This window comes from Anolis sagrei, chromosome 2 (genome assembly GCF_037176765.1).
Source record: "Anolis sagrei isolate rAnoSag1 chromosome 2, rAnoSag1.mat, whole genome shotgun sequence".
Taxonomy (NCBI): Eukaryota; Metazoa; Chordata; class Lepidosauria; order Squamata; family Dactyloidae; genus Anolis; species Anolis sagrei.
The window spans coordinates 292,041,186-292,113,274 of NC_090022.1; the positions used below are offsets into that span (position 1 = coordinate 292,041,186).

At 40.7% G+C, this 72,089-nt stretch overlaps 1 protein-coding gene across 1 annotated transcript; it reads left to right on the plus strand.

Annotated features, from left to right (window-relative positions):
- Window positions 1–17,662: 17,662 nt before the first annotated feature.
- SYT4 (synaptotagmin 4) lies at window positions 17,663–37,822 on the plus strand. Its single transcript, XM_060761201.2, has 4 exons — window positions 17,663–18,107; window positions 21,784–22,598; window positions 30,707–30,827; window positions 32,425–37,822. Exons 1-4 carry the CDS (start codon window positions 18,074–18,076, stop codon window positions 32,730–32,732), a joined length of 1,278 nt encoding a protein of 425 aa, XP_060617184.2. The 5' UTR covers window positions 17,663–18,073; the 3' UTR covers window positions 32,733–37,822.
- Window positions 37,823–72,089: the final 34,267 nt, after the last annotated feature.

Here is a 72,089-nt window from a genome sequence, read left to right on the forward strand (position 1 = left end):
TTTTCCATATACATGGTAAACATTCTCATTATATTGTGACATTTTCTGCCACATTGGTTTTCAGTCTAATGATGCAGATTCAGAAACATCTGGAATAATACCAACTAAATATGTTTCAATTCAAGGTTGTAACATGACAAAAGTTTGGTAATGCCAAAGGTGTTTGGTGAATCTCTCCAACAGGCAAATACATTTTTATTCAAGCAGACTTTGAACATGTAGTGATATTTTATTCCTTTTAAACTTGTGTTTGTTTTTTCAAATATTTTTATTCTGTTTCATGCTGCTTTAAATATTTCTTGTGAATTTTTTTTTAATTTATTGTTTTGAAAGCTGCCTTGGGTCCTATTCTGAGGGAAAGGCAACATCTAAATACAACAAATCTTAATCACCTTGAGTCCTCATATCAGGAGAAAGGTGGTATAAAAACAAAATAATTAATAAATAGATACTGCCTCTACGGCACATTGTGGAATTGCCATACCCAAATGGAAATAATTGGGCATATCTATGGGGTCAAACCTGGGCAATATTGCCAGACTCAAAAAAAATAAAGAGCTTAATTTCTGAGGTGAAACAGCAGGAGTAATCCTTTTGTAGGAAGATTTGCAAGCGTGATGGGAAATATTTGCATTATAATTTATAAGCAGAGAGATGAGATGTTGGATTTAAACACATGCACACACACATGCACACACACAAATAGCCTTTTCCATGCACAAGTGCTCACTTGAGTCTTAGCTGGTTTAGGAAGTTTACAGAGCGTCTCTTAGCAACTGCACTCCTTACTCTTCAATCTGTAGGAAGGAAAGTATCCTGTGCTCCTTCCCGGTACCTTGATAATCTGTTATCTTAGACACACATCCCACCACAGGAACACTTAGCGTGAAGAGGTCATGTTATGTAAATTCTAAATCACATGGCAAGACCAACCTTTTCCATACACACTCTCCCTGCACATTGCTCGAGATTCTGTTTAGTAGACTGAAACTCCTATGGTTTGACAAATACCTAGAAAACACTCAGAAGAATGAGTTAGAATGCAATTGTACAGGAAGATTAATATCAAACTTATATGGTTTTAGTGGGTCATAGCTCCAGCCTAGGGAAACTCCCACTCTGAAATAATGAGACCAGACACAAGATTGTGGTCTATTTGGCGATCCCTCGTTGGACGAGTAAGATGGTCTTCCATTATGGATTTCCTTGTGGGTCCGTATGTGGCTGTGGAGCCCTATTCTTGCTCTGCATCTTCTTCCGCAGTGAGGGCATTGGTTTCCAGGTGGAAGGCGGTCCCGGTCGGGGTTGGCTTGGCACGCTTTCCTCCTGGCACGTTTCTCTCTTTCACCCTCCACTCGTGCCTCCTCAAATTCTGCAGCACTGCTGGTCACAGCTGTCCTCCAGCTGGAGCGCTCAAGGGCCAGGGCTTCCCAGTTCTCAGTGTCTATGCCAGAGTTTTTAAGGTTGGCTTTGAGCCCATCTTTAAATCTCTTTTCCTGCCCACCAACATTCCGTTTTCCGTTCTTAAGTTCGGAGTAGAGCAACTGCTTTGGGAGACGGTGGTCAGGCATCTGGACAACGTGGCCGGCCCAGCAGAGTTGTTGTTGGAGGACCATTGCTTCAGTGCTGGTGGTCTTTGCTTCTTCCAGCACACTGACATTTGTCCGCTTGTTTTCCCAGGAGATTTGCAGGATTTTCCGGAGGCAGCGCTGATGGAATCATTCCAGGAGTTGCATATGACGTCTGTAGACAGTCCACGTCTCACAGGCATAGAGCAGGGTTGGGAGGACAATAGCTTTATAAACAAGCACCTTGGTATCCCTACGGATGTCCCGGTCCTCAAACACTCTCTGCTTCATTCTGGAAAATGCTGCACTTGCAGAGCTCAGGCGGTGTTGTATTTCAGCGTCGATGTTGACTTTGGTGGAGAGGTGGCTGCCAAGGTAGCGGAAATGGTCCACATTTTCTAATGTTACGCCATTAAGCTGTATTACTGACATTGGAGAGGGATGGGCTGGTGACTGCTGGAACAGCACCTTGGTTTTCTCAATGTTCAGTGACAGGCCGAGCTTCTCGTATGCTTCTGCAAAGGTGTTTAGAGTGGCTTGTAGATCTTCTTCTGAATGCGCACAGACGACATTGTCATCAGCATACTGGAGTTCTATAACAGCTGTTGTTGTAACCTTGGTTTTGGCTTTCAGTCTGCTGAGGTTGAATAGCTTGCCATCTGTCCGATAGATTATTTCCACTCCGGTGGGAAGCCTCCCATCAACAAGGTGAAGTATCATAGCGATGAAGATGGAGAATAGAGTTGGGGCAATAACACATCCCTGTTTGACACCGGATTCCACTTTAAATGGGTCACTTTGGGAGCCACTGCTGTCCAAGACTGTTGCCATCATGTCATCATGGAGGAGCCGCAGGATGTTCACAAATTTGTTAGGGCACCCGATTTTGTGGAGGATGGTCCAGAGAGCGCTGCGATTCACTGTGTCGAATGCCTTTGCAAGGTCTACTGCAAGATTGTGGTCTACTGACATCTAGTCATGCCATCTCCATAATTCAAGCAGTCCTGAAATTCAACAAAGGGCCTTTTGTTGATTTAACTGTTAATCTGAATTTCAGGACTGCTTGAATTATGGCGATAGCATGACCAGATGTCAGTCTAGACCAGTGGTTCTCAACCTGTGTGTCCCCTGGTGTTTTGGCCTATAACTCTCAGAAATCTCAGCCAATTTACCAGCTGTTAGGATTTCTGGGAGCTGAAGGCCAAAACATCTGGGGACCCACAGGTTGAGAACCACTGGTCTAGACCAAGGGACATGAATTAACAAGTGACCGCCTCCTCCACCCACCTCTGGACAAAACACCTGATCCCAGGTGATATAAAACAGATATAAAAATATAATGACAACCTACTCTTTGTAGAATATGATTACTGTATTTGGTTTCCTAATTGGTTTCCTTGCCTGCTTTTTTGAGAAGGTGGTTCAGCTATCCTCAGAAAGTGCCAAAAGTTTTAATAATTTAAATTGCTTAATTTGTTCATCAGGAGTAAGAGAGAGAGAGAGAGAGAGGCTAATAGAGGCTATCCCACTTAATGGTTTTGCTTATAATTTTTTATTTCTTCATGTCAGTGAATAATACACGAGAAAAGGCGTATGGATGATATTTCATTTTGAATGCATAAAACAGGACAGAATCTTTAAGAGACATGTTATTAGCTGGATGTGACAAATAATTTAATCAATTCATGAGACATTTTACAGTGGCCATCTTGACCGTTAGGCTGTGTGAGGCATTAGCTTGGCACAGCAGATGTGGAGAAGTCATAACAGAGCTGCAAGTGCTGAATGTTGTACTTTATTGGGAACCTGCAATTTTTTAAGCCAGCCTTCCTGATCTATGGCCCTTTCCCCACATAGCATTATTCTGTTAGCTTTGATGCCTCAGAAGAGCAATTGCTGTGACAATCCTGTATGCCAGGAATGTTAGAATAGTCTTGATCTTGGCCAGTGGTAATGCATTTTACTGAAGTTTTTAAATATACATCTATGAAGCAATAAACATATATTATAATATATGGAGAAAATTACAAAGAGAACAATAGGTTTTTGCATTTTGGCTGAACCTCAATCTGGTTCTGCTGGCTGGATTCTGATAGACACCCGTATCCATTTTTGCATGCCTCCTGAAAATGGGTGGGTAGCCGAATAGCCATTTTTGATCCGCAGCCACAAAATACAGCTGGATTTGGCCCATTGGCAGTAATCAGGACATTACAAGGCTCGCCTTTCTGTTTCTGGGACCCTTTCCTTTTTTTCCCTTCAAGGGAGCCTGGGTTTCAGCAACAGGGTAAGGAAGCAGACACAGCTTTTGTAAGAAATGTCATGGCATTCTTCTATTCTGTTTGGGCCAACAGGAAGGACTCACACAGTGGCCTCTTTGCCCACAGCATGATGCCGAATAGGGGAGGTGGAGCCGTGATAGGCTGCCGTGTAGTCCTGTAATGGACAAAAAACATGACCACTGGGCATTTGTGCCACAAATACCATCTGCCTGCAGGGGCGGCTCAAGCCATTACGCAAAGTAAGCATTTGCAGTATAGTTGATTTTTGCTCAGGGGCGCTCTTGAGGCATTCTTGGGGGAAAATAGACCTTGACATATGCGAGTTGTAGTTACTGGGATGTATTGTTCACCTACAACCAAAGAGCATTCTGAACTCCACCAATGATGGAATTGATCCAAATATGGCACACAGAACTCCCACGACGAACAGAAAATCTATATCAGTGATTGGTTGAGGGAGGGGGGTGGGCGCACCAAAATACTGTTTGCTTACAATTGAAAATTACCTAGGGCTGCCTCTGCCACTGGGCCCTTGCTGTTATGGCCATCTGACCAAGCCGAACAAGCCAGACTGGCTGAAGAGAACTGACCACTCCCAATCTGTGCATAAGTCTAGAGAACAACATTTTTAAAAAGCTACGCTACAGCTACAATAAACAAAACTATAATAGAAATCTACATTAATGGACTACAATATAAATTGTAAACAACAAATGATTTCCCAGCTAATGGTTATGCATTCACATATCCTACTTCCTCCAAATGAATAATATAGTTGTATTTCTACATATTGTTCCATCCTACTATTCTTCAAATCATGATACCAATAATCTCCCCAGTTGTTTCCTCAAAGAAGCAATTATAAATTCCCAATCTTTTTTTTAAAAAAGAAAGGAAGATGTAAATACTTTCCTCTAATTAAAGTCGTGAATATGCCCATTTCTGCAGGGTCATAGAATTTCATCAACCAGTCCTCTTGTAGAGGATAGCTATATATTTCCAATTCTGCTCATAAAGCAGACTGATAACTGTAGTCATATACTGGATAATCTTTCTGTACTTTTTCTCAATCTAGTCATCCCAAACAAGAAGAGCTCTTTGTGCTTCTTAGCAATCCTTATGAAAGCTATCTGATGTATAATACAGGCAGTTCCCAAGTTACAAACATCCAACACGTGCAACTCTTAGTTCCACATACCACTGGAGAGCCCACAATCTATACTTGAGGGCAAGGATCTTCACCTGCTTCCATTCCACTGACCCTAATAAATCAATGGTATGCTATCATAAAATGTGTGGGTTTCATCTTGCCATTTTGAATCATGGGCATTCTAACACCAGACCTCTGAGAGTCTGGTGTGGCAGCACTTTGCATATGTCTTGAATTTTGGTATTCTTTCCTCACTTCTCAAGGAAATAGTCTCCACTGAAACATAGTATAACAAAGTTCGGACTCAGAGATTGGCTTCTGAAAGAAGTTTCTCTCTTCACAAACTAGTGGATTATGCTATATATTAAGCCACAACACTCAGCTATGGCAGTGATGGGACTGCATTGACATAGCCAGACCATGTTATAATTAGGAAATAGAAGAAAAAGCCATTTCATGGGCATGAGAACTGATGTATCTTAGTAAGTAAGAGACGAAACATTGAGACAAGTTCAAATATTTCCAAAGAAGGAACTCATTTGATTTCTTTATTCAAATAACTCTTCTGAGTTGGCTCCGTCAACTTGTATGTTCTATATGGGGACCATAATACTGGCCTAATTTGCAGATATGCATAGATTACTATTCTGAGAGCATATACAGAGTACTTTGAAGAATATACACATGCTGTAGAAATACCAAGATGGTTTCATATTCCTGGATAATTATTTCTGGAAGCATTAGTAGTGACTGATTTTGGGAAATACTCTAGTAAGCAGAAGGCAACTTAATTTATTACTGCTCTGGCACAACATCTGAAATGAGAAAAGAATGACAAATATTGTGTTCTGTCATTCCCTATGGCAATGCCTTTATTTTTTGTTGTTGTGATTCACTATTAAATGAGCTTCAATTTATGCTGACTTCCATATTTTAGATATTTCAGCTAGAACTGTGGATAAGGACATCCATGCCTGGTGAGCTTCTGTTAAACCAGATCAGCCCAGATTGAAAACAAGCACTCCAGCTCAAAGACAAAGCTATAGAGGTATATTACAATTTGGCCAAATAGGATGAAAGTACAAGCAATATGCTTCAAAAGGCAAACACACAAATTCACAGAAAAATACAAGACATTTTATACAGTTCTGACAGCTATTCAGATTTCCTGCTCCCTCCCAATTGACTGGAAAGAAAGGCAGGCTAGGATCCGCACCAAGATTGCCCAGAGGTTTCCTTGATTTCACAGTCTGCAAGAGAAGGTTCTCATGGTGGGAAGAAAGCCAGCTGGTATTTGGTCAGCTTGAACAACCAATCAATTGCATGTGCCCCCTGGGAGGGTACAAACTTAGAGGAAGTGGTGACATTGATATGCGGATGAATCTTTGAGCAACCCAAGTGTCCAGTTCTGTGTGTGACAAAGGGAGCAAGACTCAAGAAACAAAAGTGGCAGCTCTAAACAATCAGGAGCTTTGGTGTCCATTCAGCAAGCTAATGAATTCATGTTTTCTCAGTCCCCTCTTCCATGGGAGTGACATATTCTCAGCTTCAAGTTAAATGGACAAACATCCTGAGCTCATATTGGTGACAAAGAAGATCAGCTGTCTGCACACACACACAAATGTTTTGATATTTATCTGTATTGGAAACAGCTGTAGGTACCATGACCGTGATCTTTGCTCCCAAGGGATTATGCAAACTGAGGACTTCTAGATACATGTGATACAGTTAATACAATTGACACAACAAATAAATGATACAAGTTACACATAAATCATCAAGTTGATTCATTTATTAAAGGGTTATATCTGATAGAGTTTTTAGGTACAACTGCTGCTGGGTCCATCCCGGAACCTCTAGCAGATTCTACATTTCACAACTTTGGAGCTGCTGAAAATGTTTAAAAAACAAAGAGATTTGGAGTCTTTTAAATGCCGGGAATTTTTTGGGGAGGGGCTATCATGGCTTAACAACAATATGAGAGACCTCCATGAATCCTATCATCAACAAGCCTTCTCAGGTCTTGTAAACTAGGAGCCATGGATTCTTTGGTTGTGAATTAATTCACTTGTAATGTAGCCTTCCCTCTTTCCCATTGCTTTTGTTTCACCAAACATTGTTGCATTTGAGCCATGTCATCTCAAAACGTGTCCAAAGTATGATAATCTCAGTTTAGTTATTTTAGTGAGAGTTCAGACCTGATTTCTCAGATGAAATTGTCTTTTTGGTTATTAATAGTAACTGTTGATCTTCTTCCTGTCCACTTTCTTCACTGTCATACATTGAGATTGGAAAGTCTATGATTCTGACTTTGGTACTCTAAAGATACATATTTTCTCCAAATAATCTTATTTTCTTCCTAGCTGCTGATCTTCCATGTCTTAGCCCTTTCCCACCCTCTTTACAGACTCCACTTTGATTAATGACTGAGCCAAGGTATAGGAAATCTTTAACTTTTACTCCTGTGGTTTAAATTGTGTTTTGAAGGCTTATTGTGTCATGTGGAGATTTTGTTTTTAATTGGTATTTTATTATTACAAGCTGCTATGAGCACTTCTTCATGGCGGAAAAGTATCTAAATAACAATTACCATGGCCTAGATTCTAGATCAGATACTTATTAATTATAATCAACTAAATAACTAAACTGTTCAAGACAGCCAGCATGAGGTCATGGTCTGAGTGTTGGCCAATGCTGTCTTCAGTAAAGAATCCCAAGGACATCTTAAGCAAATTACATTGCTGGATGACAGCCTCTAGAATTGTGGAAGTGGTAGTGTATGGTACCATTAGAACTCTGTTTCAGAATTATATTTCAAATAATATCCACTGGTCATACTATTTCTGTGTATGACATCTTTGAAGCCATGCCCAGCCATGCAAACCACGTTATATTCACTCAGCCTCCTTTAGTTGGCAATGACTTTAAAGAACACAGCAGCAGCAAGAACAACAACAACAGAAGCAGCAACAACAAATAACATCTCCTGACAACAAGAATCGTAGAGTTGGAAGAGACCTCATGGGCCATCCAACCCCCTGCCAAGAAACAGGAAAATTGCATTCAAAGCACCCCTAACAGATGGCCATCCAGCCTCTGCTTTAAAGCCTCCAAAGAAGGAGCTGTTCACCCGTAGCACCAGGCTGGATGGTCATCTATCAGGACATTTGGTTGGATGTCCTTGCTTAGCAAGAAGATGTATTGGTTAGCCCTTATGGTGTCTTCCAACTCTATGCTTCCATGGTTCATGGTTTAACCTTTTGCAATCCAGATTAGTTAATAAATAAAATTTAAAAATGCAATAATAAAATACCAATTAAAAACACAATCTCCACATGCACCAAACACTGAAATTAAGGGTCTATTGGCATGTTGATCAGGGTAAAGCATGTCCTGCTCTCGCCAGCAATCTTCACTTTTTCCCACCACTGTTTTTTACTATTTGAATGTATAAGCTATTTAATTTTTTAATCCTATAGCAATACTTGTTTGATTTTCTGTTGTTTTTAACTTGGGTTGTTTTTACTGGTTTACTCACCTTGGGAGCCTTTATCAAATGAAAGGTAGGATGATTGATGATGATGATGATGATGATGATGATGACGATGATGATTTATTTATTTGTCGTGTCAGGGCAACCAGTCAATTATATTTCTAACAGAACAAAGCAAACAAACAGGCAAAATACAAAATTTGTGAGTTTGGTGGTTGATTAAATGTCCTTTGACTAGTATCTGGCCACTTGGAGTGCTTCTGGTGTTGCTGCAAGAAGGTCCTCCATTGTGCATGTGGCAGGGCTCAGGTTGCATTGCAGCAGGTGGGCAGGGGTTTGCTCTTCTCGATGATGATGATGAAGATGATGATATAACCACCAGTGTCATCACTTATTTGCCTGGATACCAGGTGCATGAGGAGAAGAAAGTCCAATCTGCAAGAGACTAATAATAATAATAATAATAATAATAATAATAATAATAATTGTTATTTATACCCCACCACCATCTCCCCAAGAGGACTCGGGGCAGCTTACATGAGGCCAGGAAACACAATACAACAACAACAACAAAACAACAGAAAACCAGAAAATACAATAACGTAAAATACAAAACCAATGTAAATAAGCAGCGCAACAATACAAAATCAAAACACTAAAAATGATCACAGTGGGCATATGCATTTTATAATTATTTATTATGTATGTCATTTTATTATGTGATCATATTGTATGGCATTGAATCTTTGCTGTTGGAAGCCGTTCTGAGTCCCTCCATGGAAGTTGAGAAGGATGGGACAGAAATGTTTTAAATGAATAAATAAAAAGGTCTTTATTTATTTATTTATTTATTTATTTATTTATTTATGGTGGGAATAGAGCAATCAGGCCTGGAGAAGCTACTTAACTAAGTAACTGATATAGTAACTGTTCTAATTTTTACCTTATATAGGACTCATGATTTCACCGTGCTTTTGCTTCGATGTTTGTTTGTCTGTGCAGTTTTCCTTCATTAAATGATTGGTGGGTCTCGCATCCACACTAGATGGAGCTTTGACAACACATCTGTCTAGGGCTTTTCAAAGTCAGTGCCTCACTAGCCCTTGCTGTGACTTAATGGGGCCACGTGACCCATTTCCTTGAGAGTTAATAAGCCCAGAAGGTTGAAAGAAGAAAGAGCTCGACACTGCAAAACATTGGGTGGCAGAGACAGGCGCTTTCGTTTGCCCAATATCTTTTCTTTATTCATTTTGGAATGAAAGACAGACTCAGTTAATCAATTTCAATCAGTTCAAATATTTTTATGAACAGCTGAAATTAAAATATAATAAAATGTGTTTCTAGAGAATGGGTAGTATATTTTATTTATTATTTAGTATTTTATTTATTAACCATAGTTATATACCGCCTTTCTCAGTCCGAAGGCGACTCAGGGCGGTTTACAAATGGCACAATTCGATGCCCAAAATAACTAAGAACAATTTAAACATTTAGCATAAATAACAGTTGATAAAATAAAATAAAACTGATAAAAGTATAAATCTACAGCATCTCATTAATAAAATCATTACCCAATTGCATTGTCCAGTCATTCCGAAGAGCAGAGTTTGTTTGCTACACTGCATCTGGGAAAGCTTGCTCAAAAAGCTAGGTTTTAACTTTTTTTCAAAATGTTAGGAGGGTGGGGGCCGATCTGATATCTCTAGGGAGGGCGTTCCATAGCCGAGGGGCCACCACTGAGAAGGCCCTGTCCCTCATTCCTGCCAACTGAAGGCGGGACCGAGAGCAGGGCATCTAGAAGATCTTAGGGTCCTAGATGGTTCATAAGGAGAGATACGTTCGGACAGGTAAGTTAGGCCAGAACCGTTTAGGGCTTTATAGACTAAAGCCAGCACTTTGAATTTTGCTCAGTAGCAAACTGGCAGCCAGTAGAGCTGGCACAACAGAGGAATTGTATGCTCCCTGAGAGCCGCTCCTGTTAACAACCTGGCTGCTGCCCGTTGGACCATTTGAAGCATCCAAACAGTCTTCAAAGGCCACCCCATGTAGAGAGTGCTTCAGTAGTCTATATGGGATGTAACCAGAGTATGGACTACTATGGACAAGTCAGAATTCCCAAGATACAGGTGCAAAAGTCATATTGGTACATAGTGGAAGAGGCAGAACTATTTTTTAGGACTATCTAGCCAATGGCGCTCCATGCAGTCATGCCGGCCACATGACCTTGGAGGTGTCTACGGACAACGCTGGCTCTTTGGCTTAGAAATGGAGATGAGCACCACACCCCAGAGTCAGACATGACTGGACTTAATGTCAGGGGACTACCTTTACCTTTACCTATCTAGTAGCCATCTATCTATCGAACCTCCCCAATACCACATGTATCCATAGCCATTCCCCTTTTTCTTGAACAGTAGTACTGATTTCCTTCATCTTTCCAATTTTAAAAATACTTTATTTGAAATTTTTGAAAAGCATGTTAAAAATTACAAACAAGACAATCTCGTAAGCCCTTCTCCCTCCCACACCTGCAGCAGTGGCATTGAAAACATTGTATAAATAACACAGTGTGTATTGTTGTTGCATAACTTGTCAATTATGACAAATGTAAGACAAAGGGTAAGATTAAAATCTGTTGTTGTGATTGCTTTAAAATCTGTTTCTCCAGAAGCTCAGTTGCTATTCTTGAGGTCTTTTGGGATTAACTGAAAACTGAAATGGATCAAAGGAAAGCAAACGAAGTTGTTCCGCATTGGTGGTCTTTCTATCTCAATCTAAATGATATGTCATTTTTTCAGATAATGTGATAAACGATAGCAAAATGAGTGATCTTGAGAATCTTTTCAAGATTGAGTGCCATTGATAGAATTGGCATCATCCATTATGATAACTCACGGTGTCATTCCAATGGACTTCCTCCTGTACCACTCCATACAGAACCCTGTTCCTTTTTCTGAAATGGACCTTTCTCACCCAGGCAAAGCTAGGAGGGGAGAGCAATTTGCCTCCTCCTCCAAAGAAGGAGATGGTTGGTTCCACTGGAACCATCTGGAAGGAGGGGCGAGGCTAGGCCGTTGCCTCAGCTGGCCTCTCTTCTTCAGTTGCTTCCAGCCAGTGACTCACCACCAGGCCATTAACAGTATAATTATTGGATGCCAATAGGGACCAGGTAGGAATTTTTCCTTCCTATGTTCTAGGACGGTTTTTTTCGCCTACCCTATACTGTTCTTAGGGGCTAGCTGGGATGGTGTGGTTTTTAAATAGGACTTAGAGGTAAATAGTTTAGAAAAAGCTCAAAGTCAGTGGACACCCAAGGCACCCCCTTCTGGGGTGACGGCCAAGAACTAAAACACTAGGTGAAAGGCAGCCTGCGTTAGGATTGGCTTGACATGTCTTCCTCTTGGCACGTTCCTCCCTTTTGCCTTCCATTTGTGCCTCTTCTAATTCTGCAGCACTGCTGGTCACAGCTGGAGTGCTCAAGGGCCAGGGCTTCCCAGTTCTCAGTGTCTATGCTACAGTTTATAAGGCTGGCTTTAAGCCCATCTTTAAATTTCTTTTCCTGTCCACCAACATTACGTTTCCCATCTTCAATTGTATCATAAATTCCTGTACCTTCCCATACGGTGGTCCATGCCCTTGTTACATCCCGTATAGACTACTGCAATGCTCTCTAGGTGGGGTTCCTCTGAAGACTTCCCGGAAGCTGCAACTAGTCCAACGTGCGGCAGCAAAAGGAGCGGGGTACAGGGAGCACACTACTCCTTTGCTGCGTCAGCTCCAATGGCTGCCAATTAGCTTCTGAGCACAATTCAAAGTGCTGGTGTTGACCTACAAAATCCTAAACGTTCCGGCCCAGTTTACCTTTCCAAACGGATTCTCCTCTATGAACCATCAAGGTTGTTAAGATCTTCTGGAGGGGCCCTGTTCTCTGTCCCACCACTTTTGCAAATGCATCTGGTGGGGGCGAAAGACAGGGCCTTCTCGGTGGTGGCCCCTCGGTTGTGGAACTCTCTCCCGATGGAGATTAGATCTGCCCATTCCTCCTGAACTTCAGAAAGCAAGTGAAATCCTGGCTCTGGGACATAGCATTCTCAGAATGATTGGGAAGTTCAGCAATTAGCTAATAACTACTAATCAGACTGGCGGATTGAGATGAACGAGATTTTATTTTGGCGACTTGGTTTGTGTATTTATTCTGTTGTATTTAACTTTTTGATGCGATTATGTTTTTAATTGTATTTGTGTACTAATTTATGCCTTAAGCCGGCCTGTAGAGGTTGAGAAGATCGGGGTATAAAAGTTTTGAATAAATAAATAAATAATGGGCTCAGAACTTTGGCAGTTTCTTCAAGACTGGAATAAAACCATCCACATCCCTCCAGTGATGGAGTCCACTGACTGCCATAGAATCATAGAATCATGGAATCAAAGAGTTGGAAGAGACCTCATGGGCCATCCAGTCCAACCCCCTGCCAAGAAGCAGGAACATTGCATTCAAATCACCCCTGACAGATGGCCATCCAGCCTCTGTTTAAAAGCTTCCAAAGAAGGAGCCTCCACCACACTCCAGGGCAGAGAGTTCCACTGCTGAACGGCTCTCACAGTCAGGAAGTTCTTCCTCATGTTCAGGTGGAATCTCCTCTCTTGTAGTTTGAAGCCATTGTTCCGCATCCTAGTCTCCAGGAAAGCAGAAAACAAGCTTGCTCCCTCCTCCCTGTGTCTTCCTTTCACATATTTATACATGGCTATCATATCTCCTCTCAGCCTTCTCTTCTTCAGGCTAAACATACCCAGCTCCTTAAGCCGCTCCTCATAGGGCTTGCTCATTTTAGTCGCCCTCCTCTGGACACATTCCAGCTTGTCAATATCTCTCTTGAATTGTGGTGCCCAGAATTGGACACAATATTCCAGATGTGGTCCAACCAAAGCAGAATAGAGGGGTAGCATTACTTCCCTAGATCTAGACACTATGCAATCCAAAATCCCATTGGCTTTTTTTGCCGCCACATCACATTGTTGTCCACGAGGACTCTAAGATCCTTTTCACACGTACTGCTCTCGAGCCAGGCATTGTCCCCTATTCTGTATCTTTGCATTTCGTTTTTTCTGCCTAAGTGGAGTATCTTGCATTTGTCCCTGTTGAACTTCATTTTGCTAGTTTTGGTCCATCTCTCTAATCTGTCAAGATCGTTTTGAATCCTGCTCCTGTCCTCTGGAGTATTGGCTATCCCTCCCAATTTGGTGTCGTCTGCAAACTTGATGATCCTGCCTTCTAGCCCTTCATCTAAGTCATTAATACAGATGTTGAACAGGATAGAGTCCACTGACTGCCACTGTGTACCTATTTCAAAGGAATGCCTACTGAATATAGTAAGTCTGAATCCCAGGCAAAGGGGCACGGAATTGCAGCCTTTACTGCATTTTGATCTGATCCAATACAGCAAGGCATGTCCTTTCAGTCACATCCATCTTTTTGTTGTACACGAAAGGCTTCCTTTCCACCCACGTTTTAATTTACCATCCTGATTCTCATTCCAGCGACACCCAATTGCTGCGACATCAAGGCATTTTTGTGCAAGCTGTGTAACAGCCTGTTTCTGGGTACAGTTCCTGTGGACTGTCTCTCCTGTTTCCCCAGAAACCCAAAGGGGAGAACACCTTCGGCAGTCACTAATTGACAGCTTCCTCCTGCTCTGCCTCTCTAATGGGGACCAGCAGTTGCACCCTTGATCTCCTTCTTTGCAAACTACAGCGAATGCATCAATGGGTCAGGGAGAGCATCTGTATTATTCCTCTTCACTGTATGGCAGTATCATAAAGCTGACATTCTTTAGATGGGCAGATCAATAAGGCTCAATGCAATAGCAGAACATATTACATATTGATGGGCTGGTTTTGTTGCATCAACATTTGGCTACAGTTGGAGCTAAATAATCATTCCTGATCCTGACTTTGTTTAACCTGACTCCTCCTTGTTATTGTTGTTCCTTAACTATCATTTTGATTGTGAGTAACTAACTGGGCCTTTTCTTTTTCTTTTTTTTTCTCTTGTCTGGCGAGGAGCCCAAAACAAAATGTAATTATGTCCCATGAGCTCACCAATATGGAGAAGCATGACTTTTAGATGTCAGAAGGGGTGGGGGAGAAACAGGCAGATGGAATGAAGAAGAGGGGAAAATGAATTAACTAAAACAAAATGAGAAAGAGAGAGAGAGGGAGGGAGGGAGAGAGGGAGGGAGAATGGTATAGAACGAGAGGGGAAGTAAAATGAAACCAGACCAGATAATGCCTTTTCTTTTCTTCCCTCTTGCTATTTAATTCTGGGCGTTCATCCAAAAGATGAGTGCCTTTGACGGTATCTCCAATGTCAGCGGGGAAGGGAATCTGCTCTGGGTTTTAGTCTGAACTTTAAAGGCTTTTTTTTGTCGTGTCAGGAGCGACTTGAGAAACTGCAAGTCGCTTCTGGTGTGAGAGAATTGGCCGACTGCAAGGACGTTGCCCAGGGGACACCTGGATGACTTTAAAGGGTGAATCTATGACACCTGGCTTGGGCCTCTTCTATACTGCCCTATATACCAGATTATCTTCTTATCTCAGATTATCTGGCAGTGGAGACTCGTATAATCCAGCTCACAGCAGATAACCTGGGACTGGATCCTGGAATATAAAGCACCCTAGAAGGGACTCTATTTGGAGGTTTTGTATCTTCAATTTTCCTGCTGATATTCTCTTTGAAGAGGGCCATTCAAAAGGGTAAATAAATATTAATTAATGCAGTTGGACACACTCTAACTTCCATAGATAAAGGTTTCCCCCAGTCATATCTGACTCTGGGGTGTGGTGCTCATCTCCATTTCTAAGCCAAAGAGCCAGCGTTGTCCGTAGACACCTCTAAGGTCATGTGGCCAGCATGACTGCATGGAGTACTGTTACCTTCCTGCTGGAGCAGTACGTATTGATTTACTCACATTTGCATGTTTTCGAGGTGCTAGATTGGCAAAAGCTGGGGCTAACAGTGGGAACTCACACTGCTCCCTGTGAATGAACCTGTGACCTTTCAATCAGCAAGTTCAGCAGGTCAGTGTTATGAGTTTTGTAGTTTAGGCACTAGCTCTCTTTGGCTGAGAAGACAAAAGACTTTGTAAAGCTACTACTCTGATGATTCCATAGCATTGAGCCATGATGATTAATTTGATGTCAAATTGCATTGATTCTACAGTGTAGATGCACCCAGTGTCTTGTTAGTTTGGGATATCAGTTTTCAAAATGAGAAAATGAAATTGGCAACATAAACTTTTGTAGACTTAGTGCTCACCTGTATCTACACTACAATAATTATAACAATAATAATAAACCTTTATTTATACCCCGCTACCATCTCCCGCAGGACTCGGTGCAGCTTACAAGAGGCCGAGCCCAAACACATCATAAAACATAACAACAAAACAACAATAAATAACTCATAAAAGCAAAAAAAACCCAAAAAAACCCAATAATAACAATACAATAATAACACGACGCATTTAAAAACCTGTGGCAGGGCCAAATGTAAGAATTAAAAATTTAAAAATGCTAGGCATGTCCAAGGGAAATAGCAGGGATATTTTTGGGATAGGTGGGCGTGCAGACAATTCTAAGTCTCTCATAAAGTGCATTTAGGACGTATTGCTTAGGATTTCTTATTCTGGGAAGGCACACTGGAACATCCACATTTTCAAGCTCCTTCTAAAGACTGCCAGTGTTGGGGCCTGCCTGATGTTTTGGGGAGGGAGTTCCAGATCGTGGGGCCACCACCGAGAAGTCCTTGTCCCTCGTTCCCACCAATTGCGCTTGCGAAGCAGGGCCTCTCCAGGTGAACGAAGAGATCACGTGGGTTCGTATACAGAAATGCAGTCACACAGGTAGATGGGTCCCAAACCATTTAGGGCTTTGTAGGTAAGCACCTGCACCTTGAATTGGGCCCAGAAAATGAACGGCAGCCAATGGAGCTCCTTGAACAGGAGGGATGACCTCTCCCTGTAAGGAGCACCAGTTAACAGCCTGGCCGCCGCCCATTAAACCAACTGGAATTTCTGGGCCGTTTTCAAGGGCAGCCCCACATAGAGTGCATTACAGTAGTCCAATCTGGAGGTGACTAAGGAATGGACCACCCCTTTCCCTTTGACATTTCCAGTCATGTCCAACTGGGGGTTGTTGTTCATCTCCATTTCTAAGCCAAAGAGCCAGCATTGTCCATAGATGCCTCCAAGGTCATGTGGCCATATGCATGACTGCATGAAGTGCCATTACCATCCCACCAAAGCAGTACCTATTTATCTACTCACATTTGCATGTTTCTGAATTGCTAGGTTGGCAAAAGCTGGGGCTAACAGTGGAAGCTCACCTTGCTCCCACAGATTCGAACCGATGAACTTTCAGCAGTTTAATACACTGCACTACTGCGCGCTCCTCAGGGAGGTTTACTCCCATGTAAATGTGTGCTGGATATCATTTGGAAAATGTTCTGAGCTAGGATCCCTTTTTTAATTCACTCTGGAAGAATATTCCTCAGGGGAAACTGACCCAAAATTAACAAGAAAGAAAGATGTCTGTGGGTGTTTCCAACACCCACCCATTGAGAACAACAATAGAAATAGGTTACTGGTTCTGGCTCATCCAGATGTTTGCAAATGTGTTTGGGAAATACAACATTCAAGCCACTCCAACAGTCACACTGAAACATATATTAGAAAACAGAGAGAAGAGGGGAAAGGAGGAATAGACCCCCTAATTGTTTCCAAGATAGATATATGCCAGTAACACCCAGGGAGAAAATGAGAAAATGCAATCCCTGGATAGGTCTCTAACCATTTGGCATTTCAACCCAAAATGAGAGTTTCCTCCTGGGCAAAAAAGCAGAGATCTGGGTCATTCGTCCCTGGGGTGTGCAACCTCTCCTCATAGCCAACTAGGGTAGAAGGAGTTCTGTTTTCCTAACAGCTTAGGTGTTAGAAAACCTTGGAAGATTTGGCACTAGAAATTAGCATGTATCCGGTGGAGAATGGGAGCTAATCTCCTGCAGCAGAGATGCTCAAATAATTGATGAATGTGTGCTGGATTCCCAAAGAGAGAAAGGGGGGGGGGGGAGAGAAAATGAGAGAGAGAGAGGAGGCGGAGGGAAGGTGCTGATTCCAGTCCTGTAACGTCAGGATTGCGTCAATTTGGGTTTCAACCACGTCCTTCGGTCTCAGAGCTCAGTTCGTCAGAAGATCCCACGAACCACAGGAGAAGGGCTTTGCGAATCACTGTGAAGGAAGGAAGGAAGGAAGGGAGGGAGGAGGTAAAGGGCGAAGGCAGCTGGACCCTCCCAGCCTCCCAGTTTCTCCCTGTCACTGTCGCCTCCTCCTTTTCCTAAAGCCTTCCCCATCTTTCAGGCTGCTGTTTGCATCACATTGGGAAGCGAGGCTCCCCTGGCTGCCTGTGTGAGCCTGTGAGCATCTCCCTCTCTGTGTTTTCCTTTCCTCTGCCAACTAAGAGGGGAAGGAGCCAGGCACAGGCAGAGCATCCTTCAGCACCTTGGACAGAGCAGCAAGCAAACAACATGGCTCCGATCACAGCCAGCCGGGAAGAATTTGGTAAGCAATGCATCTTCTTGCAATCTTTTCCAAAATGACTTGGTTCCTTTCAGTTAGATGCTGTGGGATGTGAAAGCACTCCCACTTTGTAATTTCTTTTCTTGGAGATCCAGAGCATGCAAAGATCTGCCATCCAAGCCCCTTGTGTCTCTCCCTCAAAGCCTCTTTTATGCCTTGGGATGAACAAAAGTTTCCCTGTTTTGTTTTACGAGCTCCATTCCGACCTTGCTCCCTCTGTACCTCCTCTCAACTCCCCAGCTTTTGGGGAGACATGGTGATGGGGGAAGGTGTCGATTTCCCTGGGTTCCTTTTTGCAAGGAAGCGAGCTGCCTGAGGAAGAATGAGTCAGATCATTTTGATCGCAAAGACTTGGAGAATAATTGCCCAAACCACTTCCTGAAAGAAAGGGACAGGGAGGTTTTTGCTCAAAAGGATTAGTCATCCAACCACCCACTCATCCATCCACCCATCCACAGACTTTCTTTCACTCTTTGAATCTATTTCCTCCTTTTGATAGCAAAATACTTTTCCAGTTTAACTATTATATATTCCTTACAGGAACTTAAACAGGGCTGCCTGGCTTCCCAGACCTAAGATATTCTGTATTGATAATGACAATAAAAAAACTTTCTTGCATGCCAGTCTTTTTTTCTGGATTGTTTCAGCTTCAAAAAGCAGAGTCTTTCAGAACAGGAGAAATCTATAATTATGTAAAGAGGCATAGAATCATAGAATCCTAGAGTTGGAAGAGACCTCATGGGCCATCCAGTCCAACCCCCTGCCAAGAAGCAGGAAAATCACATTCAAAGCACCCCTAACAGATGGCCATCCGGCTTCTGCTTAAAAGCCTCCAAAGAAGGCGCCTCTTCCACACTCCAGGGCAGAGAATTCCACTGCTGAACGGTTCTCACAGTCAGGAGGCTCTTCCTAATGTCCAGGTGGAATCTCCTTTCCTGTTGTTTGAAGCCATTGTTCTGCATTCTAGCCTTCAGGGAAGCAGAAAACAAGCTTACTCCCTCCTCCCTAAGACTTACCCTCACCTATTTATACATGGCTATCATGTCTCCTCTCAGCCTTCTCTTCTTTAGGCTAAACATGCCCAGCTTGTTAAGCCACTCCTCATAGGGCTTGTTTTCATAGGGCTTGATCATTTTAGTCATCCTCCTCTGGACACATTCCAGCTTGTCAACATCTCCCTTAAATAGAGATTTCTTCTTTTTCAGTTACCTAAAGGGTGGGTCACCATGGCTGTCCCATCACTACAAGTACAATAGGTAGGGTGTCCTGAGATCAAACCATAAATTTGCAGGCAATACACTTGGATTTACACTGCTTTTGGTCCAATTAAAGATAATAAGAAGCAATGGACTTTATTTCATGTTTGCCAGCTTCACTATCCTCTGGATGAAGTTGACAGAGTTTCAAGTAATGCTAGTATATCTGGCTAAGTAATACCAGATCTGTCCAAAATGAAATCAGCTTTAAATACAGTGAGATGAAATGGTGCTTCTTCAAACCAGCCTTCTTGTGATCTGTCCTACTGTTTGGTCCCATCCCCCCCCCCCCCTCAGAATTAGCTTACTTTCAGGATAGTAGTCAATGTCATAATACCTAGGCACAGTAGACAACCACTTTGTATGCAAAAATAACACCAAAGGTAGACAACATTCCCAGCGGCAGCTATTTTACAGCCAATGTAGATAGGATTTCTTCTGATACCAGCCTCCTGGGTATTTCTAATTTCATTTGTGACAGCCTTCTCACCTGATCACTGACTGTACAAGAATAATTAATGTCTATGGGCTTGATTCTGCCTCCCAAAAACTGGAATTGTAAGTTGCACCATCATTCCTGCCACTGGACACAATCTATCTGCCTACGAGCTTCCAACGAGTATTTGCAAATGTGTCAATTGGCCATTAAAATCTGTTCAGCCGAGTTAATGATCCAACCTGGCTGCCTTCCCAAGGCATCTTATGCAACTGCCATTACCTCACTGCCAAGGGGGGTTTGTTTCAGCTCCTAGCCAGAAGTCTTGCTTAAAAAGAAAAGGGAAAACCTTACAGCAACATAGATTACAGAAAGCTTAGGAATGAAACTAAGCTTAGGGATGGAACTAGGGTCCTACTCCAAAGTAAGATTTTCTGCTGTTGGATACATTGCATATATAATCTCTGCATATAATAATTGTGTTACAAATTGAAAATAAACAGAGCCAAAAAGAAGTGATCCAAGCTAATGTCAGATTCCTATGAAAGTGTTAATGTTGCTCAGTAAGGCTAATCTTCCACTTAACCCTTTGGCCGCTTGCTTTTGTGGGCAACCCTTCATCTCTCTATGGATTCGCCTAATGCTCATTACAGACTTTGCTTTAATCGATGTGCAACTCATGTGTGTTTTCCCCCTTGGCAATTTGATCTGGTGATTAGAGAGCCATGGGTGAGGATCCAAAAGACTCCTTCTCCATCTTAGTCAGAAAGAACAGATCCACTTATCCTTTGAATTGTTCCCTCTCTTTCTTTTCCTCAGCCAGAAAGAAGACAGCGATCATTTGTTAGAACACCAGTGTTCTTGCATAAAAGATGTGATTACCTTTCTGCCTAAGCAGTGCTGTTGCATTAATATTAATATTTCATGAGACCCCCATTTTGCTCAGAGAATGTAGACTTAGTTTTGATTTCTGCTCCCAGCATGGGAGGCTTAGGCTTACTTAGAAATGTTACTTATGGGCAGGATTGGATCTCCAATTAGTGGCGTTCATTTGGCCCTGTACTGCTTACTCATGAAATGCTAATGATCTCCTCAGTGCCACTCTTTTATCCATACGCCAGATGTCATTGCAGCTTGCATGCTGTTTTGCCTATTGCTCTGGAATGTGAGCTGATTCATATGTGTGATGGAAAGGAGTTAATGGGGGAATTGGTTTAGTTACTGTGCTTGGGCAATGTATTTCACTGAAATGTTGTGTTCAAGGCATTGAGATCTCAAGATACTCTGGAAGCTCCTCTTTGGTTTGCCTTGCAATTGTCATCAAATAAATACAAAGGATTTTCCTTTCTGACATGTGCATACAAGATGTGCAAATTTTGAATGGGGGAAATAACTGTGCACGTTTCAGAAAAGTAATAAGACACTGGTGGAAAGTCTACACCATGTCATATAATCTCCAATTAAAGTTAGCCTTTTTGTGTCAAAACTCAAGCCCCCCTTGACATAACTCACTGAACATAAAGAGAAATCCAAAGATTAATATAAAAGTGGATGTCATGAATGTGACTAACACATTTCAAATTCTCTTTTATCTACTGAATAAAGAGCCTAATGTGAAAGATGTAAGAGGCAGCTAGAAGTCTTTATACGCCTACAGAATTCATAAATGTTATCTAGGGCAGCAGCAAAGTTGAATAGGAATATGCCATTTATTACAGATGTGATTGCTGAATTTTGTTTGTTTCAACCACTCTTGCAACAGCGGACACTTCTAATTAGAGTTTTCCATGCGTGTTCATACCTGCAGGGGGCACAAAATCTATATGCTTACTTTTGGATAAGACATATCCAGGAATTGTTTCCTTATGTTTCCCTGTTTGGCCAGCTGTCGCTAAGTTAAATTATCATTTTTGATCTCCAAATTCTACCGTTCATACATTTGTTGCCATTTGCTTTTGACTTGCAGATGAAATTCCAACTGTGGTTGGGATCTTCAGTGCCTTTGGGCTGGTCTTCACTGTCTCCCTCTTTGCTTGGATCTGCTGCCAACGCAAATCTTCCAAATCAAACAAAACCCCTCCTTACAAATTTGTCCATGTGCTGAAGGGTGTTGATATTTATCCTGAAAACCTCAACAGCAAGAAGAAATTTGGCGCAGAGGACAAAGGAGAAGCCAAAAACAAGTCTATCATTCCAAAGAGTTCTCTACATCTTGACCTCGAAAAGCGAGATCTGAATGGCAACTTCCCCAAAACTGTTCCGAAGATAACAAGTTCCTCAGAAGTTGAGAACTCTATTCCAAAGGTCTTTCCTGAAAGGGAGAAAGATTCGGTGTCCCCTGATAGCTTGAAATCTATCTCATCTTTATCTTCTGAAGAGAAGCAAGATAAATTAGGGACTCTCTTCTTCTCTCTTGAGTACAACTTTGAAAAGAAGGCATTCATGGTGAACATCAAAGAAGCACGTGGCTTGCCAGCCATGGATGAGCAGTCAATGACTTCTGATCCGTACATCAAAATGACAGTGCTGCCTGAGAAGAAGCACAAGGTGAAAACTCGAGTGCTGAGGAAAACCTTAGACCCAGCCTTTGATGAAACCTTCACCTTTTATGGGATCCCATATGCTCAGGTTCAAGATCTGAGTCTTCACTTTATGATCCTGAGCTTTGACCGGTTTTCTCGAGATGATGTCATTGGAGAAGTCCTCTTTCCTTTGTCAGGGATTGAGTTGTCTGAAGGAAGAATGCTGATGAACAAGGAAATCATCAAAAAGAATGTTAGGGTAATTGATCTTACTTTTTAATTATTAATTTGTTTTGCCTGCCATGTCTCAGTACATAAAATATTTTAATGCTCCGGGATGTAAGATTATCACCAGAGAAGCTCAACAATATAAAAAGGGTCTTTACCATACCCTTTCTTTGTATCAACCTAAGCAGAAAGGATTTTACATTGTTTTTGAAAGATGACCCAGCTTGTGTTGGGTAAGCCCACAAAGAGAAGTGGGTTTGTCAATTTTGAAAGAACCATTGAACTGGATAAAACTGTATTTATTCTATCTGTTCTTAACTTATGGATGTGTACTGTAGATAACATCCAGAGTTATGCTTCCATCATAATCTAACATGTAGTATAATATAATCTAAGTGTATAAACACAAGATAAGAACTATCCATGGGGAGCTCTTGGGTCAAGACATTATGCTATGATCAACAGGGTTGCTGTAGCTTGCAATACACACACACACACACACAAATCTAAGTGCTTTGTCCAGTAAGCCACACTAAGAGATGAAATCAGACTGGGGATCATTCAGTTCTCCAGGGTTTCTCAGACGTAACTGGCAGTAAATACCAGTTATGCCTAAATGGAAAACATGTGCTCTATGTTTAAGCTGTGGCCCATCCTTGAAGCTACAGTGTGACTCTTTTGATTCTTTGGGCTTTCATACAAGACTTCTGCAGAGGAAATGCCACAAAGTTTCATACATGAATTTAATATTTTATACCAGAATACTTGAGTATAATGGCACCCTGAAGCCAACCATGTCTACTATTGGTGCATGTAATGCCCCAAAACCATACTCTATTTGGTTCAATTTTTTGCTCCCACCCCCAATTCCATTTTCCAAAATTGGGAGGGGTGCCACTTTTGTTCTGGTAAGATTCAGTCCATTGGTGCCAATGAGGAAACTCATTTTCCCATCAACTTTAAGATTGTCTGGAAGAAACTTGCCTCACTTGTAGACCAAATTTAGGACTGCAAGTCTGCCAAGTTTTGAAACGTTTCATCAATCCACTGGTTTTTGGAAAATGTGTAAATTTTTGACCATAACATTTAAAAAAACACAAGAGGGGGTTCTGGGAATTGAAGTCCCAACCAACGTGCACCACAAGAAAGGAGGAGAATGGACACAGTCATCCAGGCCTCTGATTGGCTGTGAAAGAAACACAAGAAACAGATAGTAAAACCTCAGCTTCCATCACCCCCCAGGAGGGAGCACAGAGGCTCCTTCAATCCTGCACAGTCCATTTTTGGTGGTCCAGCTGCTGGATCACTAAATTTGGGTCACTAAATTTTCCCAAATCCTGAATCGCCAGAATTGTGCGCACTCATTATTCCCATCACTGATCAGGCTGAATTGTTTCATAGCAATAATAATGTTGTGTTGTCAGGGAGCAGACTTCATTGCTGGAAATCCACTGATGGAATCTAGTAGAAGTGGAAAGCTGTGGTCTACCCTTCCTAGGCTGGCCATTGGTTAATTCAAAAACTACTCTGTAGACCTGGAACACCTAGTCCAAACCTGTTCCAGATTGATATATCCTTTGGAGACAAGTTTTTTTTTTGCAAGGGGTGGATTTGAGGGCCACAAGAGGAAGGAGCATTAGATACCACTAGGAATAATCCATTGCTAGTGGCATTGTAGTGGAAATAGGTCTAAGTATTGAAGTAAACTTGGCAGTAGTTGCCTTTTTGCAAATTAATGGAAGAAAACTGTTATAACATGTAACATGGTATAATCTAAGGGTATAAATAAAAGACAGTAGTGATCCATGGGTAGTCATTGGATTAGGACATCATGCTGTGATCAGCAGGGCTGCTGGAGCCTGGTAATACTGACCCATTTATAAGAACAAGACTGCTATCAGTTTGTTGTGTTTACTTGAAAGGAGCAGGTGACAATGTGATTCTATGCTATGCTTCCAGCCCAAGCATATCACAGAATAGGACTAGAGGACCTAGAAAGGTCTACAAACACTTCTGTTTGCTATTCAGTTGTACAATGCTGACCATGTATAGTCTAAATATAGGATTCACTATTACCCACAGTTTTAGGTATCCTTTATGAGCCTTGGACTATCCCCTGCAGAGATGGGAGTCATACTGTACTTGTCCCTATGTACATTAATATTGCCATTATAAGAATAGTGAAAATGAAGATGAACATTCACAAGCCAATAAATGTGCCATTACACTGCCGACAGTAGTCTGTAGGTATAAATTGTGGCATCATTATCCCAAACTGCCTTAAAAACAACAATAACAAGCAATTTCAGGAGTGTGATTTGAAGCAGAGTGGGAAAGAGTGGAACAGCATCTTAATCCAGAGTTCTGCTCCATATCACCTCTCCCATCAGATATTTCCAGTGCTTGAACAAGCCCTTCATCTTTATTAGGTCAATAGTTTATATAACCGTAACCCCAAGACTTAAAATATTACACAGATGTTTATGCTAGTGTGCAGAGCTAAGGATGGTTCTGAATTCAGGCATTCCATGCCATTTTCTCTTTTTCCTTTTCTCCTTTGTTGTTATTGCAGTTGTAGTTATTGGTGACCGATCATGGAATAATGAGATGAGACAGAAAAAGTTGGGTTAAACAAGGGTCACTTTATTTGTCCTATACTCCATTTAAGTTGTTTGAACCTCAAAGAAGCAAGCAAAGAGAAAAACCTGATATGAGTCCAGCTGAAGCCAGGTTTCTACCCCAAAACTACTTACTCAGACTTCCCTTGGGCAAAATACTTGAGCCCAGAGAGGAATCCAATACTTGGTTTGTTCCTTAACCAATCATGTACTGGAATGTAACCCAAGGCTGCTTCCACCAAAGTCCTAGGACCTTATGAAATGCCTGATCAGCCTCAGAAGGAGACTCCTTTTCCCTCCTCAAACCTGTGAACCTGCAGAGGCCACTCCAGAGCCCTACCATTCAGCAAAAGGGTGCCAAGGCAGTACACCCAAGTGTTAAATTCTCCCCTCCTCACCCGCCAAATAACAGCTTATTTGAAGATACCACCTTGAAATAACCACCATAATCATTCTGCTACAATATGGGATAGGAAAATTCCTACCAGCCTTGAGATGAAACTCACACTTCACTGAGGACAGGCTGCTCTGCTGTGATCCAAAGAGGCACATGATGGGGAGGTGACCAGGCCTTACTCATAGTGATTCTGCATCATGTGCTATATTTGGTTCCATACAGAAAAACCCCTCCTGGTCTCTGATTATGGAGGTCAATCAAAAGCATACCTTCCTTGTAGAATCTTTCACCACATGGTACAGGTATGTAATATGGTAGCAGGATGAGAAATGGTCCCTTTCTCCTGAAGTGCCACAGTACTCATGGTCACTTCTGGAATTTTCCAAATATTTTTCCTGCGTTTGTCATACTTGTATCTTGTTTTCCTTAACTGAAGCCTATAGAGTGGGTGGCCGTACAGGAAGCATGGCCATTTTTCTTCTTTGTCCAATTGGTGGGCTATTCCAATGCACACCCAAAATAACACAATGTTTTTCCAATTGTCATTTTGGTCATTTTTTCATTTGTGTGTGGGGAGGGGGCTGATTTTTTGGAGACTTTAGGGGGCAAACTACTGCAGTTTTGGCAGATTTTGACTAATTTGTGGGCAAAAGAAAATCGTAACAGAAAAGAACTTTTTGAAATGGAAGGCCTGGGGAGCTCTCAGGGTCCCACGTGGGCCATGGGCTGAACCACTCATCCTTGTTGTACACAATGTTGATAACACAACCCAATTTACAAAAACAATTATTGGTGTTTTGGTTTTTAGGCCTATTCTTGAGATTATTTGGGGTGCTGATTCCTTAAACAGCATTGGATAGACTACATCAGCTGAATAAAATCCCACATATTCTGCTTTGAACTGGGATCTATGACAGTGTGGGCTCAGATGTCCCCGTTCAAAGCAGATATTGTGGCTGTATGGAAGGGTCCTTAGATATGGTAATCATATTTTTTTAATGGGCAAGCATATGGCAAGTAGTATATGTCATATGTTCTCAAAAATGATAGCTGTTGGAGGGAAACTGGTGCCATTTTTGGAACCAGCAGCTCAAATATATGCAGAAACAGGTCAAACATTTGAGGCACCAAATGTGTGTTGGCCAGTGTAATGGCATTTGGACTTGTGACTCCTAGACAGAAAAAAAAATGGAATTTGAATCTGATTCATAAAACTATACTATCTTTTAAAACTTGTATTAATCATTACTTAAACACTATAGCATATGAGTTAATTCCATCCATTAAAAATATATTGTGTTTGCATTTATATTGGTCAAAATTAAAATGTTATTAATGATGATGGTTTTCACATCAGATTGAGTCTAGCTGTGTGATTAAACTCTAAAACACACTAAAATATCCAAATTTGAGGGTTAAAAGACTAATAGAGTGTATCCAAGTAAATCTGCTTTTTCAAAGCAGGTTCTTTAAAAATTGTCCATTTGACTGAATATTTTGAAATCTGTAATTAATCTCACTGAAGTCTACTTTTAGTCACAATATCATCTTAAACTGGTTCATTAACTTTTACCCAACAATCTCATCAAGCTAATCTGAACGATTAGGGCAAAAGCCAACAGTAACCTTGGCTTTGTCAGTAGAGCTCAACAGGCTCAATTCCAAGTGCTTCATAATTAACTAGGTGGTGGACTGCAAAGGTACAGTCTCCACCCAATAAAGTCTGTGGCAAAACTCCATTGAGTCTAATGGCTTTGAGTGTCACCATTTATCATCATGGCTCTCATCCATAAGCCATTAATTTATAGTGCTTGCACCTCCCATCCTCAAACCACTTAGCAAAAGTTCCCTGCAGTTGAAGTTAAATATCACTTTGACTATCAAACCAGCTGATAAGATTGAGGCATATATTTTATTAATACTAATATTAGTAGTTCTGGCACACATTCTGAATACTTTAATTAGCTATAAACTTCTATGAAATCAACAGGTCTCATTTCCAGTCTTTTGAGATCTAGTGGCATCAGGTGGTGCCCTTGGCAATTTGACAGTGAAGCTGAACTATAAAGGGACTATCAAAATATCTATCTTCTAAGTAGATTCAAAATTTCCTTGAAGGCAGAGACTGACCACCCTTTGTGGCCATTGTCCCCATGTAGAAAGCCAACACATGGACTATGCAAAGATAACATGCTTCCACGACCACTCTAGGAACACATTCCTCCTTTTCCCCCTGCGGTTCTCTGATAGGAAGTGGCAAGGCAAGACTTCCTGTTATCATTTGGAATGAGTACTCCAAAGAGGAATTGAAGTATTTGTTAGGCATGATGAATAGAGAGATGATCTCTTGGAAGGATTTATGAAAATTGATCCATGGGCATGATACATTTACCTGTTTTATGATGGTGTTGTCTAAAACCCAGAGTAAATTTGTCACCCCAGTGATTTGGGATCCACTAATTGTCACCGTTGCTAAATTTCAAACCTATTGAGCATTTCAAGTCCCCAATAACCAATAGTTCTTCTTAAAGACCTGCTCATGTATTGACTTTTGGGAAATCGTTTTCAAAAGATCAAGCATCAAAGCTTTTGCTTCACAGTGCACCAAGCTATATTCTCTTCTGAAGTGTTTTATATGTATTTTGTTTAGTGCAATAACTCCCTATATGTGACTTGGTGCATTGCAATTTACTTGGATTCTGTTTCCTATGGTACATTATTTTTTTCCCTAGCAGGATGACTATATTAGCTTTACCAAGTCTTATTTAGAACCATAGAGCTGGAAGAGACAACAAGGGCCATATAGCCCAACCTCAGGCTGGAATGCACAGCACAAATATTTAAGAATAAAGATGTTGAAGATGTACTTAAAGATGTGGTGGAAAATAGCAAAGTGTTAGTTTAAATTTTCACAATGGTTGTGATTTTTAGAAATCCCCTCCCACCTTCTCTTTCACTAAGCAAAAGGTGGGCATTGAAACTCATCTTTGAAAATGAATTTCAGGTCCTTGAGAGAGCAGGAGCACTTACATTTGTTCTAGTCTTTATTGTGGCCATCCATTAGTGTAATATCATTTTGCGTTCAGATATATGTTCCATTAGATTTACTCATTTAAAATTTTTGTTTTGTGGTATCAAATTCTCAGGAGAATTGGTAGGTGTAGTATCACCATAGCATAGCATGGAGAAAATGTCCACTTTGGATTCTTGCCACCTCTTTTTACAATGACCTCAAGTAGTAGTTAGATCATATCTGCCTCTGGGCCTTAGCTTAACACCTGCCAGTATGAGTAGAGACCATGCAAAACAAGATGGACCAATTATCAGATGTAAGACAATTTCATATAGTCATCTGAACTTTAAAAATGGTGGGAGTTGAATAAAATTGAGCCATCGTGGAAAGCTGTAACTGGTAACTCTATTTTTCAGTTCCCTTTATATAATCCCCATTTGCCATCCAACCCACCAAAATTAAAGACACCACACACAGGATTGGGTTCAAATTAGGGAAACTTTTATTAACTGTTAGCAAGTTAAAATTTTGTAACTATTAACTAGACCCTACCTCTATAACGTGTAGTGAATATGGTGAGAGCTAAATACCACGTAGTGGTTCTTCCCGACCTACCCCTGGCAGAAATTTTTAGCAAACACCAGGTCTCTATCTCAACTAAATCCGGATGACCTAAAGGGAAATGGAGTGGAGAGTTTTGCTCCAAGGAATATTGAAGTCAAGCATCTCTTGTTCCTAGGCTATTAATGTCCTCCCTCATCTGGGTTGTTTGAACCCTAGGCGAGGGATTTCGCTTCTGGCCTACACGCAAAATGAGGTGCCTTGGGTGTACACCATATATGTTAGTTCCTTACAGTTTACAGTATCACCTCTTTAAAGACCTCACCTCCCAATCTGCCATATTGAACAGTATAGGGTAGGCAACCCCCCTCCCCCCCCCCCCAGAACATGAGTTGGAAAAAATCCTGCTCAGCCCTGTTAAGTGACCAAACTGCTATACTGTTGTTGCCTAGTGGGTGGGTCAATGTCTTCGAAGTGAATGAAAAATGAAGCCTCCGCAAACGTGGAACCCCTCCCATAGCCACGCCTCCCCATCCAGAGGGAGGTGGCAAAGCCACTTCCCTCCCCCAGCTTCATGGGGGAGTGGGAGTTGATTCCACAACCACACATTTATATAATTGTAAATTAGAGGGCACCACTTGATCCATTTACACCAAAATAAATTTGTAAACATTTTAGGCATAGTGACAGCCTTTAATAGAAATCCAACTGCTAATCCCATTTTGAGTATTCCTATGCTAAGTCAACATGTAAATCACATTGATTGAATGGGTCTATATTTTCTGAGACTAGTAATTCAACATAGCCCTTTGCCTTTGCAGCAACAGATAAATACATTTACTTTCCTGATCAAAGATTTTCTAACATCAAATATTGTAATATCTTCTGAGGGTAATACCTACTAATCTGGATCAACTAAGCCATGCCCCAAACCGATTAAAATAAAGACAACCTGTAATTTTGATCCTCCGGCTGAATATCAACTCTCCGAAGCCCCAGCTAGCTTGGTCAATAGACAAGAATTCTGGGAGCTGAAGACTGTAATACCTGAAAGAGTTTGGAAAAAAAACTGAGGGCCTTTCCACACAGCCCTATATCCCAGAATATCAACACAGAAAATCCTACATTATTTGAGTGTGGACTCATATAACCCAGTTCAAAGCATATATTGTGAGATTTTCTGCCTTGATGTTCTGGAATATAAGTTTATGTGGAAAGGTCCTGTTTTAGATGCAATGAGTAACCAAACTACTTTTGGTTCCAGTGGTACATATGTGCACATAATTCCCACTAAATCAGGCTCTTTGGGATTGATAGTGCAGGAAAGGCATGCTCAAGAGATTTAAATAGTCTCAATCTGTTTGTAAAATGCTGCATGTTTAAGGGGATCATGGGATTTGCTTTACAAAATTGTTTAAGTGGCTTATTTCTAAGGTTTTGAAATAGTTCTCAATGTCTAGGTTCTTGTGGGGTTTTTTTGGGCTATAGAAATAGTTCTCAATGTCATTACTTATGGAACATTCTGCATAATTTTTCCCCTAAATCTCTAGAAGTCTTCTGGCCGTGGAGAGTTGCTGATCTCCCTTTGTTACCAGTCCACAACGAATACTCTCACAGTAGTTGTTTTGAAAGCGAGGCACCTACCCAAAGCTGATGTTTCAGGATTATCAGGTAATTTACAATAGCACATTCTTACAGTGACCTACATACAAGAGATTTAAGAGCTTGAACCAATATCTAAATACACTTGACTTAAAGGTTTAGGTTTTAAGCCGTTTACAGCCTATGGATTTATGCATCTCGATATATATATAAAAAACAAGAACCTAGTATTCTGTCCATGCTTGGACAACAGAGCAGGGCGTTTTTCTTGATGAACTTCATGCTCTCCGAGTCCCAGTTTAAATAAATGACCCCAGAACCATGCATTGGAAAACACATGGACATTTTTCACGGACCTGGAAACCTTAGATGATGCCCAAAATGTAAATATTTCATAAACTCATCCAATTTTACTAAATCTCCAGCACTTATTCATACCATACTTTTCACTAGGTTGGTTTCCTTCTAACATCAGGACTAACTTCTTTATTATTATGCCAGATATATATTTTTCAAAGATTATTGGTTTACTTGGGAAATATTTTGACAGTATACCTGTTGGTCCCATGCTTACCTAACTTCATTCTAAGCCACAGTGAGGATTTTATAATATGGAAAGAACAGTCACAATTACTTCCATATAACATGCCCCAGCAGGGAGTAACAACAACAATAATAATGTGTTACCCATATCCCTGGTACTTTATTGGTACTATAGAAGTAATGAAGATATAATAAAGTGATACTACTTTGACTGCCATGGCTCAATGCTCTAGAATCAAGAAATTTCTGGTTTCACAAGGTCTTTAGCTTTCTCTACCAAAGAGTGTTAGTACCTGACAAAGCTACAAATCACAAAAGTTCATAGCACTGAGTTATTGCAATTGAATTGCATCAGACTGCATTAATTCTACAATGTAGATGCCCTCTTAGTCTGCTTTCTCAGCAATTCCTGTCTGACGTGGGGAATCTAACACCAGAAGTATCACGATCAGCATAACCTTCTCCTTACAGGACTATAATTACCAAAGATGACAGAAAAGGTCATTAGAAAAAGCCAATTTGATCAGACAGAATGCAGTAGGGACAAAAGGTGGGCCATATTACAGGTTGACTGGCTCAATAAAGGAAACCAAAACCCTGAATCCAAAAGATCTGAAGATTCTGATTGACTTGAATATGCCTCATCAACTTGATGGCAATTAAGAACACCATGATTCAAGGAAGTATGACTTTTAAGCAATAATATTCATCTTACAGAGTATATGTGCTATAAGAGTATAAATACTATTGCTCAGTGGTGTCCCTAGGAAAGTGTAGAGAGCATGGGTCACACCAGGTGAACTCAACCATATGGGGTTTAGAGAGTCATGGGCAAGGAGAGAAGTCTGCCTTTGCTCCCTTGGCTGTCTAAAAGCGAGCAGAGGAAAGCTCTGTCCTTGTCCTCTTAGCTGGATTTCTCTAAGATGATATAGAGGGGCAGAGGGTTAGTAACATGCTCTCCCTTTTGTTAAACAACATATATAGAAAACTTTCTCCAGCAACAGCCGCTTGTGGTTTTTAGCCATTGTGTGCCAAAGCACATGCAACGTGTCTTGATTTGTGAAAATAGATAGGGGCTTAATTTGCAGAGAAACTATTTATTGAATTTTTCTTGTCTTTGCAGATCCCTATGTCAAAGTGAACCTCTATCATGCCAAGAAAAGGATCTCAAAAAAGAAAACCCATGTCAAGAAGTGTACCCCCAATGCGGTGTTCAATGAACTTTTTGTCTTCGATATTCCTTGTGAGGGTCTCGAAGAGATCAGCATTGAATTCTTGGTTTTGGATTCAGATAGGGGATCCCGGAATGAAATTATTGGCCGGTTAACCTTGGGGGCTACGGCCGAAGGAACAGCTGGAGAACACTGGAAGGAGATCTGCGAATATCCTAGGAGACAAATTGCCAAATGGCACATGTTATGTGATGGCTAACTGCAGAGCAAGAGGTTGGAACTCTTCAAAAAAGCAAGCAAACAAAAATCCGTAGGCAAGGATCAGTTTTCTTTCTTTGCAATGTATAATCACTGGCTTGTGCCATTAAAAAAGGACTTTTTGTTGTTGTTGATATTGAGACTGAATTGAATTGTCAAAACAAAAGGTAACTAACTTCTTTTCCATTTGATCGAGCTCTTTTTTGTTGCTCTTAACAACTGTAAAGAACATGACATAATTTCATCGATGGTTCATATTCTACTGGAGTTTACAGCTAGAGAGACACAAAGTGCTGTAAACTCAATTAAGAAATCTGTTTTCTAAAGTACTATAGTACCAGAGTAACTAGATGCTGTCACAGAGATACTGGCAACCTCATTAGTATATTTTACCAGGTGTAGAATCACCTGGGTTTTGTAGAAGTGAAAAAACTACAAATAATTAGATGAGCAAATGGCAGAAACATTCATTTCAGTTTCACAATGGATAGCAAACCCTTTCTTCTTCTTGGTTTTATGAAAATAGACAGTTTTTCAGATGATTAGGGATTTATACTTTGAACAACCCAAAGACTCATTTTTTTTAGAATTGATATTACATATTTCAGAAGATCAGCTTGTTATTTAACTCATGGCATATTTTATTGGAGGGGGGGAGAGATTGAATCCATTAACTGGCACAGAACCATTCAGAATCTAGAGAAACATCCCCACCCCCAATGATTAACTTTCTTTAATAAAGGGCTCGGATAATACTGTATGGTTAGAATTTGTGCTTTAAGCTGTGGCATGGTTATTTACTTGTTTGTTTATTCATTGGCCAAAAAAAAATATAGATTGGACATTTCTTGGCAAGGTGGACATAATGGTAGAGTATTATCCAAAAATGGGAAACATCCTTAAGTATATACTCATGTATAAGTCTAAAACCTTTTGTTAAAAATCAACCCCCCAAACCTGGGTCAACTTATCAACAAATCAAAGTAAATATTTTACTTGAACCTTTATCAGAAGGAAGCCACCCCCTTGTCAGAGTAGAGTAGCAAAATTGAAAACTTAGTCCATTCCAGGAGACCCTAAGAGGAACATTAAACTCCCTCTATTATGTTTGCCATGGTGCCACTTCTTTTGGGCAGGAAAATGGCAGCATTAGGGAGGGCTGGATGGTCTCTTTCCCCTTTCCATGGAATGACTCTCAAATTATCCATGGTTCTTATCAAAATCTATCATTTTTGACCCAGAACCTGCTCTCAACTTATACATGAGGAATATGCTTATACATGAGTATATAACAGAACATGCTTTGAAACCACTGTAGATTGAACCGAAATGTCTTTATTATACAATTCTATTGATTTCTATCATGCTAAAAACAAATAAAAGATAATTGAAACATGTTTTTAAAAAACAACTCACAATTTAGATGGCATTAGAATATGCGGAGAAAGTATAGATCCTGCAAAAACTCATTATTAGAAATGGTTCATGTTCAAATGTACAAGTTTTAGCAGAATCAGGCTTCCAGCTAACTGCATACCTCATGCTAACTCAGAAGTAGATGAGCTGTTTTATTGTAGCAATTCACTGAGCTCAATATATTTTGTGCCATTGAGTCACTGTATTGAATGCTGAAGGAATAATGGGAGGAGCATAGCACTCTGGTGTGCAACATGCATGTATCATATGATCAGATTTTTATTTATTTATCTTTGCCAGGTACGGGGAACAAAGTTTGACCTAAGGATAGGACTATAGGCTGTGTGACCTTCAAGGCAAACCTATAGGTGTACCACTGCCTGCCTGAGAAGTTTCTTAGTTTTTCCTTCCTGGTCAGGTGGTTAAAAACACAAAAGTTTACTGATGCACCCCTAGTAGGTTGCCTTATGTGTTGAATGGATTACATCCAGCTTGGTGGGTTGCAAAACTATGTAGGTCAATACAGAGTAAACTAGTGCACAAATAACCCTAAACCTGTGGAACGTATTCATATACGTTGTTTACACTAGAAAAAATGTTAAGCTGTCAGATTAGCACAATTGCATTAGAAGGGTTTCCAATCCTATGCTTTGTTGGTGGATACTTGAGATAGTGGAGAAAATCTTTATTTCAGCGTAAAGCAGGAAATCTGCCAGAACTACAGTTGCCTCTGCACAATTACCATTGGAAAATCCTATGGCGATTCCACGGCATGTGGACACATATGTCCAGTCTAATGAATTTCCTATGTTGGTCTTAAAAGCCAAGGTCATCCAGGGATCCCTCTCAGAAACATCTCAGAGATAACCAAGTCTTGACATAATGTTAGTTGGAATTATGTCTCCATGGAAATCATTCTCAGTAGACTTCAGTGGAGGCATAGATCACATGGAAACTTTTAGAACCAGGCGTTTGTGTTATCAAAGGGTCACAGGATTGTCCTTTTGATGTGAATATGTACAATGCTTTGTTTGAAGGGTAGGGTTTTGGATGATGTTTAAAAGGAGAAAAAGCTTCAGGGCTCACATTCCTGTAGTGCGTCTGAAGCACTGTATTTATCTAGTTGTCCTAGTGATCTGTCTAAAATGTGAATATCTTGACCCACTGCCCATTAATTTGGAATTTGAAGTATTGGGAGTTTAGAGCCAGTCTAAGACCTGACTTGAAGTCATGATCCACAAATAGCTTCTGAGATGAGAGCTCAGTGACATAAGCATCCTCTTGCTCATCAGCTCTCTATGTTGATGAAATGCTTTTCAACAAGAGAAGAGGATAAGATGTAAAAAAAATCTAAAGGGTTCAGAATACTATTGCCATGAAATGTAATGGGACCAAATGGTCTGAAAGAGAAAGATTTTGATAAAACTGTTTTATGGATCAGAACCAATGTACTCCAAGGCATAAGTAAATTTTTAAAAAGACCCATCAAGCATTGACAATGAAATCAGGGTTCTACCAACTAATGCTGGAGGTTTATGTAGGATTTTAACTGGAACCATAGTTTGACCAGAACAGAATGAGCAAGGACTGGGATGTGAAATATGCAACAAATATTACTGAAAGAATTCCATTTGGAGTCTTTCAGGTTTTTGTGTTGGTAATTTATCCAGGTTTTTGAATGATGTGTTTGATATAACTGTGTTTATATAAGCTCTAAGGCATTTTCACAACATGCTTTTTATTAAAATGCTCTGTGTAAAAATATTAATAGTGATGCAACTTGTGTAAAAATGAGTCAAATCTATTTTGTTTTGTTTAGACCATTTGTAGGCTAACATCTGTCCAGGCTTGAAATCCTCAGACAGCTTACTCCAGGGTAAACCCATTGAAATGATGAGGAATTGGTCCTAAAACTACAATGAAGCCCATTGATGTCAGCAGATATGCTCCAGTGGGCTTTGATATGGGTCCCATCTCAAAGAAAAGATATCTATCAAGCCATGGGCATTCTGCTGAACTGAAGAGTTGAGGTGACCCAGGAGAGTCAAGAGCAGAAGTAACTTCAAGAGTAGAAGTAACAAAAAGTTTAGATGGAAAGAGCTTCCAACCTAACCATAAACAAAAAAAAAATGAGACACAAAAATAAAATACCTTCAGTTTAATAGAAAGTTGTGAGTATGGTCTGTATGAAAGATCTTTATGAACTCACTCTTAATTAAACTAATTTAAACAACAAGAGTTGTAAGATTTTCAATAAATTGTTGTTGAACTTGCTTGTCTTCAGTCTTATGTTGGACATATCAGGGGTCTCATAAGAAGTGAGTAGAACAAATTGAACATCAATAGAATTATGAAATCATGTAGAGGTGGAAAGAACAACAAATGCCATTGATGCCAATCATAGAGTCATACAGTTGGAAGAGACCTCATGGGCCATCCAGTTTAACCCTCTGCTGAGAAGCAGGAAAATCACTTTCAGAGTGCCCCTGAGAGATGGCCATCCATCCAGCCTCTGCTTAAAATCCTCCAAAGAAGGAGCCTCCACCACACTCCATCCATTGACAGTGCAGGTGTATTCAGTGAAAGAACCAGATTCTCTTTTTTAAAAACACCAATGAAGGAGAGACCTTCACCTTCCAAGTTGGTCTTTTCTAGTGTCAGAAGTTCTCCTTGATATTTATTGGAAAACACCTTTGTTGTAAACAGAATCCATTTTTCAGGTTCCCTCCACTAGAACAGCAGTAACAAGCTCTCTCCATCTTCTATGTGACAGCCTTTCAGATATTTAAAGATGGCTGTCATAGCACCTCTTGATCTTCTCTTCTGTAGTTTAAGCATACCCAACTCTCTCAACCGTTCTTCATGGGGCTTGGTTTCCAGAGTTCTAAAATCTTCTGTAACATACAGAAATTCATGCATGAAGGGCTGCCTGGAAGTAGAAAACCTGTAAATCTCTAGTCAAACCCCTGTCTACCACATCATCTCTAGTCATATGGTTTGATATTGGTCTTCAGCCACCATTCCATAGCAAGTCCCAAATTCTCACTTCAGTAATATGCCTTGATTTGTTTGTCTGCAAATAAAATCTGGGGTGGTGACAATCTGTCATTCCGCAACCAGTAGGCAATATCTAAAAGCCTGCCTTAAGTAGTGTGAGAGATACCTTTCCTACTGGTGGAATGACAGCTATCGGGGTGGGAGAAAACAATTCTTTTTTACACTGGGCAAATTGTAAATAGGGTCCTCTTTTTTTAAATCTTAAGAAATGTTTGTCTTGCAAAATCCAGCTGTTAACCTGTCCAGGACTCAGCTGGGATTGAAATATATGTGATCATGCCTTTAAGAGATGATGAAAAAATATTTGCTGTTTTATAAAGTATTTGGTTCTTAATGTGAATATCTTGAAATCTGTTAAGGCTAATGTCCTGTATCAAAACTTGTAAAATAATGTTTGTCTAAGTAGATAAGAACAACAACAAAAGATTAACTCAAAATGGGATCTTATTCATGTTTGGAGACTTGTTGTAACTCAATAACCAATTTGTTAATGATGTTGTACATTCAATAGAAGTTCTTTGGGAGGAAGCATGGTGTTGGAGGATTTGTATGTCTTTTGTGCCAGCTTGTATGTTGTGCCATGTATGTAAGACAAGAATAAACTGCTACTTTCATTCATTCCATCCCAACATAACTTTTCTTTTTTAAAAAAAGTTTCCAAAGCATATAAATTAGATTTTTCTTTGATTTTCCCAGTGTGAATCCAGATCCATTGAGAAATGTTTTGAGAGACCCTGTCTCACTCTTGTACATTGCACTACTATCATACATTGTATAACATTTTCAAGTATTTCAGACATTATCACATGATGATCACTTCAACATGACCATAAGGTAAGTAAGTATTATCATGCAGGATTGGGCTGGGCAGTTTGGGAGCAGAGACTGAGAAATTCAAAGGCTGAATGGTCTGAATACGATTGATAGTATTGATTAGCGTACATCTACTCGAATCAATGGAGCCATCCTACCTGTTCACACTCTTTAGCCTGAATCCTATTAGTTTCAACTGGAAGAGAATTGATTGCTGAATTCAGGACAAAGAAAGTCTGGTTTAAGATTATCCACAGGGCAAATAGTCCCAGTAATGTCACTAGGGGGGCATAGAGGGTATGGGTTGTGCCAGGTGACACCATCAGAGGGGGTGACTCCATTCATGAAGGTTGTGAGAGAGGTGTGCAAATCAGGTGAGAAAGCTGAAGAGCCTCCTTATCCCTGGAATCACTGAAGGCTGGCAGGGCAGAGCTTTGTCCTTCCCTCTTGCATGCATTTCTTTACAACTGACTTTTGCCCCCTCCCTTTTACATGCTCAAATCAGTTCCTCCGAAATTCCATCCCATATATGGTTAGTGTACGTCCATATAATGCTGTTTAACTGCATTGAACAGCATTATATGGGTCTACACTGAGTGCATAATGGAGTTCCAGACATCTACTACAGACTTCCAAGCCAGGCTGAAGAACCTGATGAAACTTTCTGTCAACAGTTGATCATACAGGCACAAAGAAGAGATATAGTTGTCGTGGGTGATTTCAACTATCCTGATATTTGCTGGAAAATGAATTCAGCCAAGAGTACATAGTTAAACAAATTCCTCGAAGGTAGAAGAGAGAACAAAGGTATCAGTAGAAAAGAGAACAAGGGTATCTCATCCTAACAAATGCAGAGGATCTGATCAATGCAGCTGAAATGGTCAGATCCTTAGGGGCAAGGGACCGTGTGCTCCTGCAGTTTGTGATCCAAAGTAATGCGGAAACTAAGTCAAGTCAAACCCGCACTCTGTACGTTAGGAGAGCTGACTTCCAAAAAATGAAGGAAATACTGAGCGGCATTCTGTGCATGCCAATACTAAAATACACTGGAGTTAAGGATGGATGGGAGTTTTTCATGTGTGAAATACTCAAGGTGAAATTGTAAACAGTGCCAACAAAGACAGAAAATAAAAGAAGTGCTAAGAAGCCAGAATGGATGTCCAAAGAACTTCTAATTGGGCTAAGACTAAAAAAAATGCACAAGTGGAAAAGGGGAGAAATCACCAAAGAAGAATTCAAACGAATAACCAACTCCTATAAAGAAAAGGTTCACAAAGCTAAAGCACAAAATGAGCTGAGACTTGCCAGGGACATTAAAAACAATAAAAGGACTTCTTTGCTTACATCAGTAGAAAAAGGAAGAACAAGGAAGTGATATGGCCTCTGCGAGGAGAATCATAAAATCATAGAGTTGGAAGAGACCTCATGGGCCATCCAGTCCAACCCCATTCTGCCAAGAAGCAGGAATATTGCATTCAAAGCACCCCTGACAGATGGCCATCCAGCCTCTGTTTAAAAGCTTCCAAAGAGGGAGCCTCCACCACACAGAGTTCCACTGCTGAACAGCTCTCACAGTCAGGAAATTCTTCCTCAAGTTCAGGTGGAATCTCCTTTTCTGTTGTTTGAAGCCATTGTTTGGCATCCTAGTCTCCAGGGAAGCAGAAAACAGTCCTGCTCCCTCCTCCCTATGACTATGAGTGTGGTGGAGGCTCCTTCTTTGGAGGCTTTTAAACACAGGTTGGATGGTAATCTTTAGGGTGTGCTTTGAATGCGGTTTTCCTGCGTCAGGGCAGGGGGTTGGACTGCATTGCAAACGAGATCTCTTCCCGCTCTATGACTCTATTATTTTATGATTCTATGCATGTGTCAATTGATCCAGCCTTTCCCACACATTAACACACTTTCCTTGCTTCCCTTCCTCTCCTTCAATATCAGTTTCTTTTCTTTTAATAGCCAATATAAATAACCCGTCTCAGCTTTTTCTCCCTCCTTACTCCCTATTTCTCCTACATCACCTAACATTAAGACTTTGACTTCAACAACAGCCACTTATGTCTTTCCATTGTATGCCAAAGCACATGGTATTATGTGATGTGCTTTGATTTGTGAAGATAAATATCATCTTAATTTGCAGTTCTGATTGCTGAGAGACACGTTTCCTGCTGCTGAATGATTTAACCATAGCTTTTGAATTTCTGGATCTTTCCATCCTATTTCCCTGTTCTCTGGTGGGTCAGAAATGCTTCGCTGCTGATGCTCCTCCTGGGAGGAGCAACATTAATAGTAGCAAGGATGGGCAGCATCAGGGGCACTGAACCAAGTGCTCTGCATGTGCACACATATATGTATGTGTGTGTGCATACATATACATGTGCACAATCTTCAGTTGCAGAAGGATGATAATATGGATTCTTGAAAGTTCTGGTATTTTAGCTACAATACAGTCTGATACAGAAGGAGGTCCAGAGGAGTGATACCATGAGCAGTTGGTGACACCAACTCCAGTGATGCCTTTGAAAAGTCCTAAAGTGAATTCCAAAAGGACTGTAACTGCCCTTTCCAAATTTTCCCCAATCCAGAGGATCCCTCTATTTATTCTCCTGATCATAAACACAGTTGAAAGAGAACATTTCCGATCAGAGATAAGAAATAATCACAAACCTTCCTTGCCTATAGCTCACTGTCAGTTAGAGTACTGTAATTAGGCTTGGGTAACTACAGAAAAATTTGGTTCTAAACTCGTTTCGTTTTTAAGGGGTTTTTGCGTTTCGTTTTTAAAAAGAATTCCAAAATTTTTCTTTAAAAAAGTTCGAAATATACGAAATTTTGTAAAATTACGAAACAATTACGAAACAATTACTAATCGATTCGTTAATGGCGGACGCGATTGCGCAATATGCTAAAAAACCCTTCAAATGGGACAGGGGGAACTTCTGAAGCTTCCCTCTCCCTCTGTTGTTGACTGTTGGTGTGATAATTTATTTTTTATCACTGATAAAACAAACAACAACCCTAAAACTTGCACCAGACATACGGAAATAATTACGAAATAATTACGAAACAATTTCGAAGCAATTTCGAAACACTTATGAAACAATTACGAAATAAATTGAAAAAATTGTTTCGATTTTTAATTACTCCTGCATGGCTCAATATCGGATCGTAAGCTAATTTAAATACGAATTAATAACGAATTACGAAATTAACGAACGAAACCGCCCAAGCCTAACTGTAATAATATTATCATAGGAGTATTATTATGATATTGTTGATTTAAACATTGTAATAATATTTGATTGTCCTCCACCCTACATTATCATGTAATCATTTATATAGCTGATTAATATAAAGATTGTGAATGACATCTTGTTCATAATTATTATGTTTGCTGGAATTATGACCTCCAAATTCATCCACATTTTCTCTTTTTTTGGTCATTCCAACATTGCAACAACTGAAAACCCCTCCCCCCCCACACACACGCACACAACCTATCTTTTAAGACACATCTATCTTTTATTCCTATCTTTTATAGGAATTTCCAAGATTATGGAGAATATGTCATGGCTTACTCAATCCTCTGCTGGTAGTGGAATATTATACAATAGATAAGACCCAACTAAAAGAATTTGCCATCCTTTCCTGACATCCCCTCTTTCAAAATGTTCCACTGTGTGCCTACATGTGGTGGAAATGTTTATTGGAAGTCATTTAAAAACTCATTGGCTTATTTTTTTTCTTTAAAAAAGTTCCCCTTCCCCACTGTGCTCTTAGGTAAGCAAAGTGCCCAAACTGCTTTAAAACATGAAGAAATCCATTATCTGGCACAGAATTTGTTCTCTTTTCTTCTTTTTGCTGGAAACCACCCTGAGTCCCCTTGGGGAGATAGGATGAGTTATAAATAAATCATCATCATCATCATCATCATCATTATCATTCAATAATACATTCAAATGAAATATGCATTATCCAAATTGGTGGCTGCTATCAGGGCAGCCACCAATTTTCACCTTTAGCGTCATGCTATATTACCCCTGTACAGTTCCTACACATTATTTCTGAGATGTTCCTATGCTATTGAGATATCTAAGAAAACATCAACAGCCACAAAGTGGAGATGAGAGTCTGCCATGCCAGAAGAACAGGGAAACCACTTTGGCTTAAGGTAAATTGTAAAGGAACTATCCAAGGTGCTGAACCAATTTGCAAGACTGGTTTCAGCACCTTGTTTAACTCCTCTTAAAACAGACCTACCCTAAAAAGTTGATTAATCACCTCACTGACATGGGAGCCATCAGAGATTTCTGAAGGTTTTTCACTATTTCTATTCTGCCTTTCAATGCCAACAACCGTATTGCCTGGATTGTCATACCAAGAAAATCAAAGTGTTTATATAGCAAGATCTGAATGATGAGAAATGGGATATGAGGAAACCCACACACTTATTCAAATCTGGGTCAGGTTAGGGAAGGGGATCAATAACCAATATCCTATATCAAGGAAACAGAACTTTATACTCCCTGAATTACATGGTGGCTATGCAATGACACCTTGCTAGTGAATCCTTGTGAATGTGCCCATGGGCATCCATGTGCAATGAACAGCCACCTACAACGGTGTCTCTACTGTGAAAGCATAACCATGCATAAGTACCCAGCCAGTTGCAATAGTACAGCATACAGAACTCTCTCTCCACATTCTTGAAGTAAATGCACTCATGATAAAGAAGCATTCATCGAGTAAGTGTAACATGTAGCTCAATTATCTAGCATTGTGAAGAAGAGCATTTCTTTTTGCTACTTGTGCTGGTACAGCTGTACCAGGAGCTCCAATTTTGTTTGCTTTGCATTTAATGTTTGTTATAGTCCTAAGTTTCAGGGACTCTGCAGATAGGTGGCTCCTTTTGGCTGCAATCATAGGGCAAGCCACCTGTCAATTATAGTTAGGTTCCCTGGTCCCACCCCCTTTGGGTTTTTGGAGGGAATGGGAGCCTTTTTTGAGTTCAGTCCACACAGAGAAGCTTTCCATGCAGGACATAATACCAAGAGCTCCTGTAGAAAGCTACCTCTTCTACGGCTTGGCCAGGGAGATATACAGCCTACAGCCTGACCGGGGTTGTACAGCCTTACAGCTCCTTTGCTGAAGGACTTCAATCAGCTATCATGGAAACCTGAGTTCTTTCCCCCTGGAAGTCTACAAAGCTCTGCTTGGTAAGGGTCTCTCGCGGAAGCCAGAAGCAGTTGGTACCGGGTGTAGGGGCTCCACGCCAACAGAGGCAAAGTCAGACTGCCCTGATTAGAAGTTAAGGATTTTCCCATTAGTTACAGTTAAGAAGATAGTGCCTGTTCCCTGTGGGCAAGATTGAAAGAGCCAATAGACTGTTAAGAAAGCCTTAAAATACCTGTTTGTTTTCATTAATAAAAAACTTTGTTGAACCTTTAAGTATTCTAGAGACTGTGTTTTAAGGAAATCCAAAGGCCTTTAATCTGAGGCAGCCCCGGCGTCCCGTTGGGCACACAGAATGTATGTCCTGTCTACAGTCATATGCACAGGCCCAGAGTGCGACAGCACACTACTCTATATCAGATACCCTTTTTATTTGCTAGTTCTGGTCTGTGTTAGCTTTCCCAAATGATACCAAGCAACACCAACACCATGCTTTTTTATTCTTGATAAGGTTGGAAAGCCCAGAAATGCTACATCCACATTTCCTCAACTAAAGACACCATGTACAAAGGAGTGTCATCACCTCCTTCTGATAAAAGAATCCAAATTTAGACGTACTTGATTGTTGTGTTCAGGAATTTGATGAAAGGAGCTGAGCGCAGCACAGAAATGTTTTCAGGCAAAAAATAAGGGACATAAACAATGAGAGTTTGTATTGGCCTCTCTGTCTGCCATAACTTAGAACTTTAATAGCATCAATTTATCTAAAAGCAGCAGTTTCCTTAAAGTTTACCACAGATATACAGCCACTGCCTGGCCTTAAAATCACCATGACGGACTCCTTAAAAAAGAACAATACATGTTGAGACAGTTGAGTATCTGGGAACAGAAAGAGGGGAGAAGAAGGAAGGAAGGAAGGAAGGAAGGAAGGAAGGAAGGAAGGAAGGAAGGAAGGAAGGAAGGAAGGAAGGAAGGTTGCTAAAACTGATATGAACATTGTGAGGATTTGGAAAAAGGCACCATGATGTAATGGATTGACTGGAAAGTCATGTGTCAGCGGCTGATTGGCTGAGCATGTCAGGAACCAGAATTCTGATTGGCTACTGTCTTTAGCTTGCTACCCAGAGAAACTGTTTTAACTGCCATTTTCACCTCAGAGAGTGAAGAGAGCACTGAGTTGAAACAGCCAAGAAGGAAATGGCTGCCAGCTCTGAAGCCTGAAGGCATGAAGCATATTTTTAAAAACCAACCTAATAGTTTGAAAACATGCAAATGTGAGTAGATTAATAGGTACCGCTTCTGCAGGAAGGTAATGGCACTCCATGCAACCATGCTGGCCACATGACCTTAGTGGTGCCTAAGGACAATGCTGACTTAGAAATGGAGATGAGCACCACCACCCAAGAGTCGGACATGACTAGACTTAATATCAAGGGAAAACTTTATCCTTTTTTTTTTACCTTAGTTATGCATTTCTGCGCGACAGTGGGATGGAGTAGATAGCCCTTGTAGTCCCTTCAAAGTCTTAGGATTCTATGTTTCTGTGATTCTACCTCTATACAGTGAGCTATCAAGGGAGCTCTGTCAGCTTAGCAGCAGCAACCCCTTTGCATCTCTATTAAATTAACTCAGCATGGATCACAGACTCCAAAATGTCAACCTCTCAAACTCAGGCAGGCATTTAAAATGGTGCTGTATCGACAAAACTGGGAATACAAGGCTGCCTATTGACCGTGGCAGTTGGAATATAATCATACTTCAATCAAGAAGGGAGGCTTTTTGGCAGATTCTTATTATCCAGTCAAAAAATGTTTTGAATAAGAATGTATTATTAGAAAGAAAGGGGGATTAATAAGTGATAAACAGTGCACCGCAAACACTCGGTTGAGCTTCATTCTTATGAAGAGAGTCATTTTAGATGGAAAATCATCTTTAGGCAATGCTTCATGCCAGGCCTCCCATGACTGATTGATTTTCTTTGTTTTCCCTTGCTAAGTAATACAGGATGAATTATGGATGAAAAATACACATTGAAATGCCGACCTGTGACTTCATTGCATCCTCTTCAGAGCTGCACAAAAGGGAACTGACCATGACAAGAGGTTTGTCCTGTCCCCTTCCACATGGATGGAAAAATAATGTTACAAGTTGAGCATCCCTCATCTAAAATATTCCTGGTTGCTTCTGGTGTGGAATCCCACTGGAGCAATTTAGCACACCCTAAATACTTGGGAGTTACCCTGGACTGGGCTCTGACCTACAAGAAGCACTGCTTGAATGTCAAGCAAAAAGTGGGAGCTAGAAACAATATCATATGAAAGCTGACTGGCACAACCTGGGGATCACAACCAGACACAGTGTACACACCTGCACTTGTGCTTTGCTACTCTGCTGCTGGCTACACATGCCCAGTGTGGAACACATTTCACCACACTAAAATGGTGGATGTGGTTCAAAATGATACATGCCACATTATCATGGGATAATGGAGCCCCTGGTGGTGCAGTGGGTTAAACCCCTGTGCCGGCAGGACTGGTCACCGGTTCGAATCCGAGGAGAGGCAGATGAGCTCCCTCTATCAACTCCAGCTCCTCATGCGGGGATATGCGAGAAGCCTCCCACAAGGATGATAAAAAAAATCAAATTATCTGGGCAACGTCCTTGCAGACAGCCAATTCTCTCACACCAGAAGCAACTTTATGCAGTTCCTAAAGTTGCTCCTGACATGACAAAAAAAAAATCACAGGATGTCTATGGCCTACACCACTGGAGAATTTATACTGTTTAGCCAGTATTGCACCACCTGGCATCCAGGCCTGTAGCGAGGGGGTGGTTTTAGGGGTTCAACCCCTCCCCCCCGAAATGTTTCAGATTTTTTTAAAAAACCTGGTTTACTCATGAATTTTAACTGGTTAACCAAATCCCCATGCTAAGTCTATGAGATGCAAAAAATTAAGAGTCCCTCCAGAACTGTAAGCACTACCTCAAGCAAATATTGACAATTTATTCACACTCTCATTACTTGCAGCAATAGCCAAGTAGTGAAGCAACCAAGTTGGATGTGTGTGAGTTGAATGCTCTCATTAAGGAAGCCAGACTTGGTGGAGGTGGTTGACAGGGGTGGAGCTGCAGGCTATTCAAGGTTGCTCTGCCCCCTGCTGTGTTCCTTGCTTCAGTGTGAGCTAGGAGGCAGGTTTCAACCCCCCCCCCCCAATTTTCAACCCTCCCCGAAATTTTCAACCCCCCCCCCCCCCGCCGAAATTGTCAACCCTCCCCAAAAAAATTTTCTGGCTATGGCCCTGCTGGCATCTGTCGGGAAGTAGCACCCTCTAATGAAAGGACCTAGCAGTGACATCTCCGGCCAATCCCCTGTTCAGATATCAGCCAGCAGGCCAGCATCTTAAATCAAGAAATGGTTTTCTAAGATCTATACACCAGGAACACCTCAGCAAGTGAGAGTCCAAAAGTGGCAAGCTAAAATCCGGAATCTCAAACCATGGCTGATACAGAATGAGAGACTCCCTCCTGGGCACACAGAAGACTGGGCGTCTTGGAAGGCACTAAACAGACTACACTCTGGCACCACAAGATGCAGAGCCAACCTTAATAATAATAATAATAATAATAATAATAATAATAATAATAATAATAAAGACAAGAGTTCTTTCTCCCACCCTGGACATTCCGCAGATACATAAACCCAATTTCCCTAGTTCCAACAGACCACACACCTCAACCACCTCTGGGAAATTTTGTTCCCAGAGGTGGTTGAAATTGTGACACCCTAGCTTTCTGATAGTTCAGTGTACACAATATTGTATAAAATTGCCTCCAGACTATGTGTCTGAGGTGTATATGAAACCACAAATGAATTTTGTGTTTAGACTTGGGTCCCATCTCTAAGATATCTCAATGCATTCGCATAGCCAATAGAGATATTCCAAAATCCATGGGGAAAAACCCAAACACTTCTGATCCCACAAGGAATATTCAGCTTCAACGAGGATTCTAAAAATTCATATTAGGGTATTATTCAAGTGGTGTAAAGCCATGCTGAGGTCTAGCTCTCTGTTATAAATCGCAAATGATTTTGTCCAATGTGGAAAAGTCTTGCTAAGTTCAATGTAACAAAGGAGTAGTTATATCGTGGCATTGCACATGGTTGTCTATTGGTAATGCACCACTACAATTATGTAATGTGGCAGCATTGCAAAACTGTCATAATTCCATAAATTTAAATGTATGTTCCACAGGATTTCGACTATAGTTATCCTTGCTCTGATTTTCTAACTAGGCCTCTACCCAGATCTCACAGGAATGCTCACTCATCAGATATGGCATAGCAAAGCAATTTTTGCAGTGTCTTCTCTCTCTGACTCTTCCTTCTCCCCCAAAACCATGAAGCACAGAAGAACACCAGTGAGTTCTTTTCTTCCATTTTCTGTCTTCCTTTTGCACACAAAATGTCATGATGTTTCACATCTGGCTGCGTTAGTCACATCATCATTTCTCAGACGGCCTGCTCTGTTTGACACAACATAATATGACAAGTCTGAAATAATATGTCAGAATAGGAAACTAAGAAATGTGGAACTTTTTGACCTTGGCACTGCATTTGTTCTCTGGGGATTTTCAAGCCAAGCATATCTTTTCTGCAACCGTTTCCTCTCCTTAGCTTCCCGAATGGAAATTGGTTTGATTATATGGAAGTTAATTCCTGCATCATGCTCCAAGATTGAATTAAGCCAGGCAAGATTCTTAGAAAATACTGCTTATAGCAAGGAACAAGGCCCATGTTTATTTTCAATTGTTGTGCAATCCAAACACAATAAAACAAAATGCTGCCTGAAATACTGATTGTTTTCATCCCAAGACAAAATACATCTGGATTTAGTAGTCAACTAAATCTACTGTCTCTGATCTCAAATCTGACTTGGGCAGAGAGCTGGAGTGGATAGCCCTAAGCTGATGCTTCAGAAGCATGACTTAGAATACTGTTGATATCTTACCAATGACTGTCCCCAAAAATATTTTCCCATATAGAACAACTATATTCAGTGCAACAAAGATCTGCATAGTTAAAGCAATGGTATTCCCCGTAGTAACCTACGGATGTGAGAGCTGGACCATAGGGAAGGCTGAGCGAAGGAAGATAGATGCTTTTGAACTGTGGTGTTGGAGGAAAGTTCTGAGAGTGCCTTGGACTGCGAGAAGATCCAACCAGTCCATGCTTCAGGAAATAAAGCCTGACTGCTCACTGGAGGGAAGGATATGAGAGGCAATGATGAAATACTCTGGCCACATCATGAGAAGACAGAAAAACTTAGAGAAGACAATGATGCTGGGTGAAATGGAAGGAAAAAGGAAGAGAGGCCGACCAAGAGCAAGATGGATGGATAGTATCCTTGAAGTGACTGGCTTGACCTTGAAGGAGCTGGGGGTGGTGACGGCCGACAGTGAGCTCTGGTGTGGGCTGGTCCATGAGGTCACAAAGAGTCGGAAGTGACTGAATGAATAAACAAACAACAACAATATTCAATGCTAGAGTTGCAGAAGTGCAATTGCATATGTGTTTCATTACATTTGTGCATTGCACATGTATTCAGTTTTGCAATGACAACATTCAATGATGTGGTCTATTACACAATTGCCATGGATCTTCATATGGATAGCATTCTGTTTCTAGATGTGGGTTCTCCTTCAGTGCTGTCAACTGACTTGTCTACATGAAAAAGAAATGTGAACACAACTCAGATCCAGAGGTGATTGTTTGTATTACACATGGTAACTTCCAATGAGGTCCCTTTCTGGCCCAATCCACAGTCCAGAGGGACACTGCTGGATTTTGGCCAAGCTCTCTAATCTGTTAAGGTCACTTTGGAGTTAGATCTTTTTTTTTCTGGGGTATTAACTAAATTTTGTGTCATTTACAAATTTGATAAACACGTACTCTATTCCATAATCATCCAAGTTATTGCTAAGGATGCTGAATAGCACTGACTTCTGGACAGAAGTCTGTGGCAACCTACTAGTCACTTCTCTCCAGGAAGAAGAGGAGCCACTGGACAGAAACATCCTTTGTTGTTCAGCCAGTCAACCAATTCCCAATTCACATAACAATAACATTATTAAGCCCTCATGTGTGCTTAAATATCTCAGAGCTAGCACCCCACCTCTACCACAGCTATGTAAGGCTACCTGTTGTTATAATACTGTTGTTGCACTGCTGTTGGTGTCTCCATCATCCAACCTTTAGTTTGGGACTCAAGGTGGCTCACCATAGTCAAAAGCAATTAAAATCCAATTAAATCATAAAATTAAAACTACTTAAAAACACAATCCACTGAAAAGCAGTAACTGCAGAATATTACACAAGACTGGTTCCCCCCAAATATAAATTATCCATGCCCTGCTAGAATTTGTTTTTTTATCTGCTTGCAAAAAGATGACAGATAACAGCTAAGCTCTCTGACAAGAGAGTTCCAGAAACTGAGAGCAGATACCTTGTCTCCCATGTTGCCATACAATGTACCAAATCTCTCTTCACTGTGGATTAGGTAAGAGAAGCTGAGATCAATATGTGTTTCAATTGCTCAGAGGAAGCACCTCAACTTCGCCACAGGAAACATTTATGGTAGCATAGTGTGTCAATGGGATTCTGCTCTCTATATTCCTCTCTATAAAGAAGCAATCTTTTTTTTTTTCCGGGAAAGGTATGGATTGGCATGCACACTTTGGCAATTACAAAGTCCAGAATCCCCCAACCAGGATAGCCAACAGGTATTCAAATCTGATAAAAAAAACACCTTTTCTAAACATTCAACCACGAAGTAACCATGTGTAGTGGTTATTGCAAAGCTTGGTGATATGATATTTTGGACAAAATTTCCTAAAATCCCCTTATTGGAATGGCTATTGATTTCAAGTACATGAAAAAATAAAGTCCAGTTAAAAAGGAGGGTGGGAGTGAATATCATGAAACTGGAGGGCTGGAGTGGGGATATCGAGTCTTCCAGCAGCAGTGTTTTTAAGAAGGCATTGCTTCCACCTTGCAAATACTAATGTAATCCTTCCTTAATGGCTTCTGATTCACTTTTCTTCATAGCAAGGTATCCCCTGGTTGCTAGGAGGCAAAGGAAGAGAGTGGAGCCCACATGTCAGATTTAGCAACAGAGGTTAGCAGGCCTGCTATATGAAATTACACTGACATCCTCTTCTTCAATCAAGAAAAACAATGTCCTTTCCCATCCGTGCAATCATATTGATTGAACCCCCATTTCTTTTATGAGAAGCTGTCTCTTCTGTACAACAGCAGCTGGGAATATTACTCATTGTGAGTAGCTACAGAGGTTAATCTTTTGGAATGGACCCAAATCATATAAAACAAATCAAGTTTATTCGCCGACACCATTGAAGACTTCTGTAGCCTCTTGAGCCACAAGCTAATGCAATTTGAAGAGGGGGAAAACCCTTGGAAATACCTCTTGGAGCTTCACACCTATGATCATTGTAAGAAGCCAGTCGATGAACATAGTTTTGACTGAGGGCTCTTCATCCAGCCTTTCTGCCTCAATCCATCCATTTTTGGAAACTCAAATGGTAATAAAATTTTACAATTCATTTATGGATTCCAGACTTCAAAATTGCTTAGACTGGTGTCTAAAACTAAGGGACTGAAATTCTGAGATTCCCACATTATTTAGAGGAAAGGAACAATCTGTCCTGTGTATCTTTGGATGCTGAAATCATCTTGGGTGTGCGCACTGCATAACCAGCCTCAGAAATATTTTTCCATCAGCCTTAGAAATATTGTTAAAGGAGGTACCTTATACCTTCTTTTACAACATATTTTCCCTCATCTGCATTTTTTTCAAGTGGAGGAGGCCCTTGTGCTCAAGGAGAGCTCCCAGGTGAGAAGCTGGGCCATGCTATCATGATCCAGCAAAAAGTGGAGAGCAAATGTAATAGCTAAAATATGGTAGAGATTCAAGAAAGTGTTCCATTAGCACAAGAAAGTGCTAATGATTTATTCATTCCCTCCCTTCCTCCCTTATTGCTATACATACTGGTAAACAGAGGAAAAACATAGTGTGATACTTTGCAATATGATTCTTTGTTTGTTGCTTTTGCTGCACCAAAGCTCTTATTTACTCTTCTCCCTTTTTAAAGCCTGAACCCAGCTGGCGTACTGAGGCTTAGGCTCCCCTCTGTGTGATGAGAGGGATGAGGGGGAAACCTGGATGTTGTGCGGCATTCACCAGCAGTGATTGTGAAGAGGTCCAGGGAGAAAGAATTCCAGAAAGGATGGTTTCTTAAGTCTGATGTCTTGAATTCTTGTTTTATTGATGGATATAAGGAGAGAGGATCCAAGAAAGGGTGGTTTCTTAAAACTGATGCCCTAAAATAATGGAAAGGGGAGGCTCATAAGTTCCCTCTTGCCACTAGTGGGCCAGATCTACCCAGATTTCTTGGTTGCTGGATTTTTTTTCCTGATCAAATTTGGGAGGTTCCTGAAAAACGGATCTGGTGATCACCAAAATCTAGATACCAAAAACAGAATGATATTGCACACCCCTAATATAGATTTCATATGATTAACTTTTTTCTGTTGTTGTTGTTCATTTGTTCAGTCTTTTTTTTTACTTTTTGTGACCTCATGGACCAGCCCACACCAGAGATCCCTGTCAGCCATCACCATCCCCAGCTCCTTCAAGGTAATTCCAGTCACTTCAGGGAACCCATCTGAGCTTTATTTCCTGAAGTATGGACTGGTTGGATCTTCTGGTGGTCCAAGGCACTCTAAGAACTTTCCTCCAACACTTTTTTTTTCTATTAGACCATTATAGTATTATTTATATTTGAGTAGAAATGTATTCTGCACAAAAGAAATCCAGTGACTGATTATTCGAACTTTGATCTATCTCCTGTTTAAAGTGGGCTGGATCTAACAAATATATGAGAATGTTAGTTTCATTGATTTCAGTGGAAAATTTCTCATCTTGTAGTAAGATATAATACAAAGGGGGTGATTTGTGTATTTCTGCATGTCAGGGGTTGAACTGGGTGATCCTTGTGGTCTCTTCCAGGTCTATGATTCTGCTGAATAAATGCTTAGCAAATTTCAATCTCACTTATCACTGGATCCAGTTATTAGGTTTACTTTTGTGATGGCCAGCCATTAAAAATAGGAAATACTCAGAGTCACAACTTCATTGTGCATTTTGTACAGAATTAGAATAGATGACAATTTTACTTCATTTTTTCCCCTGGAGGACTTTACCAAAGTTAAGAACTTTCTTCTATTTGGAAAGAACTTGACTAATCATAAATTAAATGAATAATCACTGGAACTGGAAGGAAAGTATATAAGAGTTTGAACTTTAGTGTTGTTAGAAAAAATGGTTTAGGGAACAATATATCTGACACACTTTGATTCTGGTGTGTTTTGTTAATCAGGAAGAAGATAATAGGCATCCAGATCTTGCAAGGCATGGAAATATTTGGAGATTGCAGTTAATAACAATAAAAGTTTGAGTATATACTAGGCCTGGGTAACAACGGAAAAAATTGTTTCTAAAATCGATTCGTTTTTTGTGGGGTTTTGCGTTTCGTTATTTAAAATAATTACAAAATTTTCCTTTTAAAAAGTTCGATATTTACGAAATTTCGTAAATGTGAAAAAAATTACAAAACATTAACGAATCAATTTCCGAAACAATAACGAATTGATTCGTTAATGGCGGACGCGACCGCGAAATACGCTAAAAAACCTCCAAAAACTTCTGAAGCTTCCCTCTCCCTCAGTTGTTGACTGTTGGTGTGATATTATAATTTTTTTTCACTAATTAAACAAAAAACAACCATAAAACTTGCCCCAGACATACGGAAATAATAACGAAACGACCTCAAAACAATAACGAAACGAATATAATAACAAAATACGAAGCATTTACAAAACTATTTAAAAATTCGTTTTTTTTAAAAAATTGCTCCAGAATGGTTCGTTATCGTTTTGTAATTAAAAAAATTAACGAATTATTAACGAATTACGAATTAACGAAACGAAACCGCCCAGCCCTAGTATATACTGTTGCAGTTCCTTGGTCTAGTATGGTCTGATAGTTAACAATGGCTCTCAATAGCATTAAGATAAGGCCCTACTATCTGAATTGTTGTTGTTGTTGTTGTTGTTGTTGTTGTTGTTTTTGTATGCTGTTACATGCTGTATGTTGTATGCTGTCAAGTCTTTCTAGCTTATGGCAACCTTAGGATGAACCTCCTGCTAAGATTTGGTGAGAGTATGTAACTTACTCAAGGTCACCCAGTGAGATTCCATGGCTGAGCAGCAATTCAAACCTTGGTCTTCAGAGTTATAGTTGAATGTGCAAACCACTCCTTCACGCTTTCTCTCAATTTCAAACCACTTTCAAGCATTTGTATTTTGGACTCCAAGTCCTGGAAAAGTCCTGTGCAGAAATAAGTCCTAGTGTGTCCAGATAATTCTATTGATACTACAACTTTCATAATTTTGGAAACTGTAATCCAACAAAGTAGTTCATCTAAGTTGTGACTCTTTATTGAAGAAGCCAGTGCCTGGACCTGGAAACATTTGCCACTTTTAACTCTGCTCAAAGGTGTGAAACTTCTGAATTAAGAGTTGCAGAACTCAACTCCACAGTGAGATCCCAGGCTTCAGGGTAATATGATGAAGCTTGGTGTTAGATAAAGAGTTTTCTTTAATACATTCCTTCCTGTTGCTCCTATGGCAATAACATCTCTATAAATAATTGAACAGTTCTTTTGTTGCTGTTCTGGGTCTTTGAAAAACGAATTACTTGCTGAAATGCTTTAAAAGCTAGGAGTCCATCAAGCCAAGTAGGATCCATATCCTCAAGCATAAAAGTTTAGCAGGCTTGAACTTGAACAGAGGACAAAAATGCAAGACACGATTGAGCTTTAGACAACGGTCTTAATTCAAATACACATTGCAAAAAATGTGTTAAGAGGAGTGTGTTCACGTGTTACATTCAGCAGAAATACAATCTGTCTGTATCTGTATACACAGTGCAGTGTACATGTATGAATAACAGGTTTCTTCAGCGTATATAGTATGTTCTGTGCAACCATGGGGGCAATATTCACAGTTTCACCCAGCTGCATCCAAATAAAATATGTCCAACAGATGTTCATTTCAATTTAGTTTACTACTATTTATTTATGACTCTTTCCTTTTAAAGTGGGAGACAAAGTGACTTACAGATCATCCATGGTTTCCTATTTCCACAGTAAGTTCAGGAATAGGTGAAGAACTTGTGAGATATTAAATCTTCTTCATGAACACACAGCAGAATGAAGTGGTTGGAGGTCAAATATGAATGAGTTTTTTTCTATGTAAGCAATTCTTCTTACGAGTACCATTGATATTCTATTCTACACAAAAAAGGTCCTAATGTATTCATTGGGTCTCAATTGAAATGTGACACTGGGATAACAACAACAGTTCCATAACAGAATGAATAAATGTAGACTGCATTTTGCCATTCTCTGGACTGAAAGCTGGCAGTGGATAAAGGCTGCAGCAAGGGAAATAACTTGAATTTGGTTCACTGCTGTCTTTCCTTGTTGGCACTTTTCATTCACTACCTGCGTTCTCTCATTTCTAGCTCCAGTCTTCCTATTTCTCTCAAAATTGTCATTTCTCAGGCACATAATCCTTTTCAGAATTTTCCTATCACAGCCTATCCTTTCCCTCCGTTTTATTTGGACAGTGTCCCCTTGGTATCCACTAGGGTTTGGGCCCAAGAACTCCCATGGATATAGAATCATAGAATCATAGAATCATAGAATCATAGAATCATAGAATCATAGAATCATAGAATCAAAGAGTTGGAAGAGACCTCATGGGCCATCCAGTCCAACCCCCTGCCAAGAAACAGGAATATTGCATTCAAATCACCCTGACAGATGGCCATCCAGCCCCTATTTAAAAGCTTCCAAAGAAGGAGCCTCCACCACACTCCGGGGCAGAGAGTTCCACTGCTGAATGGCTTTCACAGTCAGGAAGTTCTTCCTCATGTTCAGATGGAATCTCCTCTCTTGTAGTTTGAAGCCATTGTTCCGTGTTCTAGTCTCCGAGGAAGCAGAAAACAAGCTTGCTCCCTCCTCCCTGTGGCTTCCTCTCACATATTTATACATGGCTATCATATCTCCTCTCAGCCTTCTCTTCTTCAGGCTAAACATGCCCAGCTCCTTAAGCCGCTCCTCATAGGGCTTGTTCTCCAGACCCTCCAGACCCTTGATCATTTTAGTTGCCCTCCTCTGGACACATTCCAACTTGTCAATATCTCTCTTGAATTGTGGTGCCCAGAATTGGACACAATATTCCAGGTGTGGTCTAACCAGAGCAGAATAGAGGGGTAGTATGACTTCCCTGGACCTAGACACTATGCTCCTATTGATGCAGGCCAAAATCCCATTGGCTTTTTTTGCCGCCACATCATATTGTTGGCTCATGTTTAACTTGTTGTCCACGAGGACTCCAAGATCTTTTTCACACGTACTGCACTCGAGCCAGGCATTGTCCCCCATTCTATATAAAAATTGTTGATGCACAATTTATATAATATATAATGGCAAGGAATATAAAATGGTAAAATGATATACAATGGCAAAATATATAAAATGGCAACATTAAGATTTCATTTCTTTTTTTTAAAAAAAAGTTAGGGATGATGAATCCATGAACATAGAGGAGCACTTGAACTCTATTTTTTAAAAAAATCACCTAAACAGGGAGAAATCAAAACTAAATATAAAAACATCAATGGGCATGTAAGTACATATAAATACTCTAAATAAATAATACATAAATACTCCTTAATGTCCTCATGATCCTGGGTGTTAAATTATGAGGTTGCCATAAGTTCACAAGTGACTTGAAGGCAGATTCACACACATTTCCCTAAAGGCACCAGATCTCTTGTGACCTTGGAAGCTTTTCAGACTTCTTTAGCATTTGGATGAAAGGGTGCCAGGATGCCTGTTTCTGTAGACAATATTACTGAGGAAGAAAATGGCAAAACCACCTCTGAAAATTCCTTGCCTAAGGAAGCCCAATGAAATTCACGACAGATTCACACACATTACCCTAAAGGCACCAGCCTCTTTCCAATCATTGAAGTTAAGCAGGGCCAGCCCCTGATAGTACTTGGCTAGGAGACCACTAATGAATGTGATAGCCTATATTACAGAGGAAGGTAATGGTGAAATGACCTCTGAGTATCCCTTGCTTTAGAAAACTTTATAAAATTCATTTGGTTGTCATAATTCAACAGGCAACTTGAAGGCACATATGGACATTCGCTGTAGTTGAAGCTATGCAATAGGAGTCTGGTGGTAATGCTTTTCTTTTACTGAAGGTGGACTTTTTGGGTTAATACTAATCATGCTTTAAAGCAAGGAATTCTGAACTTTGACAGCATTGATAGTTAAAAGGTATTGACCTTTAATGATCCACCTTTGGGGAGCATGTTTCACTATTTTGCCATTTGCATTGGCTATACCTTCCCAGAATGTTGTCTAATCAATACATTGGCATTGTTTATTGCAACAATTACCTACAGAAAAGTAATCCATTATTTCTTGGGTGACATTTACCTGCAAGAAGAACTCGATGAAACACCAACCTTTTTTTCTGTTTGGTACAAGTAACTGGAGTGAAATGTGATAGAATAAAGATGGAAGACTGTTATTAGGGGGGATATAAGATTGAGAGGCTGAGTTTTACTACTGGAAGAGGGCACAAATTAATCTGTGTTTGTGAGAGAAGTCTGACACATAAAAAGTAGCCTCTTTTTTAGAAAGAAAAGGTAGACATTGCATGATTTGCTATGAATTTGTGCACAGAAGATTAATCTCTGTCCATCTATCAAGCAGACTGATGGTTCACTGTTCCTTGCTCATAGTGACTCCTTTTTCATCCTTGTTTGTCACAAGGGGTTGCATTTGTAATGTGCACTGTATAGCCCTTCCAAGGTTACTCCATGAAATATCAAGGAAGAATTTGCCATTTCTGAAATGGTGTCTGGGAAGTTTATTCCCAGGTTTCCATATGGTAGTCACCGAACTCAAGTGGGATGATGAAAAAGGAATGCTTTGAGTGGGCAAGGCAGGTGCTGATAAAGCAAATCCAGCCCTTTCAGTAATAAATTCACATCCATGGCTGTTATACTGACTATTTCCCAGATCAGCTTCAATAAAGTGACTATAAGGGATGTACCATCAAGAGGGTGGTCTCAATATTTTTGGTAGTTCCAGTATTTTACTTTTGGTGCTCCCAATATTTCATAGTTTTCTTAGACAAGAATCTGGACTCAAACAACAAATGGCAAAGAGGAGATGGTATGCTTTTCATGGCCTTCATAGTTAGAGGCCAAAGGATGTTACATGGTGATGCATAGGGTCATAATGTTGTCCTCCATGATGGATTATCACCTTGTCATGGTGAGGGGACTTACGTGTTCCAATGAACCTGCAGGCACAACCACTGGAGGTTCCAGACCAAGCATAGAATCATAGAATCATAGAATCATAGAATCAAAGAGTTGGAAGAGACCTCATGGGCCATCCAAGAAGCAGGAATATTGCATTCAAGTCACCCCTGACAGATGGCCATCCGGCCTCTGTTTAAAAGCTTCCAAAGAAGTAACCTCCACCACACTCCGGGGCAGAGAGTTCCACTGCAGAACGGCTCTCACAGTCAGGAAGTTCTTCCTCATGTTCAGATGGAATCTCCTTTAGTTTGAAGCCATTGTTTTGCGTCCTAGTCACATAATCCAAAAACCCAAAGATCTCAATGGCAGAGCAGGTGGAGGATAACATGGTACATGTTACAATGGCTGTGAAACCGGAAAAAAGCTGCAACAGATTGAGAAGCCATGGTCGTTGTGTTAACCATGCCACTAGTTGGGACCTCACTCTGTGAAGACTGTGCATTGATCAGCTGTGCACTGACCACCACACATTAAAAAAACTCACGCACAAGTGTCTTCCAAGAAAAATAAGAACAAATCAACAAAAGTCCCATGGCGATCAGTGAGTGACAACAGGGGCAGGATTGTGAAATCTGGAAGGACCTAGTCACATACTGGCACATGGTAATGAATATGGACTCAGTCGTTCTACCTCAAGGTATGAGGCAGTTGAGTGGTTCGGCAGCTGTATCCATGACTGAGAAGCCATTTTTAGGATCCACTATGCTCACCCCACACGGGGAAAGGGCTACAAAAGATGCCCTAAACATAGTCTGCCTCTCTTATCCCTGCTAGACTGCCGCATCCAGAGGGGGCCAAAAAAGAAAAAATGAACTTCTAATCATAGAATGTGGGAGAACATGTGGATCAAGAGTGGGTGTTCACAGCCACCTACGGACCCATCACCAAGACACCACATCTGGAAGACAAGCATCCTTGAGCTATGAGGGATCACCTAAGTAAGTATGTAAGTAATTAACATAATGCTGCAATCGAGAGCAAAGCCAGAGGCTATTCACTGCATAGCCTCCACACTCAATCAACCCATCCCTCTGTTGCTATCTTCAAATGGGCTTTTGACTTATGGTGATCCCACTAATGTCATAGGGCTTTCTTAGGCGAGAAATACTCGGAGATCCTCTGAATACAGCCTACAATACCCACTATTCTCTTTGAGTCTCTCCTTCAAGAACAAACTGTGGACAATTGCTGAGATCAAATGGGAACTCATGCCTTCAGGATACATAGGTAAGCTTTAGTAGACCTGTCTAGATGTTAGGTAGGCAAAACATTGTATATCTTTACCAAGTTACTGGACACTAGAAGTAGGCATGTTGTTGAGTCTAGTTTCTAAAGATCTGTTGGTTAAAGCTCAGCGATAGAACACAGCTTAGAAAAGTATTTGAGTTGTATATTCAGCCCTGGGGAACTAAAGCTTAGGCAGTTACTCAATGATAAGCCTATATGTCTAGTTATAGAACTGGAAAAACTTAACACAAGAAGTTACAGTGACAATCTTCCATGCGCAAGAAGGACAGCATAACGAGGGCCCCAGCAATCTCAGATTACTATGTAACACTTATAGTTAGGCTTCAACTGTTGCCAGCTGAATTTAAATGCCCTATTTGTTGTCACTAGAGTCACAAATTCTTGATTTTCCCACTTTCCGACAGATGTCAAAGAAAAGGCAACAGTATTTCTTCTTGTAGTGTCAAAACAAACAGAATTTTTTCTCTCTAAGGACAGAAAACTCATTGTAACATTTTAAGATTGCACATTTTCAATAAACTTGGACAGTTTTAATCAGAACTACAAAAGTTTTTGAAGAACAACTGCACAGCTGTCGGTTATCATTCAGCCATGGCTGTTACTTTTTCTGGCAACATTTGGAGACAGGAATGCCAGGAATTAATAAATAAAGCTGTGTTGCATATTGGAGTTTTGGAGCAAATTTTCCATACTTCTATGATAGACGGGAGCAATGTATCCAACAAAATCACCATCATTCATCTGCCCATTGTTGTTTGATGCCTTCAAGTAGTTTCTAATTTATATTGCCCCCAATGTTGTCCTTGTGGACAACAAGTTAAACATGAGCCAACAATGTGATGTGGCGGCAAAAAAAGCCAATGGGAGTTTGGCCTGCATCAATAGGAGCATAGTGTCTAGATCTAAGGAAGTAATGCTACCCCTCTATTCTGCTTTGGTTAGACCACATCTGGAATATTGTGTCCAATTCTGGGCACCACAATTCAAGAGAGATATTGACAAGCTGGAATGTTTCCAGAGGAGGACAACTAAAATGATCAAGGGTCTGGAGAACAAGCCCTATGAGGAGCAGCTTAGGGAACTGGGCATGTTTAGCCTGAAGAAGAGAAGGCTGAGAGGAGATATGATAGCCATGTATAAATATGTGAGAGGAAGCCACAGGGAGGAGGGAGCAAGCTTGTTTTCTGCTTCCTTGGAGACTAGGACGCGGAACAATGGCTTCAAACTACAAGAGAGGAGATTCCATCTGAACATTAGGAAGAACTTCCTGACTGTGAGAGCCGTTCAGCAGTGGAACTCTCTGTCCCGGAGTGTGGTGGAGGCTCCTTCTTTGGAAGCTTTTAAGCAGAGGCTGGATGGCCATCTGTCAGGGGTGATTTGAATGCTATATTCCTGCTTCTTGGCAGAATGGGGTTGGACTGGATGACCCATGAGGTCTCTTCCAGCTCTTTGATTCTATGATTCTATATACCTGTGCATCCTAAACTTTCTAGGATATACTACACTTAGGCAGAAAATGAAATGCACAAATACAGGATGGGCGATGTCTGGCTTGACAAAATAACATGTGAAAGAGATCTTAAAATCTATCACTTTGTCACATCAGTGCTTTAAAGAAGGCACCCCCCCCCCCCCGCTTTTTGGGAAGGCAAAGAACTTTGTAGATGAGAATTCAAAAGGTCCCACCCTAAACTACATTTTCCAGAATTCTGCAGTTGGTAGAAATGTAAGGTTAACCACTTTAAAGCCCTGGTGTGATAATGCCATTAGTAGACCACAAGTTAAACATGGGCAAACAATGTGAAGCAGAAGCTGGAATGGGATTTTGGGCTGCATCAAAAGACCACTTTCTAGTTTGAAGAAAAGCACAGTTTTCTCAACAATTGGAACTAATTGACAGTGTTCTCATTAAGTCCATATTTAATGTATTTGTTTTTTAAGTCTCTGGATTATATAGAAGCATCAATAATAATATACCACACTAGAGCCATTACATTAGTTGGATTTACCTATGTGCCCATTCACTGTTCAGCAATTGAGTGAACAGACTTCACCTAGCTGGGACTAACAAAAACTTTGATGTATAATCTCAATTTTGATCATTTTTTCTATGTGTGTGTGTTTGTGTGTGTGTGTGTGTGTGTGTGTGTGTATATATATATATATATATATATATATATATATATACACACACACACACACACACATATATATATGTCATCCCCTGGGGGTTCTGTGTGGAGGTTTGGCCCAATTCTGTCGTTGGTGGGGTTCAGAATGCTCTGTGATTGTAGGCGAACTATAAATCCCGGCAACTACAACTCCCAAATGTCAAGATTCTATTTTCCCCAAACTCCATCAATCTTCACATTTGGGCATATTGAGTATTCGTGTAGAGTTTGGTCCAGATCCATCATTGTTTGAGTCCACAGTGATCTCTGGGTGTAGGTGAACTACAACTCCAAAGCCAAACCCTTCCAGTATTTTCAGTTGGTCATGGGAGAACTGTGTGCCAAGTTTGGTTCAATTCCATCGTTGGTGGAGTTCAGAATGCTCTTTGATTGTAGGTGAACTATAAATCCCAGCAACTACAAGTCCCAAATGACAAAATCATTTTTGAGTGAAGAACATACATTGGGTTGTTAGGTGTCTTGTGTCCAAATTTGGTGTCAATTCTTCCAGTGGGTTTTGAGTTCTGTTAATCCCACAAACGAACATTACATTACATTACATTACTCTCCATTACTCTCTCTCTCTCTCTCTCTCTCTCTCTCTCTCTCTCTCTATATATATATATATATATCTTCCCTTCTATATAGGCATTTTGAACTCTAAAAACGTAAAGGCAGCAGTGAATGTACTGCAGAGAGGCAAAATCAGGACATTGCACCTTCAAATGAGAGTTATTCCATACATGTATAAATTAACTTTTCAAATCTTTTCAAATTAACAAAAACAAATCTCCTCTGAACAAATCTTACTGAGAAAACCCCATAACAGATTTGCCTTAGGTATTTTGAAATATTTGAAGGCATACAACAAACAACAAAGAAAGCCTCTCATATTCTATTGCTCACCTTGCCTTCCCCTTTTCTTTGGATGTCTAAACTCTATTTCTAAATTACAATGTTAGAAATTTAGGGAATGAAAGAAAGTTTCACCTGGGGTGGAATTCCTATTTTGTGGCCATTGCCAGTGCCTTCACTTTGTGCTCCCTCAGTAGCAATACATCTGGTCTGCACAGACAGCAAAACAGGTGATTTCAGATCCAGACCCTCTCAAGAGGATCTATTATATTTGGTCTAGCTGTAACTCAAACTGCCCAACAGTTATGACAGGCAGCTCTACATGAAAACAGAAGACCCGAGATTAGACTCTGGCATGCTTCATAACAACTCCGTTTCATCATTATTTGCTGGATCCACATTCCCAACAGGGATTCTGCTTAGATTTCTAGTCACAAGCCTACTGTTAAATGCTTATTCAAAACTGTCATCCGCATTCTCCAACTGGAGAAGGTATTCGTCACAGGGAACAAGAATCCAAAGTATACCAATATGTTGATGCCGTCGATTTAAAATGGTTTAGGTTCAGTGCCGCAGGTGGCAATGAATGTGACCCAGCTTTTACCCTCAGCCCTTTGAACCCCACTCAAGTTATCCATATGGTAGCTCTACAATGAATCATTTATCAGGATGTTGAAGGCCTCTATTTTGTCAGCCAGGGAAGGTTAATGGAATTTCAGCAGGGAGGTGCTGTATGGGTTTCTCCTCCACAATTTACAACCCATTCAAATTTGTTCCTTATGGTTAAAGCATCAAGAGATTTGACCCAATCCACAGAGCAAGAAAACAAAAACCACAATTCTAAACAGTAGGACCTCCTAAAATATTACTGGAGGGTAAATGTGAATGAGGTTTCAGACAGTAATGTGCATGCAATCAGATGCATTGTTCTGAAACAGAATAATCCTTTCTTTTATAAATCCTAATTCCTCCAGAAAGAGAAAAGGAGAGGAGATTGAGAGAAGGAGACTATTTCACCATTTCTTAAGAATAGGCGGGGGGCCAGCCACACAGACGGGCCATATTGATGATGGCTCAGTATGACTGGGCATGGGAACAGCAGCATCCCATATTTACCTTGACCCCATCTCTCTGTCCCACAAGAGAAGAGAAAGCCTCCACATCATTTCAGGAGGCTGCCCTCTTCCCAGTTCTGCATCACAGAGGATGTTACGGAGCTTCCGAGAGGGAAGGGGGGTTGGCGGTGGTAAATATGTCCTCCAAGTGTGGCAGTGTAGACTCATATAATCCAGTTCAAATCATACCATGTAGATTATCCGCTTTGATAATCTGTATTATACAGCAGTGTAGCAGCAGCCTAAGCCAGAACAGGTATAATATAGTTCCAACTGTATATATTAGGGGTGTGCAATTTGGGTAAACCCATGCCATTTTGGTGTCCTGATTTTGATGCCCCCCTCCATTCTGTTTTTTGGGAGTTTCCCGAATTCAGGAGGGCAAAATGCCATTTTTCAATCCGGCAACTAAAAGATCAGTTTTCTCTCTGGGAAGATCCAGTCCATTGGTGACGACGGGAGAACTTCCAAGTCTCCCCTTTCTGTCATTTTTAGGGTTATCAGAAGGAAAATTGCCACACTTGGAGGACATATTTACCACTGCCAACCTGCCAAGTTTCAGAATGTTTGGTTATCCCCTGAGTTGTAGAAAATTCTAAAAAAATCCCAAAAAGGCATTCCATAGGAGGGTTCAATTGACATTCAGTGCTAGTACCTCTACTTCTCCTTCTTCCTCTGGTTTTTGCTCTCAAGAAAGCCTGGACACTTGACTCAGCAGCATGGCCACATCATATATATCAGGATTCTTCTGTGAAAGAAGGAGTGCAGTCACACAGAAACCACAAGCCCTCATAAACAAACCTGAGTTAAGGAATATACTGGCTGCCAATGCTATAAAGCTATTAACGACCGATGTTTCTGGTAGATATGACTGCCACCACCTCAGCTTTTATTGGTCTGAGGAACCAAAAGGTGTGAATGTGTTGTAGGTAAGGTGTGTTTGCCCTTAGTTCTTCTATTGCTTCTTCGCTGGCTGACTGGACTTTAAAGAGATTTCTATTATTGACTTGACTTAGTTCTGAGGAGATTGACAGACTGAAGCTGACACCAGATAAAAATGAACTAGAAAAGGTTTATTGAACTTTAAGCAAATATCTACTCATAGAATGAGCGGTACAGAAGCGTAATTCAGTTGTAGAGACTTAGTTGGATTAAACAGTTCTACTGACAATAAAGCTTTTATTAACTGTGAGTTGCCTTAAACAAACTGCTCTATTCTTAGAAACAGTATCACTTAGAGAACAGACTCCTATCTGTCTCACACACAGGGCAATAAGCTCTCTTAAACTTCTCCTAAGTCTAAGAAGACAAAACTCTCTTTTACTGGTCCTCTCAACACAGTAAAACCCTAGTCCTTGTCTGCTACTTATCCCCTATCCTTAAGGCTCACTTTAAAGCTTTCTTTCCCTGTCAGACTCCTATTTAGCTTCCTCTCCTAAAAATCCCTTCCTTCTGTGTCTGATGTCAAGACACTTCTCTCTCTGTCAAAAGCTGACAGCCTCTTTCCCTCTCTCAACCGACTCCTCCCCTAATTGCTCTGACCAATCAGGAGTCGGCTTGACTCCTCCTCCTGCTTCTGCCTGTCTTTCAAGATGGCAGCTACTGATACTCAGGCTTCGGCCTGGTCGCCTAAAAGGTAGATTTCACTACAGCATCAGACTTAAGGAACCACCTTTTCTGGCACCCTTTCCTCTCCTTCAGCTATATCTGAGTTAAGGCATCAGGCTTAAGAAACCACTTTTTCTGGGGTCCTTTCCTCCTTTATTCTTCATCTAGACCTGGATTAATGCATCAGATTTAAGAAACCACTTTTTCTGGGGTTGTCTCCCCATATCTTTCAAGTAGACCTGGAGAAGAATTAAACTATCCCTGTGAGGAAAGGGAGTCAGACTATGTCCTCCCTTCAGTAAACCACCCCAATATTTAAACAGCCCCCATGACCTTTCACAACCCACCCACCCCCAAAACCACACCCACCTTCACTTCCCTAGCGAAATACTAAAGAAAATAGAAAGAAGGAAAGGTATTAAACTAAGAAAAATAAATGAAATTGTCAAAGGAAAAGACTGGAATCGAGTCCAAAAGCAAGATCCTAAGAGCAGCAAAGGTACTAAGATAGAACATGGAACACGTGAGCAGCTTTCTTCTTCTGATTGACTCAGGCAGACAGCAGGACTTACAGCTTCATAGGAAAACCTGTGTGCACATGGTTGTCTCCCTCTCTGCACTCTATGTGTAGCCAAAAAACCCCGGAAAGTAGCTATTTTTGCCAACCACGTGGTCTGTTGCGGCCAAAAAAATAACGGTGGCAGTGTTTGTGCCATTATGGTTGGGTGAAAGAGCTGAAAGAACTGGAGTCTGTTTTGAAAACTGGATCTGTGCACAGCACTAATCTTTGGATAGAGAAGAGTTAACAATCCTGTGGGGGTTTGCTTTGCTGTTTGTGCTACCTTTCTGAAGATTTTCCCTCACTTTCTGTCCCTGAGAGAATCGGATTTTGAAAAATAATAGATTTCTCTCACTTTCTGTTGTCTCACCTCTATTTGTAACTATGTATAATTTGTAATGCGCCTGTTTGTAACCCTGATACTGCCTGTACTTAATGTTATATGGGATTTCTGGGTTTGTTATTAGAAGCCCTGATCCATTCATGAACCCACACTTATTCCTTCAGTGCTCTTTCAATTAATCTTAATTGTCTGTTGCTAATTGGAAGTTTCCAAAGATTTGCAGCTCATGGAAATCAGGTCTCTACTGGGTTGTCAATTAAATATGATTGATTACGGTTTCCCCTCACCTTCTGTGGGTAATATGCAATTAATTTCCATGATCTGTAAGCAGCAGTCCACAAATAGCTTCTATCCTTTTAAGGAAACAGCCATGCCACCCAGGTCTTGGATATTCCAGTCTTGGATTTTAGAGCATGAATGCCCTTGCAAAACAAGCTTGGGAGGCTTCAAGAGATCGATTATTATAGCCTGCTTTAGTGGTTAGTAGCTAGAAGATCATATACTATACTTGTGGCTGCCTATACAATCAATAGTACATGAAAGAGCCATTAGATATCTACAAAGGAAGACAAAATGCTTTTTAATGGGTTTTGAGTCTGGAAAAGCATGGATATTCTTCTCTAGAAAATCACATTCAGATGCATTTTGGAAGTATTAAAAATAGCAACCTATCAAGGAGAGCTTCAGGTTCAAATGGCACAACATTCTTTGAGAAGGATCAGGTTGTCTACATACTTTTTTGTGATGATATACAAGTTTCTGAATGAGAAATAGGAGGAGCTCAGTCAAACTGAGCTGTAATCAGGAGTTGAAAAGGTGTTATGCCTTACCTGGTGAACATCACATGAAGAACTGGTGATCCAAGATAGCAAACAGATTCTAGTATGAGATACAAAAAATGGCATTTCTGACATGGACTAACTAAACTGGACCATCCCATGCAACTCCTTCCTGTGGTGTGTTGTAGGCCATGTCTATATTGGCTGATAAATTCAGGATTAATTTGGAGCATTTACACATACACCCTCCTGAACCTGCTGTGGTGGTGGACACATGGTCCAACTGGAATGAGATTTGTGAGTCCTAATAGACTGACATTTCACCTTCAGTATTGCCTTCATTGTAGCCACCCAGCTACAGAACTTTGCAATCTTCTGTCCATTGGGTATACCCCATGATAACATCAGCAGAGGCGCTAGCCTAACCAGGAACAAGGAAAAAGCCAATCTTCCCACCATCTTCCTAGACACATGGCATGGTTCCCATGACAGTCAGGAACTCATATTGAGCTCTGCAAACATATGGGAACAGTGATGGCAGTGACACAAACATGCTTTTGGTCATAAACGATACATGGAATTATGCCTAGAATCAGACTGCTGACCAGCTCTTGTTAAAACTAATTTTGACAGAAAAATCACATGTTTTTTGCAGGGATATTCTGCACAAATCTTTACAACTTCAACAACAGTGAGAAAGCAAGTTCTCCTTGTCTTGTTCTTTACACAGGAGATGAGAAATCTTGTAGGGGCCAGAAATTACTCAGACTCGCTTGTCATAAATGAAGAATTTTATGAGCATTCTTCACCCAACCAAGAGAAATATTATCAAATCTGAGTTTCATCTTTCCAAGCAAGGAAATATAAGTCTGCACGATAACTCTAAATATCATTAATGGAGGGTTTGCAACCCACAAATAGGACTTTTGACTAATTTGTGGTACAAAGAGATATATGAGGCAGTGCAAACAGCTGCTGATTTAGTGGTTTCATTTTCTTGTCTTTTGACCTGGACGTACACCACCATTATTTTATCTTTTTTTAAAAAAATGTTTAAGGGATTGATAAATCATGGGAACAGTGCCCCTTCAAATTGGCTAGAAGCAAAGTGACAGATAGTAATCCTGAGTACAGCTTTGTTAGGGAAAAGAAACATCTTCAACTAGAAGTAGGGATGCAATTTCTTACTAAGTTTCTTCTTCAAGGAAGCAATGGGTAATTTTAGCAATTTTCTCTATCCTGAGATAGAGTCTTAAAATACATGATATTTGCTGTTTTCTGTGCAAAACAACCACATATGGATTTGGCAAAGTGTTAAGTTCTGAAATGCAAGGATTCTTGTCAGTCCAGGATCCTTCTCATCAGGGCTTTTTGACACTGAAAAAAAACTATTTTAAAATATTTTTTTCAAGTGTTTGGAATATTATTTCCATCCCTAATTGGAATTTAAGGGCTGATTGCAACTAAGGGTGCATCTACACTATGCTGTAAATTAATGCAGTTTGATACCACTTGCTATGGAATCATGGGAACTGTCACAATTCGATAAAAATATCCAACCACTTCCCTAAGGCAATTCATACAGAAGACAACAACAGGATTCTGACAATTACTGAAATTCACAGTATTTTTTTTTAAAAAAAAAATAGGCATGAAGGGATACTTATGGCTAGGAGAATAACTTTTTCTTAAAGTATTGACTTTTTGCACCCAACTGAACTAAAGAAGCAATTTCAGATTTGTCCTTCTATAAGACACCATTTAGGACTAGAAGTAGTTATTTGCATAGACTTCCCAATAAGGACTTGTGTTGATGACAGAATAGCTTCTCTTCATAAATGAAGCACAGAGTGTTTGAGGACCAGGACATCCATAGGGATACCAAGGTGCTTGTTTATAAAGCTATTGTCCTCCCAACCCTGCTCTATGCCTGCGAGATGTGGACTGTCTACAGATGTCACATGCAACTCCTGGAATGATTCCATCAGCACTGCCTCTGAAAAATCCTGTAAATATCTTGAGAAGACAAGTGGACAAATGTCAGCATGCTGGAAGAAGCAAAGATCACCAGCACTGAAGTGATGCTCCTCCACCATCAACTCCGCTGGACTAGCCACGTTGTCTGGATGCCCAACCATCATCTCCCAAAGCAGTTGCTCTACTCTGAACTCAAGAATGGAAAATGGAATGTTGGAGGGCAGGAAAAGAGACTTAAAGATGGGCTCAAAGCCAACCTTAAAAACTCTGGCATAGACACTGAGAACTGGGAAGCCCTGGCCCTTGACCGCTCCAGCTGGAGGTCACCTGTGACCAACGGTGCTGTAGAATTTGAGGGCGAAATGGAGGGCGAAAGAGAGAAACATGCCAGGAGGAAGGCATGTCAAGCCAACCCCGACCAGGACTGCCTTCCATCTGGAAACCAATGACCTCACTGTGGGAGAACATGCAGGTCAAGGATAGGGCTCCACAGCCACCTATGGACCAGTACACTGAACTTGGAAGACAATCCTACTAAGATAATGATGGATCACCTAAGAAGAAGAAGAAGTTTCTCTTCATTTTAGTCTTTAGGGGAAGGTCTTAGGAGATCAAGACACAGAGGAGATAGAATTTTCCTTCCAGCCTCCAAGAAACTCATGGGGACTGGAAATCTCTCTTTGTTAAAAAAAAGAAAAGAAACAACAACAACAAACAAAACCTTTCCATATTGGCAGAAGATGGCTCCCATTTTGGGAGACTGGTGAATCAGCTCTCTGCTGTCGCACGCTGGGCCTGTGCATCAGACTGTAGACAGGACATAAATTCCATGTGCCCAACGGGACACCGGGGCTGCCTCAGATTAAAGGCCCTTGGACATCCCCAAAACAAAGTTCTGTAGAGGCTTAAAGTAAATCCAACAAAGTTCTTTATTGATGAAAACAAACAGGTACTTTAAAGGTTTTCTTAACAGTCTATAGGCTCTTTCAATCTTGTTCACTGGGAACCAGCACTATCTTCATAACTGTATACTAACTAATGGGGAAATCCTTAACTTCTAATCTGGGCAGTCTGTACTTACCTCTGTTGGCATGGAGCCCCTACACCCGGTACCAACTGCTTCTGGCTTCCGCGAGTGACCCTTGCCAAGCAGAGCTTTGTGGACTTCCAGGGAAAAAGAAGGAGTTCAGGATGCTGTGATGGCTGGCTGAAGTCCCTCTGCAAAGGAACTGTAAGGCTGTATGATCCTCGACCAAGTTGTGGGCTGTATATCTCCCTGGCCAAGCCGTAGAAGATGAAGCTTTCTACAGGAGCTCTTCGTTTTATGTCCTGTGTGAAAGGCTTCTCTGTGAGAACTGAACCCAAACTGGCTCCTATTCCTTCCAAAAACCCAAAGGAGGAGGGAACAGGGAACCTAACTATAATTGACAGGTGGCTTGCCCTATGATTGCAGCCAAAAGAAGCCACCTATCTGCAGAGTCCCTGAAACTTAGGACTGCAACAAACATTAAATGCAAAGCAAACAAAATTGGAGCTCCTGGTGCAGTTGTACTAGCACAAGCTCTGTGTTTTTTCTGAACTTTAAAAGAGCTTCCCATGTGCTGAAGCTATTTGCCAGATAAGGTCTTTAGATAGCCACTTTCAGGTTTGGACTAATATTCTGAGCAGATTCTCTGCTCTACTCAAATAGAAGCCACCAACTGTTTGACTATGCATGACCATATGGCATCCAGCTTACACAGTTTCTAGTAGTCTGCTGATGCTCTGGTTGATTAATTAATTAACTGCATTTAATGAAATGAATGTTAAATTCTATTTTTTCCTTCAGTGAGCTAAAGGCAATGGGCTAAATGGCTTTTCCTCTCCCCAATTTAACCTCAAAAGAAAAACGACACAGATTAGGTTGCTAGAAAAAGTGACTGGCAATGTCATGAATTTCATGGTTCAGTGAACCCCAACATTCACATTTCTTATGTCCCAATCCAAGACTCTTAATTCTACATCATGCTGACTATTAATTACTGGGATTTTGAGGTAAGGTGCATCTGTTTGTCTGTTGCAGAGGAAAAAAGCAACAGCAAAGACTAACACATTTCATTTGATGTCAGCTTTTGTGAACTCTAGCCAATGCAAGTATTGAAAGCACCACAAGCTTCTGCTAATTTCCTGGGTAAATATGTAGGTCTCGAGTTGTTTAGCATTAATAATATGATTCTCAGCATCAAGAAGTACAAATTGCAATGCAAAACTAGGATCCTGAAGTAGAACTCTGGGAATTCTTCTCATATCTCTTTTTAATCCCAAGTATTGTTGACCACCATGCCAGTGTCATTCTATTTAAATGGTGTAATTTGAAGTTGATAAAACTGACCCTAAAGCACTTACTGGGGCCAACTTGGAAGCAGATGTGACTATTTTAATGGCACTCAGTGTGATAGTTGAACAAATCTATTCTTAATAGCAATCTTAGCTGGCAGGTAGTAAAGCTAATTTAGCAAGAGTGATATGATAGAGGATTATGGAATTATAAACTGTGTGAAGGAAGTTGATAGAAAAGACTTTTTTCTCACTGTCTCTCAATATTAGAAAAAGGGTCATGAAATGCACGTTAAGTAGGTTCTTGACAGTGAAAAGAAAATACTCTTTCATACAATTCATGTACGGCATGAGTAGTATTCACAAAAGTTGCTTTGTGGACTACAATTCCCAGGATCCCCTAGAAAAATAATTTTCTGCTGAAATACTACACCAAAAACTATAGGCGTTGTTTTGTAGTCAACCTCTCTGATGATGTCGCTTGGCTATTGAGCTATTGGTATGTGTCTTGCTTAAGGACTTCTCAGAGGCATTGGGTTGGCCGCTGTGGAAATTAGGCTTGTGCATTTGTATAGAATCACTATCCATTTTTGTTCGTTTCATTCATAAAGCCCCTGTTGTCATTTTTGAGCACCTTCCAAAAATGGGCGCCTTTTCATTCTGCATCCGAAAAAATGAAAATTTTCAACTCATTGGCCACTATGAATGGGCTTTCCCAGGCTCCCCTTCCCCTCAGTTTTAGGGCTAGAGGGGTAAAAATCACCACACATGGATAACAAATCTACCACTTTTAATGCACCAAGTTTTAGAACGTTTGGGTCATCCAACATTTTTTAGGGATTTTTTTCATTCTATAAATAAAATCTCCTTAAAAATCTCCCTCTTTTCCCCCACTGGTCCTACCCTCTAAATTCTCCAGGAGCAGCACCAGGAGGGAGGCAGGGTAGGGCAGGGCACCATTCCTTCCTGCCAAATGTCAAAGATGCTCCACACACCACACACACAGCCCAGTGACGAGTCCCACTATTTCACTTCTTCTTTAACTGGTGACAATGGGGGGGGGGGGGGGTATGCTCTCGGTGGTGGCCAGGAGAGCTTTTGCACAACTAAAACTTGTGCACCAGCTGCGCCCATTCCTTGGAAAGTCTGACTTGGCCATGGTGGTCCATGCGCTGGTTACATCCCGTATAGACTACTGCAACGCTCCCTACCTGGGGTTGCCTTTGAAGACTGTTTGGAAGCTCCAAATGGTCCAACGGGCGGCAGCCAGGATGCTAACAGGAGCGGCACCCAGGGAGCATACAACGACTCTGTTGTGCCAGCTCCACTGGCTGCCAATTTGCTACTGAGCACAATTCAAAGTGCTGGCTTTAGCCTATAAAG

Coding starts and splice junctions, on each gene's coding strand:
- SYT4 (XM_060761201.2), top strand. CDS start 18,074: ATGGCTCCGATCACAGCCAGCCGGGAAGAATTTG. Junction 22,599..30,706: donor TCATCAAAAAGAATGTTAGG/GTAATTGATCTT, acceptor CTAAATCTCTAG/AAGTCTTCTGGCCGTGGAGA. Junction 30,828..32,424: donor TGATGTTTCAGGATTATCAG/GTAATTTACAAT, acceptor TTGTCTTTGCAG/ATCCCTATGTCAAAGTGAAC.